The 68,435-nt window shown below is 51.2% G+C and overlaps 1 protein-coding gene across 1 annotated transcript; it reads left to right on the top strand.

Annotated features, from left to right (window-relative positions):
- Positions 1-21,790: 21,790 nt before the first annotated feature.
- Positions 21,791-67,619, top strand: ZBTB17 (zinc finger and BTB domain containing 17). The gene is made up of 15 exons (XM_038746477.1): positions 21,791-21,874; positions 59,793-59,999; positions 60,328-60,513; positions 61,074-61,253; positions 61,486-61,611; positions 62,156-62,388; positions 62,475-62,617; positions 63,556-63,856; positions 64,094-64,181; positions 64,543-64,659; positions 65,112-65,232; positions 65,525-65,655; positions 65,850-66,062; positions 66,174-66,263; positions 66,453-67,619. The coding sequence occupies exons 1-15, from the start codon at positions 21,868-21,870 to the stop codon at positions 66,731-66,733; spliced, it is 2,424 nt and encodes an 807-aa protein (XP_038602405.1). The 5' UTR covers positions 21,791-21,867; the 3' UTR covers positions 66,734-67,619.
- The last annotated feature ends 816 nt before the right edge of the window (positions 67,620-68,435 follow it).

Here is a 68,435-nt window from a genome sequence, read left to right as displayed (position 1 = left end):
TAATCCCCATTTTACAGATGAGGTAACTGAGGCCCAGAGAAGTTAAGTGACTTGCCCAAGGTCACACAGCAGACATGTGGCGGAGCCGGGATTTGAACCCATGACCTCTGGCTCCCAAGCCTGTTCTCTTTCCACTGGCTCTTTCCACTGAGCCACGCTGCCCTGTCCTGCCCTGACAGGTGGTTGTTCCCCAGCCCAACTCCGAGCCTCAGTTTCCCAATCTTGAAAATGGGGCAAGCTAAGAGGCATCGCCAGGCAGCCCCCGACTCTCCAGGTGGAACGCTCCGGCCGGGCAGAGGACGGGCAAGGGTCAGAGTCGCTGCCCTTCTGGTGTCCCAGTCTGGCCAGATTCCTCTGGGAGAGACAAGCACGCTCTCTGGGGGGAGGAGGAGGGGAGAAGGGAAGAGGGAGGGAGAGGGAGAGGGCTGAGGCTGTTTACAGTCATCACAGCTGGGCCTCCAAGGGTCAGGAAAGCTGGAAGGTCACTGGGTCCCGGCTCCCAAGAACACCAGGAAGGAGGGGTGGGCCTCCCCAGGAAACTTGGGGGACCTCTGGTCAATGGCACCGCATCCCTAGCAAGTCCCACTACATGTCTGCTATGTGACCTTGGGCAAGTCATTTAACTTCTCTATGCCTCAGTTACCTCATCTGTAAAATGGAGATTAAGATTGTGAACCCTATGCGGGACAGGAGCTGTGTCCAACCTGATTATCTTGTATCTATCTCAGTGCTTAGAATAGTGCTTGGCATGCAGTAAGCGCTTAATCAATCAATCAATCAATCGTATTTATTGAGCGCTTACTGTGTGCAGAGCACTGTACTAAGCACTTGGGAAGTACAAGTTGGCAACATATAGAGACAGTCCCTACCCAACAGTGGGCTCACAGTCTAGAAGGGGGAGACAGAGAATAAATGCCATTATCTTTATTATCACTACAACATAGCAGAGTTGGTAGATGTGTTCCCTGAGCACAATGAGCTTACAGTCTAGAGGGGGAATGAGGCACAAGATTTTCTGGGGGACCCTCTACTAGGGGAGGGGAAGGGACCACCACTGCTGGTTGGGACCAGCCCTCCTTTTTCAGGACAGTCCCTGGAGGGCAGGGAGTGAGGGGCCTGGGAAGGGCAGTTCTGGGGGTAAAGGAAAATAGGGAGCATCAGAACTACCTGCCTAGGATTTTTTTCAATGGTATTTATTAAACACTTACTGTGTGTCAAGCACTGTTTTAAGCTCAGGGGCACATACAAGCTAACCAGCTCAGACACAGTCCCTGCACCACAGTGGAGCTCACGATCCAACTTCATTCATTCATTCATTCAATTGTATTTAATAAGCGCTTACTGTGTGCAGAGCACTGTATTAAGCGCTTGGGAAGTACAAGCTGGCAACATATTGAGACGGTCCCTACCCAACAACAGGCTCACAGTCTAGAAGCCGGAGGCAGACAACAAAACAAAACATGTAAACAGGTGTCAAAATCGTCAGAACAGATAGAATCAAAGCTATATGCACATCATTAACAAAATAAATAGAATAGTAAATACGTGCAGGTAAAATAGAGTAATAAATCTGTACGAATATGTACAAGTGCTGTGGGGAGGGGAAGGAGGTAGGGCAAGGGGATGGGGAGGAGGAGAGGAAAAAGGGGGCTTAGTCTGGGAAGACCTCTTTTCATTCATTCATTCATTCAATCGCATTTATTGATTGAATGATCACCTCTTGGAGGAGGTGAGCTCTCAATAGGGCTTTGAAGGGAGGAAGAGAGCTAGCTTGGCGGATGTGTAGAGGGAAGGGAAGGAGAACAGGTGAGTGAATCCCCATTTCATAGTTGAGGAAACTGAGGTGCAGAGAAGTGAAGTGACTTTCCCAAGGTCACACAGAAGGCAAGTTTCAGAGCTGAGAATAGAACCCAGGTTATCTGATTCCCAGGCCCGGGCTCTTTCCGCTAGGCTATTGCTGTTTAGGTGTGTCCCTGCCTGGATGCCCCCCATCTGGGGGATGGATCCGAGGGATCGGGATGCCAAAGTTCTCTGGTCCCTTGGTGCTCCTGGATCCTTGGGGGGGTGGCCCTGGGGTCCTTTGCCTGGCCTCTGGCTCTCCCCCTCCTCCAAGGAAACTTCCCAGATCAGTTCCTCTCTCAGGGAGTTTCTGGTAAATCGAAGAGACAGTGCCGGGGCAGGGTGGGGACGGGGCCTTGGGGAGGGTGAGGGGGGCTGAGTGGTCGTTCCAAGTTGAGCAGAGGTTTAGGGGGCGGTTAGGCAGGGCGGGAAAGGCATTCTGCCTTCCTCTGAAAACTAGGGAAGGAGCTGGAATTGCAGGTGGCGGGTGGAAGGGCTGGACTTGGGAGGATCCCGGTGGACTTAGGGGCCCTGGATGCCCCTTTGCCCACCTGGAAGCGACAGGTTGGGATCACATATACTACATGTTCCAGAAGCAGCGTGGCTCGGAGGAAAGAGCCCGGGCTTTGGGGTCAGAGGTCACGGGTTCAAATCCTGGCTCCGCCACTTGTCAGCTGTGTGACTTTGGGCAAGTCACTTAACTTCTCTGGGCCTCAGTGACCTCATCTGTAAAATGGGGATTAAGACTGTGAGCCCCACGAGGGACAACCTGATCACCTTGTAACTGCCCCAGCACTTAGAACAGTGCTTTGCACATAGTAAGTGCTTAATAAATGCCATTATTATTATTATTATTATTATCATTATTATTATTATCATTGTACTATAAATGTTTTCTGTGGAATGTCCAGAACTTGCAGTGGCAATGGTGGTGGCCCAAGTTTCCATGGCTCATTCTGAGTTAATAATAATAATAATAATAATAATAATAATGCTATTTGTTTAGCACTTACTAGGTGCCAGACACCATACTAAGCACTGTGGAGGGAATAAGCAAACTGGGTTGGACACAGTCCCTGTGCCACATGGGGCTCACAGTTTCAGTCCCCATTTTACAGATGAGGTAACTGAGGCATAGAGAAGCGAAGTGACTTACCCAAGGTCCCACAGTAGACACAGCAATGACAGAGCCAGGATTAGAACCCACAGCCTTCTGACTCCCAGTCCCGAATGCTACCCACTGTGCCACACTGCTTCTCATAGTTGTAAGCAGCACCAGTGTGACCAGGACCTTTGTGGAAAGAGCTCGGGCTTGGGAGTCAGAGGTCGTGGGTTCGAATCCCTCTCTGCCACATGTCTGCTGTGTGACCTGGGGCAAGTCACTTAACTTCTCTGAGCCTCAGTTACCTCATCTATAAAATGGGGATTAAGATTGTGAGCCCCACGTGGGACAACCTGATCACCTTGTATCCCCCTCAGCGCTTAGAACAGTGCTTTGCACATAGTAAGCGCTTAACAAATGTCATTGTTATTATTAGTGTGTGTGTGTGTGTGTGTGTGTGTGCGTGTATGTGTGTATTTGTGGGGGGTAGGGAGGGTTGAAAATAATAATTGTGGTATTCATTAAGTGTTTACGATGTGCCAAGCACTGCACTAAATGCTGGGGTAGCTACAAGATAATCAGGTCCCCCCGATTTGTACTTCCCAAGCGCTTAGTACAGTGCGCTGCACACAGTAAGCGCTCAATAAATACAATTGAATGAATGAATGAATGAATGAGGTCCCACTTGGGGCTCACATTCTAAATTGGAGGGGGCACAGGTATTTAATCCCCATTCTGCAGATGAGGGAACTGAGGCACAGAAATGTGAGCTGGGATTATAACCCAGGTCCTCTAACTCCCAGGCCCACACTCTTTCCACTAGGCTCTGCTGTTTTCCATGTTTCTGGAGTAGCAGAGGGGGGTTGGGGCCCCCTGCCCCATAAGAAATCCTTCAAGTTCAGGGTTTCAAACAGACAACCACATGGCATCACATGGATCAGGAAGGGGATGTGGTCAATGTTTTCCTTCCACATCGCGGCCAAATGTCCGAAGCCAAAGAGGACTCTGAACACAGACCTCAGTTCCCAGCAGCGGGACTTAGAGGCAGCCGTGGGAGCTGAGGCAGAGGGATGTTGGAAGTTCAAGAAAAATTACTGGGCAGACAGGTGACTGATGCCCGATGGGTCGCTGACAAAGTGTAGACTAGCTGGAAACCAGCTAAGGATTCACACATTTTATTCATCCCTCCCTCAGCTCCACAGCACTTATCAATCAATTAGCTTCATTAACGGTGCTCTATCCACTAAGCAGTGTGGCTTAGTGGATAGAGCATGGGCCTAGGCGACAGAAGGATCTGAGTTCTAATCACGGCTCCGCCACTTGTCTGCTGTATGACCTTGGACAAGTCGCTTCACTTCTCTGGGCCTCAGTTACCTCATCTGTAAAATGGGGTTATGAAGATTGTGAGCCCCATGTGGAACTGGGACTGTGCCCAACCTGAGAAGCTTATATCTTAGAGCTTAGTACAGTGCCCGGCACAAAATAAACACTTAACAAATACCATATATTAGTATCACTGATTGAGAGCTTACTATGTGCAGAGCACTGAACTCAGCACTTGGGAGAGTACAATACAGCAGAGTTAGCAGACATGTTCCCCAACCACAACAAGTTTGCAGTCTAAAGTAATATCTTGTCTTATGCCGTCGAGTTGTCTCCAATCCGTAGCGACGCCGTGGACATATCTCTTCCAGAATGCCCCATCTCCATCTGCAATCGTTCTGGTGGTGTGTCCAATAGAGTTTTCTTGGTAAAAATATGGAAGTGGTTTACCATTGCCTCCTTCCACGCAGTAAATGAGTCTCTGCCCTCGACTCTTTCCCATGCTGCTGCTGCCCAGCACGGGGGAGTTTTGACTTGTAGCAGATTGCCTTCCACTCGCTAGCCACTGCCCAAGCTAGGAATGGAATGGTTATGCCTCTACTAAACTCTCCCTCCTGTAGTCAAGTCTGGTAGAGTATTCCAGGTGCCACCCTGAGAGGGGCTAAAGTAATCCTGCCCATAATTTATTTATACTAACATTTGTCTCTCTCTCCAGGCTGTAAACTCATCATGGGCAAGGAGCATGTCTACCAGTTCTGTTGTATTGTACTCTCTCAATCAATCAATCAATCAATCATATTTATTGAGTGCTTACTGTGTGCAGAGCACTGTACTAAGCGCTTGGAAAGTACAAGTTGGCAACTCCCAAGCACTGAGTACAATGCTCTGTATACATTAAGTGCTCAATAAATGAATATATTAATGTCTGTCTCCCCCTCTAGACTCTAAGTTTACTATAGGCAGGGAACAAGTCTACAAACTTTGCTGAATTGTACTCTCTCAAGTGCTTAGCAAAGTGCTCTGCACATGGTAAGTACTCAATAAATATGATTGATTGGTTGACTGGTTATAAACCGGGACTAATGACCACCTTGTCAGTTGACTGGATATAAACCGGGACTAATGACCACCTTGGCAGGAGTGTGACTTTGACAAGGTGTCTGGGACAGGTCCCAGCCCTTGTCCATCCCTCCGCTTTCCACTAGACCCGTGGGTAGTCAGTCAGTCAGTTGTATTTATTGAGCACCCATTGTGTTCAGAGCACTATACTAAGTGCTTGGGAGACTACAGTATAACAATATAACAGACACATTCCCTGCCCAAAACAAACTTACAGTCTTGAGGGAGAGAGAGTCATTAATATAAATAAATACAGTACAGATACGTACGTAAGTGTTGTGGAGCTGGAAGAGGGGGACGAATAAAGGGAGCAACTCAGGGTGATGCAGATGGGAGTGGGAGAATAGGAAAGGAAGGTTTAGTCAGGGAAGGTCTCTTGGAGGAGATGTGCCTTCAGTTCATTCATTCACTTGTATTTATTGAGCGCTTACTGTGTGAAGAGCACTGTAGTGAATGCTTGGCAAAGTAACATACAACAATAAGCAGACACATTCCCTGACCACAATGAGCTTACAGTCTAGGATTTGAAAGCAGAGCAAGCAATTGTCTGTCAGGTATTAGGAAGGAGGATATTCCTGGCCAGAGGTAGGATGTGGGCAAGAGGTTGGCAGCAAGAAGACTCCTTCTCCATCCCTTGCCCCTAATAACCTGGCCACCTACTTTGTTGAGAAAATTGACACCATCAGGCATGATCTCCCTAAAATCTCCCCTATTCCTCACCAGTCCCTCTCCCCTTTCCCCCTTCCCCCCATCCTTCAATTATCCCATCTTTCCCAGCAGTATCTCTAGAGGAGATCTCCTGCCTTCTCCCAAAAGCCACTCCCTCCACCTTCGCTCCCAACCCTACTTCTTCCCACCTTATCAAAACACTTGGCCCCTCCCTTCTTCCCTCCCTAACTGCCATCTTTAACTGTCCGCTCTTGAATGGATTCTTCCCCACAGCTTTTAAACATGTACGTGTCTCCCTTATTCTAAAATAAAACCCTCCCTTGACCCCACAGTTCCCTCCAGTTATCTCCCCATCTTCCTCCAACTATTCCTCTCCAAACTCCTTGAGCAAGTTGCCTACACCCATGGTCTCAAGTTCCTCTCCTCCAATTCTCTCCTTGACCCCTTCCAATCTGGCTTCTGTCCCCTTCACTTCACGTAAACCACCCTCTCAAAGGTCACCAGTGATCTTCTTGCCAAATCCAATAGCCTCTACTCCGTTCTAATCCTCCTTGACCTCTCAGCTGCCTTCGACACTGAGGACCACCCCCTTCCCCTGGAAACACTATCCAATCTCAGCATCACTGACACTGTCCTCTCCTGGTTCTTCTCCTAGCTCTCTGGCCACTCATTCTCAGTCTCTTTCATGGGCACCTCTGCTTCCCACCCCCTAACTGTGGATATCCCTCAGGGTTCAATTCTGGGTCCCTTTCTATTCTCCATCGACACCCACTTCCTTGGAGGACCCATTCATTCCCATGGCTTTGGCTACCACCTCTATGCAGATAATACCCAAATCTACATCTCCAGCCCTGATCTCTCTCCCTCTCCTCAGTCTCGCATTTTCTCCTGCCTTCAACTTGGATGTCCACTCGTCACCTCAAGCTTAATATGTCTAAAACAGAACTCCTTATCTTCCCACCCAAATTCTGTCTTCCCCCTGGCTTTCCCGTCACTGTCTCACAAGCCTGTAACCTTGGCATTATCCTTGACGCCTCTCTCTCATTCAACACACATATTCAATCCATCACTAAATCCTGTTCGACCTTCACAACATTGCTGATATCTGCCCTTTCCTTTCCATCCTAGTTGCTACCACATTAATCCAATCATTTATCTTATCCCGCCTTGATTACTGTACCAGCCTCCTTGCTGACCTCCCAGCTTCCTGCCTCTCCCCACTCCAGTCCATACTGGACTGGACTCTTCCAGACTCTTCTGGACTCTTCTTCTGGAGGTGGACTCTTCCACCTGGGTCATTTTTCTACAAAAATGCTCAGGCCATGTCTGCATCTTCCTGACTTGCTCCCTTTATTCATCCTCCCCCGCAGCGCCACAGCACTTATGTACATATCAGCCATTTATTTATTTATGTTCATGTCTGTCTCCCCTTCTAGACTGTAAGCTCGTTGTGGGCAGGGATTGTGTCTGTTTATTGTTGTCCTAAGGGTTAGTACAGTGCTCTCCACAGAGCAAGCACTTAATAAATACAGTTGAGTGACTAACTGATTGAGATGGATGATGAGTTAGAGGTAGAGACCACGTCTCTCATCGCTCTTGTACTATCCTTTCCTAAACACTTAGTACAGTGTTCTGGACACGGCAACCGTTCAATAAATTCTCCTGATTGATTGATTGATGGATTTTCCAGGCCGGCATCCCAACGTGCCCAGGCCATTCCAGTCTGTGGAGTCAAAATTGGGAACAGGGCGGCATCCGGTGGTTAAACGGGGGATTTTCCAGCTGCAGAACAGGATCATTTCATTCTCCCGCAAAGCAGAATCCTTTCTCCAGGAACCAGTTTGGGAATCAATCCACCCAGTGTCCATGGAGGCAACTCCTCGGGGCCGGGTGTCTGGTTCCACAATAGCCAATTTCTATCCCGCAGACAGGCCGAAGGCTTTGGGCGTTCAAAACTCTCTTCTCAGGACTGTCCTAAACTCCTTGCTTCCTCCTCTTGCTTGCAGGGGACCAAGAGAAGAGAAGCAAGACGGAAGACAGATAGCAGAAGGCTCTCTCCCATCTTCTCGTGGACACAAGGGGCAAGCTAAAGTCCCTTCAGATTCCCGGACCGATGTCCGGTTGTCGACGGAGATCGGCAGGAAAACAGTACTTTTTATTATTACTCTCATCCTCATCATTATTACTATTGTTGTAATTATTATTCATAATAATGGTATTTGTTAAGAGATTACTACATACCAGGAACTGTAGTAGATACAAGATAATCTCTTCCTCCCTTCAAGGCCCTGCTGAGAGCTCACCTCCTCCAGGAGGCCTTCCCAGACTGAGCCCCTTCCTTCCTCTCCCCCTCGTCCCCCTCTCCATCTCCCCCATCCTACCTCCTTCCCTTCCCCACAGCACCTGTATATATGTATATATGGTTGTACATATTTATTACTCTATTTATTTATTTATTTATTTTACTTGTACATATCTATCCTATTTATTTTATTTTGTTAGTATGTTTGGTTTTGTTCTCTGTCTCCCCCTTTTAGACTGTGAGCCCACTGTTGGGTAGGGACTGTCTCTATATGTTGCCAATTTGTACTTCCCAAGCGCTTAGTACAGTGCTCTGCACATAGTAAGCGCTCAATAAATACGATTGATGATGATGATGATGAAGTCACATACAGTCCCTGTCCCACATGGGGCTCACAGTCTGAATAGGTTGAAGAAGAGGTATTGAATCCCCATTTTACAGATGAGGAAACTGAGGCACAGAGCAGCTAAGTGACTTGCCCAGAGTCAAAGAGCGGGTAAGTGGAGGAGCCGGAATTAGAACCCAGGTTGTCTGCTTCTTGGGCCAGGGCTCTTTCCATTAGATGACCCCTGTTTGCTTTTGAGTGGGAACTTGGTGGTGGTTGTTTTTAGCTGCTGCTGCTTCAGACACCTACCACGCTCGTTCTTGGCTCAGGTACTTGGGCTCTGGAGCCTGTGCCCTTCCCCAGAGATGAGGCCCGTGCCAGGGCAAGGCTGGCAGACGCTATGCCCGCCACCACCATGCCATGCCTAATCGCTCTGCCCACAGACACAGGAAGATAACGCTTTCAGGGAGCCCTTGACCCTGCCCCAGGGAGAGGGCCTCTGGACTGTGTCTTTGGAGGAAGCCTCTTTAGCCTTAGCCGGGTCGCTGGGGCACATCTGGATGTCAGGCCCTGGAACCGAGAGCCGGGCAGAGGGGGCAGCCCCTCTCGGGCTCTCCCTGGGCACCCACGGAGGCCCGGCTTGGGCACCAGTCCTCCCCGGGGTACCTCCGGCCGGGACTGACCGCTGAGACGTGGAAGGCAGGTCGCAGCAGAAGAAGATGTAGGTTTCCATGCGCGCTGGCAAGGACGATGCTGCGGGGCAGGGCTGGGGGGCAGAGGGCCTGAGCTGGGGTGGAGGGTCAGACAGGGGGAGGGACCTCCCGCTGGCAACGTCTATAAGGAAGGTGAGGTGGGCGGCGGATGTGGCCTGTCGACTCGGGAGCATCTCCACACCTAGAGAAAAGCGGAAAAGAACTCAGGCTCAGAGCTAGGGTTTTTCCCCAGGCCCAGAGAGGCTTCGCTTCTCTGGGCCTCGGTTACCTCATCTGTAAAATGGTGATTAAGGCTGTGGGACAGGGTGTGTGTCCAACCTGATTAGCTTGTAGACTGTAGGGATTGTCTCTGTTGCTGAATTGTACTTTCCAAGCACTTAATCCAGTGCTCTGCACACAGTAAGCGCTCAATAAATACGATTGAATTAATGAATCTACCCCAGTGCTTAGAGCAGAGCTTGGCACATAGTAAATGCTTAATGAGTACCATAATTATTATTATTGCCCAGCACTTAGTACAGTGATTAGCACAGAGTAACAACTGAACAAATACTGCAATTATAATTCAAGAAGAGATAACCTGTTCTCCCTTCCTCTTAGACTGTGAGCTCTATGTGGGCAAGCACTGTGTCCATTTTGACTATTGTGCATCCATACAATGCTTAGCAGAGTGCTTGGTGCCTGGTAAGTGCTTAAAAATGCTATCATTATTATCGTGGACTAAAGGGCAGTCTGAGATATGAAATGTGTCTACCAACTCTGTCATACTATACTCTTCCAAGTCCTTAGTACTGTGCTCTGCATACAGTAAGTGTTCAATAAATACCGTTGATTGATCAATTGATTGAATTTGACCTCCTCCCCTTTCTCTGGGGAGTAAAGGCAGCAAAGAAAGAACCAGAGGCATGTCCTGGGAGTTAAAGGGTCCAAGACAAGAGAAGCAGTATGACTCAGTGGAAAGAGCCCGGGCTTTGGAGTCAGAGTTCATGGGTTCAAATCCTGGCTCCGCCAGTTGTCAGCTGTGTGACTTTGGGCAAGTCACTTCACTTCTTTGGGCCTCAGTTACCTCACCTGTGAAATGGGGATGAAGACTGTGAGCCCCCCGTGGGACAACCTGATCACCTTGTAACCTCCCCAGTGCTTAGAACAGTGCTTTGCACATAGTAAGCACTTAATAAATGCCATCATAATAAAGACAGACCAAGAAAATCAATCCAGATCAATCAATCAATCAATCGTATTTATTGAGCACTTACTGTGTGCAGAACACTGTACTAAGCGCTTGGGAAGTACAAGTTGGCAACATAGAGAGACGGTCCCTACCCAACAGTGGGCTCACAGTCTAGAAGGGGGAGACAGACAACAAAACAAAACATATTAACGAAATAAAATAAGTAGAATAGATATGTACAAGTAAAATAAATAAATAAATAGAGTAATAAATACGTACAAATATATATATATACATGTATACAGGTGCTGTGGGGAAGGGAAAGAGGCAAGGTGGGGGGGATGGAGAGGGGAAGGAGGGGGAGAGGAAAGAGGGGGCTCAGTCTGGGAAGGCCTCCTGGAGGAGGTGAGCTCTCAGTAGGGCCTTGAAGGGAGGAAGAGAGCTAGCTTGGCAGATGTGGGGAGGGAGGGCATTCCAGGCCAGGGGGATGACGTGGGCCGGGGGTCGACGGCGGGACAGGTGAGAATGAGACACGGTGAGGAGATTAGCAGCAGAGGAGTGGAGGGTGCGGGCTGGGCTGGAGAAGGAGAGAAGGGAGGTGATGGGCAGCCTTGAAGCTGAGGTTGAGGAGTTTCTGCCTGATGTGTAGGTTGATTGGTAGCCATGTTTTGGTAGCGGATTGGTAGCAGATGTTTTACCTTTCTGCCTATGCTTTAATATACCTAACACAAAATCCCAAACCCACGTGCCTCATCCTCTCTCAGGCCTGGAATTCCCTCCCACTTCATGTACGACTGTCCTCCAGTCTCCTCACCTTCAAAACCCTCCTAAAATCTCATTGCCTCCAAGAGGCCTTCCCTGACTAAACCCTTCATTTCTCCCAGCTGCCCTGTCCACTACACACTAGTCTGTGGACCCCTTAAGCACTGGGATACTCACTCCAGCCCCATGGCATTTATGTCCATATCCTCCTACTCTATTTCCCATTCATTCAATCATATTTATTGAGCACTTACTGTGTGCAGAGCACTGTACTAAGTGCTTGGGAGAGTACAGTATAACAATAACCAGACACAATACTCCCTGCCCACAATGATCTTAGAGTCTAATTTTTGTCTCCCCCCATAGACTGTAAACTCCTTGTGGCCATGGATTGTGTCTAATAATTATGGCATTTGTTAAGCTTTTACGATGTGCCATTTACTATTTACTTTTTACTTTTTACGTTTACTATTGAATGAATGAATGAATGAATAGGCATGATTCCCACCCACAAGGAGCTTGCAGTCTAAATAGGGAAGACAATTTCAATCAATCGCATTTATTGAGTGCCTACTGTTTGCAGAGCACTGTACTAAGTGCTTAAGAGAATATAACAATATAACAGATGCATTCCCAGTTAATGGTATTTATTGAGCACTAACTGCGTGCAGAGCACTGTGCTAAGCACTTGGGAGAGTACAATATGACAGAGTTGGTAAACACATTCCCTGCCCACAGTGAGCTTACAATCTATCTTTAAATGAAAAAAGATCCCCTTGGGCAGCGTGGCTCAGTGGAAAGAGCATGGGCTTTGGAGTCACAGGTCACGGGTTCAAATCCCGGCTCCGCCAACTGTCAGCTGTGTGACTTTGGGCAAGTCACTTCACTTCTCTAGGCCTCAGTTACCTCATCTGTAAAATGGGGATGAAAACTGTGAGCCCTCCGTGGGACAACCTGATCACCATGTAACCTCCCCAGCGCTTGGAACAGTGTTTTGCACATACTAAGCGCTTAACAAATACTGTCATTATTATTATTATTATAACAGCAGCCCCAAGGGTGAAGCAGATTTTTGTACGAAGCCAAGAACCCCAGACCGTGGCCTTTTATGCTTCCTCTTCTGTGGGATTTCTCCGTTAAGCCCCCAACCAATCTGGGCTATTTTCTTACCTGAAGCATCTTCCAGGCGGCATTTCAAGCACATAGCAACAAGAGAGGTCAGTTCCAGGACCTGGCCGGTCGCCTCCGCTTGACCCTTCGATTCTCTCCACCTTCCTTCCCGGAGGGTTTTCCAAAGAGGCATTGGAGAGTTTGGCTTCTCGCCCTGCTTTTATCCTGGACAAGGACAGGTGGGAGGCAGCTCTCCCTCGGTCCCCCTCCTCCCAGAGCCCCCTCCCACCACCACGGATTGGATTTGCAGTTCACAGAGTCTGGCCAGGCTGGTGGGAACTGGATAGAGGCAGCAGAAGGATTTCTTCCATCCATAGGTTCACGTCGTAACTCCTCTGGGCCAGGGAAGAGGCTGAGAGAGAGATAAACACTCCCCACAATCCAACCAGAGGGCTCGCCCCCCTCCCCAAACCCCCCACAAAACTCGTGACCTGTGACTCAGTGGAAAGAGCCCAGGCTTTGGAGTCAGAGGTCATGGGTTCAAATCCCGGCTCCACAAATTGTCAGCTGTGTGACTTTGGGCAAGTCACTTAACTTCTCTGGGCCTCAGTTCCCTCACCTGTAAAATGAGGATTAAAACTGTGAGCCCCCCGTGGGACAACCTGATCACCTTGTAGCCTCCCCAGCGCTTAGAACAGTGCTTTGCACATAGCAAGCGCTTAACAAATACCATCGTTATTATTATTGCATTTATTCCTGTCAGGAGCCCTTCCCAACCCCTCAGGCCGCCACAGACTGGGATCAGTGCTGCCCACCAGTTCCCTGCATCTGTTAGCACCATCTCAGAGAGCTCAGAGATCCCAAATTCTTTCAGGGGGCAAGGGGAGGGGCAATTTTACACCCCTCTCTTGCAGATGGGGAAAATGAAGCACCAAGCGGTCAAGGGAGGTGCCCAGGGTCAGCCGATCAAGGTGGCTGTCGAGCCAGGGATGGAATCCAGGAATCAATCAATCAATCAATCGTATTTATTGAGCACTTACTGTGTGCAGAGCACCGGATCTCACGGCCTCCGGTAGACGGATGTTCCCCGAACCTCTGGGTGCAGGTCTGTGATGGCCACAGATGTTTTCTGCTGAGCCAGCAGCGTGGCCTAGTAGGAGGAGCCCAAGTCTGGGAGTCGGGGATGTGGGTTCAAATCCCGGCTCTGACACATGTCTGCTGCGTGACCTTGGGCAAGTCACTTTGGAAGCAGCGTGGCTCAGTGGAAAGAGAACGGGCTTTGGAGTCAGAGGTCACGCGTTCAAATCCCGGCTCTGCCAATTGTCAGCTGGGTGACTTTGGGCAAGTCACTTAACTCCTCTGGGCCTCAGTTACCTCATCTGTAAAATGGGGATGAAGACTGTGAGCCCCCCGTGGGACAACCTGATCACCTTGTAACCTCCCCAGCGCTTAGAACAGTGCTTTGCACATAGTAAGCGCTTAATAAATGTAATTATTATTATTATTATTACTTCATTTCTCTGTGCCTCCGTTACTTCATCTGTAAAATGGGGATTAAGTCTGTGAGCCCCGTGTGGGACAGCGACAGTGTCCAACCTGATTACCTTGTATCTACTCCAGTACTTTGAACCGTGCTTTACAAATACACTAGTTAGCACTTAACGAATACCACAACTATTTTTATAATATTATTATTAACCAGGCCTACATCAAGCTCTGCTAGGGGTCCCTAGTAGCTGTTCCTCCCTCTGTTTAATGTTGGTCACCAGATAAATGCTGGTTTGCCCGGGGAGCACAGGATGAAGTACACCCACAGCTAACATCATCATCATCATCATCAATCGTATTTATTGAGCACTTACTGTGTGCAGAGCACTGTACTAAGCGCTTGGGAAGTACAAATTGGCAACATATAGAGACAGTCCCTACCCAACAGTGGGCTCACAGTCTAAAAGGGGGAGACAGAGAACAAAACCAAACATACTAACAAAATAAAATAAATAGAATAGATATGTACAAGTAAGATAAATAAATAAATAAATAGAGTAATAAATATGTACAAACATATATACATATATATGTATATATAGCAGAAACAGTCCCCTTGCCCCTCCCCCTCACCAGATCATCCTCAGTGGTATTTCTTGAGTGCTTACTGTGTGCAGAGCACTGCACTAAGCTCTTGAAAGAGTACAATAATAATAACCGTGGTATTTGTTAAGTGCTTACTATTTGCCAGGCACTAAGCACTTGGGTAGTTACAAGATAATCATCATCAATCGTATTTATTGAGTGCTTACTATGTGCAGAGCACTGTACTAAGCGCTTGGGAAGTACAAATTGGCAACATATAGAGACAGTCCCCACCCAACAGTGGGCTCACAGTCTAAAAGGGGGAGACAGAGAACAAAACCAAACATACTAACAAAATAGAATAGATATGTACAAATAAATTAAATAAATAAATAGAGTAAAAAAAATATGTACAAACATATATACAGATATACAGGTGCTGTGGGGAAGGGAGGGAGGTAAGATGGGGGGATGGAGAGGGGGACGAGGGGGAGAGGATATTTAGGTCAGACACAGTCCCTCTCCCACACAGGGCTCACAGTCTTCAACCCCATTTTACAGATGAGGGAACTGAGGCCCAGAGAAGGGAAGTGACTAGCCCAAGTTCACACAGCAGACAAGTAGCAGGGCTGGGTTTAGAACCCAGGTCCTTCTGACTCCGAGACCCATGCTCTTTCCACTAGGCCATAAAGCTTCTCTTTTACAGTCGGATACCAGCAAATTCCTGGGTATCAGAGTAGCGGGGTCAGCTCTCTGGCTTGGTGGGGAGAATTAAGAATTAAGTTTCAAGTTCCGCTGCCTTGGCCCTGCTAAAGGAATCCACGCAAACCACATCACCCAGTAGTGGCTGGGGACAAAGGCACCAAGCCCAAGGAGGGGGGCCTTGGCCTCCTCCAGGCCCCTGGGGCAGGAGAGGAAGCCTGTTTACAGACCCCGTCTCTTTCTTATTTCCACATCAATTAGCACAGGAGCCTTCCTCTGGGGACAGGGGCAAACCTATTCTTGGATTCTTACCACCCCCATCTTGTGCTGGGCTGAGATTTCCTCCCTCCCTCCACCACATACTCCCCATCCTAAGGGAGGAAGCCAGCAGACCACGGGATCCTGGGGCATTATACAGTGGATCAATATGGTCTTCAAAGTCCCCAAATTACACCTTTTTTTATGGTAGTTAAGCATTTACAATGTGCTAGGCACTGTACTAAGTGCTGGGGTAATAATAATGATGGCATTTATTAAGCGCTTACTATGTGCAAAGCACTGTTCTAAGCGCCGGGGAGGTTACAAGGTGATCAGGTTGTCCCATGGGGGGCTCACAGTTTTAATCCCCATTTTACAGGTGAGGGAACTGAGGCACAGACAAGTTGCCCAAAGTCACCCAGCTGACAACAGGCAGAGCAGGGATTTGAACCCATGACCTCTGACTCCAAAGCCCGGGCTCTTTCCACTGAGCCACGCAGGTTGGATACAGTCTGTGTCCCTCATGGGACTAGCTGTCTTGATTTAACAGATGAGGTAGCTGAGGCACAGAGAAGTTAAGTGACTTACCCAAGGTCACACAGCAGACAAGTGGCAGAGCCGGGATTAGAACCAAGTTCCTTCTGATTCCTAGACCCGTGCTCTATCCACCAGGCTACACCGCTTCCCCGCTCACACCTCCTCCCGCCCCTCAAGGTACTTTTGCTGTATGCTGCACCTCTTGCCCCCCACTTCATTGAGCTCCACATACCTGCTGTGGCTTTAGGTGGGTTGTTGCCTTATGGCACATTCTGCCTTAGGATTTTTTTTGTGTGGTATTTGTTAAGCGCTTACTATGTGCCAGGCACCGTACTAACTCCTGGAGTAGACACAAGCTAATCAGATTGGACGCAGTCCAGGTCCCACAGCAGGCTCACAATCGTAATCCCCATTTTACAGGTGTGGCAACTGAGGCACAGAGATGTGAGGTGAGTTACCCAAGGTCACCCAGCAGACAAGGTCCTTCTGACTCTGAAGGTCCTTCTGAAGCCCTTAGTACAGTGCTCTGCACATAGTAAGTGCTCAATAAATACGATTGATTGATTGACTCCCAAGCCTGGTGGTCTATCCATAGGCCATGCTGCTTCTCTGATTACACCTTTTCATGACATTAGTCAAGTGCTTATTATGCGCCAGGAGCTATTTTAAGGGCTGGAATAGATAGAGGGTAATCAGGTCGCATGGTTTAGTGGAAAGAGCCCCGGCTTGGTCACGGGTTCGAATCCCGGCTCTGCCACTTGCCAGCTGAGTGACCTTGGGCAAGTCACTTAACTTCTCTGGGCCTCAGTGATCATCTGTAAAATGGTGATGAAGACCCGTGAGCCCCACGTGGGACAACCTGATTCCCTTGTATCTACCCCAGCGCTTAGAAGAGCGCTTAGCAAATAGTAAGTGCTGAACAAATACCAACATCATTATTATTTTTATTATTCATGTCCTTCTTTCTCACAGGCCCCTGCTCTATCCACCATTCATTCATTCATTCAATCGTATTTATTGGGCGCTTACTGTTTGCGGAGCACTGTAGGCCATGCTGTTTCCCTTAGGGTTGTGCCATATCTCTCTGGTTTGTTTCTCCCAGGGTTACCCAATCAATCCATCAGTCGTGTTCACTGAGTACTTTCAGAGCACTCTACTAAGCTCTTGGGAAGGTATGACCCAACAGAGTTGGTAGACATGATCCCTGTCCACAAGAAGCTTCCACTCTAGGGGATCCAGTCTCAGACCAACTCAGCACGACAGGAACCGAAGCACAGCAGAGTCCCTGCCAGCCGGACGAGCGATCAGGCCGCTCAAGGTCAGACCTGGAAATTTATCATCATCAATCGGATTTATTGAGCGCTTACTGTGTGCAGAGCACTGTACTAAGCGCTTGGGAAGTACAAGTTGGCAACATATAGAGACAGTCCCTACCCAACAGTGGGCTCACAGTCTAAAAGGGGGGAGACAGAGAACAAAACCAAACATACTAACAAAATAAAATAAATAGAATAGATATGTACAAGTAAAATAAATAAATAAATAGAGTAACAAATATGTACAAACATATATACATATATACAGGTGCTGTGGGGAAGGGAAGGAGGTAAGATGGGGGGGGATGGAGAGGGGCACGAGGGGGAGAGGAAGGAAGAGGCTCAGTCTGGGAAGGCCTCCTGGAGGAGGTGAGCTCTCAGTAGGGCCTTGAAGGGAGGAAGAGAACTAGCTTGGCGGATGGGCAGAAGGAGGGCATCCCAGGCCCGGGGGTTGACGTGGGCCGGGAATCGATGGCGGGACAGGCGAGAACGAGGTACGGTGAGGAGATTAGCGACAGAGGAGTGGAGGGTGCGGGCTGGGCTGGAGAAGGAGAGAAGGGAGGTGAGGTAGGAGGGGGCGAGGGGATGGACAGCCTTGAAGCCCAGGGTGAGGAGTTTCTGCCCTGATGCGCAGATTGATTGGTAGCCACTGGAGATTTTTGAGGAGGGGAGTAATATGCCCAGAGCATTTCTGGACAAAGACAATCCGGGCAGCGGCGTGAAGTATGGATTGAAGTGGGGAGAGACACGAGGATGGGAGATCAGAGAGAAGGCTGGTGCAGTAGTCCAGACGGGATAGGATGAGAGCTTGAATGGGCAGGGTAGCGGTGTGGATAGAGAGGAAAGGGCAGATTTATCCACCTATGGCACTCTCCCGCCGGCCTCCTTTCCTTGTTGCCACTGCCCATCTAGGAGTGGGTGGGAGCGGGAGGGCAGGGCTGACAAGACAGTGCCCCCCTCTTTCGCATCTGACCCCCTGACAGAATGGCGGTCCAGCAATCACTGGGGGAAAGTGCTAAAAGCGGAGGAGCTGAGTGCTTGCTCCTTCCTGAATCAACGGGGCTTAGTGGAAAGAGCCCAGGCTTGGGAGTCAGAGGTCGTGGGTTCTAATTCCGGCTCCCATCACTTGTCCGCTGTGTGACCCTGGGCAAGCCCGTGCCTCGGTTGCCTTACCTGTCAAATGGGGATTAAGACCGTGAGCCCCACGTGGGACAACCTGATGACCCTCTATCTACCTCAGCGCTTAGAACAGTGCTTGGCACATAGTAAGTGCTTAACAAATACCATCATCATTATTATTATCATTACTATTCCTGGACCACCTCTCGCTATCCTCACATCTGCTTTTTTGACCCTCCGCGTCCTTAGCCTTCCCCTCTTCGGTCTATTCTACTCTCTGCTCCCCAGATCGTCTTCCCAAAATGGCAATTGGAATACATCACCACTCCGCTCCTCAAAAACCTCTAATGCCTGCGCCCCTCCCTCTGCATCAAGGAGAGACTCCTCCCTCCATTTAATCAATCAATCAATCGTATTTATTGAGCGCTTACTATGTGCAGAGCACTGTACTAAGCGCTTGGGAAGTACAAATTGGCAACATATAGAGACAGTCCCTACCCAACAGTGGGCTCACAGTCTAAAAGACTAATGTATAATATTATAATATAATATATTATAATAAAGACTAATATATCCACTCTCTTCATCTACTATACTCCAGCTCGAACTCATTGCTAGGGGACTATTCATCCGTTTGTGTTTTTCTCCACGTCTCCCACTAGATCGTAAGCTCTACAGGGCCCAGGATTAGGGTGGCCAGTTGTCTCTCTTAGTGCAGTGCTCGGCACCCAGACACCTTCATGTCTGGTCTTTTTTATTTTAAGGGCTTCTCCGTCTTCAGCTGTGGCTTCTGCTATAAAATTCCACGGATGCAGCATCCATTTTGACATGAACCTGGGAAGGACACAGAGTGATCCTGGAACTAGTATGTATAAATGTGTTTTTTTATTGGGGGGGGTGATCAAGGATGCTCCTGGAGACCCTCAAGGATCAGATGGACTCAGCTATTTCATCAAAGTGCGTGGCACATGGTAAGCACTTATAAAATACCATAATAATAATAATTATGGCATCATTATTTTACATCGCGTCCCCAGTGAAGCACATGTAAAGTTAAATGCTTCTCCGTGTCTGTTATTTTTGAGAATTGCCAGTGATCACCCTATCAGGGACTGTATCTTTTATTTTCATTGTACTCTACCAAAAGTTTATCAATCAATCAATCAATCAATCAATGAGTATTTATCGAGCACTCTCTGCTATACAAAATCTTTGGGAGAATACAATACAACAGAGTTGGTAGACATAATCCCTGCCCACAAAGAGCTTACAGTATTTAGGAAAAGATAAATATTAAAATAGATTACAGAGAGGGGAAAAAAGTAGAGTATAAGAATACTATGTAAGTACTGAGGGGTCGGGGTGCAAAGTAGACTTGAGAAACAGCGTGGCGGTAGTGGATAGAGCACGATCGAGGGAGTCAGAAGGTCATGGGTTCTAATCCCGGCTCCACCACTTGTCTGCTGTGTGACCTTGGGCAAGCCACTTCACTTCTCTGTGTCTGTTACCTCACTGTTAAAATGGGGATTGAGACTGTGAGCTCCATGTGGGACAGGGACTGTGTCCAACCTGAGTTGCTTGTAGCCACTCTACTGCTTAGTATAGTAGTAAGCGCTTAACAAATACCATAATTATTATTATTATTAGACACAGAGGGGAGGGTGGATAGGGGAAAGAAGGGCTTATTATGGGAAAGCCTCTTGGAGATGTGATTTTAGGATGATGGCATTCAGTCGTATTGATTGAGCGCCTACTGTGTGCGGAGCGCCGGGCTAAGCGCTTGGGAAGGACAAGTGGGCAACATGTTTAATCATTCATTCAGTCGTATTGATTAAGTGCTTATTCATTCACTCGTTCAGTCGTATTGATTGAGCACTTACTGTGTGCGGAGCAATGGACTAAGCGCTTGGGAAGTATTCATTCAGTCGTATTGATTGAGCGCCTACTGTGTAAGGAGCGCTGGACTGAGCGCTTGCGAAGGACAAGTTGGCAACCTATTCAATCATTCATTCAGTCGTATCTATTGAGCGCTTACTGTGTGCGGAGCGCTGGACTAAGCGCTTGGGAAGTATTCATTCATTCAGTCGTATTGATTGAGCATCTGTATATATGTATATATGTTTGTACATATTTATTACTCTATTTATTTATTTATTTTACTTGTACCTATCTATTCTATTTATTTTATTTTGTTAGTATGTTTGGTTTTGTTCTCTGTCTCCCCCTTTTAGACTGTGAGCCCACTGGTGGGTAGGGACTGTCTCTATATGTTGCCAGCTTGTCCTTCCCAAGTGCTTGTACATCACTATTCTATTCATTTTATTTTGTTAGTATGTTTGGTTTTGTTCTCCGTCTCCCCCTTTTAGACTTTGAGCCCACTGATGGGTAGGGACTGTCTCTATATGTTGCCAGCTTGTCCTTCCCAAGCGCTTAGTACAGTGCTCTGCACATAGTAAGCGCTCAATAAATACGATTGATTGATTGATTGATTGATTCCCAAGCGCTTGTACATCACTATTCTATTCATTTTATTTTGTTAGTATGTTTGGTTTTGTTCTCTGTCTCCCCCTTTTAGACTGTGAGCCCACTGTTGGGTAGGGACCGTCTCTATGTGTTGCCAATTTGTCCTTCCCAAGCACTTAGTACAGTGCTCTGCACATAGTAAGCGCTCAATAAATACGATTGATTGATTGATTGATTGATTCCCAAGCGCTTGTACATCACTATTCTATTCATTTTATTTTGTTAGTATGTTTGGTTTTGTTCTCTGTCTCCCCCTTTTAGACTGCGAGCCCACTGTTGGGTAGGGACTGTCTCTATGTGTTGCCAATTTGTCCTTCCCAAGCGCTTAGTACAGTGCTCTGCACATAGTAAGCGCTCAATAAATACGATTGATTGATTGATTGATTGATTCCCAAGCGCTTGTACATCACTATTCTATTCATTTTATTTTGTTGGTATGTTTGGTTTTGTTTTCTGTCTCCCCCTTTTAGACTGTGAGCCCACTGTTGGGTAGGGACTGTCTCTAGGTGTTGCCAACTTGTCCTTCCCAAGCGCTTAGTACAGCGCTCTGCACACAGTAAGCGCTCAATCAATACGATTGATGATCAATCAATCAATCAATGATGATGATGACGAACGGCCTGGCTGCTGCCCACGTGCTGAGACGGGAGGGTGATTCCCCCCTCCCGCCCCGTGACGTCACCCCTCCCGTCACGTGGCCCTGACGTCGGCTCTCCCGTCGTTTCCCGGCGCGGGCGGGTGGCGCGCATGCGCAATAAGGGGAGGGGCAGGCGCGCAGGCGCGGCGCAGGCGCCGGAAGTGTGGGCGGTGGCGTCGGTCCGCGGGGGGGGTTCCGCCCGGCCCCAAGATGGCGGCGCCCTTTGTGCGTCCGTGATGCGCCTGCCCCCGCGGCGGGGCCCGGGACATGGCAGGTACGGGGGCCGCGGGGGGCCGCGGGGGGGGCCGCCGTTGCCGGGGCAACCGACGCCCTCCTCCGCCTTCGCGACCGCCGCTGACGCTTTCGTTCGATTCAGTCCTATTGACTGAGCGCTTACTCATTCATTCACTCGTTCACTCATTCATTCATTCACTCGTTCGGTCGCGTCGATTGAGCGCCGACTGTGTGCGGGGCGCCGGGCTTAAGCGCTCGGGAAGGAGGCATTCAGTCATTCAGCCGTATTGGGAAGTATTCATTCAGTCAGTCGTTCAACCCTATTGATTGAGCGCCTCCTGGGGGTCATTCATTCATTCATTCAGTCGGGTGGACTGAGCGCCTTACTGTGTGCGGAGCGCTGGGCTAAGCGCTTGGGAAGGACAAGTTGGCAACCTGTTTAATCATTCATTCAGTCGTATTGGTTGAGCGCTTACTCATTCATTCACTCGTTCAGTCGTATTGATTGAGCGCTTACCTTGTGCGGAGCACTGGACTAAGCGCTTGGGAAGTATTTATTCATTCATTCATTCAACCGCATTGATTGAGCGCCTACTGTGTGCGGAGCGCCGGGCTAAGCGCTTGGGAAGGACAAGTTGGCAACATGCTTAATCATTCATTCAGTCGTATTGATTGAGCGCTTACTGTGTGTGGAGCGCTGGACTAAGCGCTTGGGAAGTATTCATTCATTCAGTCGTATTGATTGAGCGCCTACTGTGTGCGGAGCGCTGGGCTAAGCGCTTGGGAAGGACAAGTTGGCAACATGCTTAATCATTCATTCAGTCGTATTGACTGAGCGCTTACTCATTCATTCACTCGTTCAGTCGTGTTGATTGAGCGCTTACTGTGTGCGGAGCACTGGACTAAGCGCTTGGGAAGTATTCATTCATTCAACCGTATTGATTGAGCGCCTACTGTGTGCAGAGCGCCGGACTAAGCGCTTGGGAAGTATTCATTCAGTCATTCATTCATTCAGTCATATTGATTGAGGGCCTACTGTGTGCGGAGCGCTGGGCTAAGCGCTTGGGAAGGACAAGTTGGCAACCTGTTTAATCATTCAGTCGTATTGATTGAGCGCTTACTCATTCATTCACTCGTTCAGTCGTATTGAGTGAGCGCTTACTGTGTGCAGAGCACTGGACTAAGCGCTTGGGAAGTATTCATTCATTCAACCGTATTGATTGAGCGGCTACTGTGTGCGGAGCACTGGGCTAAGCGCTTGGGAAGGACAAGTTGGCAACCTGTTTAATCATTCATTCAGTCGCATTGATTGAGCGCCTACTGTGTGCGGAGTGCTGGGCTAAGCGCCTGGGAAGTATTCATTCATTCAGTCGTATTGATTGAGCACTTACTGTGTGCGGAGCACTGGACTAAGCGCTTGGGAAGTATTCATTCATTCAGCCGTATTGATTGAGCGCCTACTGTGTGCGGAGCGCTGGACTAAGCGCTTGGGAAGTATTCATTCATTCAGCCGTATTGATTGAGCGCCTACTGTGTGCGGAGCGCTGGACTAAGCGCTTGGGAAGGACAAGTTGGCAACGTATTCAATCATTCATTCAGTCGTATTGATTGAGCGCTTACTGTGTGCGGAGCACTGGACTAAGCGCTTGGGAAGTATTCATTCATTCAGTCGTATTGATTGAGCGCCTACTGTGTGCGGAGCGCTGGGCTAAGCGCTTGGGAAGGACAAGTTGGCAACGTATTCAATCATTCATTCAGTCGTATTGATTGAGCGCTTACTGTGTGCGGAGCACTGGACTAAGCGCTTGGGAAGTATTCATTCATTCAGTCGTATTGATTGAGCGCCTACTGTGTGCAGAGCGCCGGACTAAGCGCTTAGGAAGGACAAGTTGGCAACATGCTTAATCATTCATTCAGTCGTATTGACTGAGCGCTTACTCATTCATTCACTCGTTCAGCCGTGTTGATTGAGCGCTTACTGTGTGCGGAGTGCTGGGCTAAGCGCTTGGGAAGGACAAGTTGGCAACATGCTTAATCATTCATTCAGTCGTATTGATTGAGTGCTTATTCATTCATTCACTCGTTCAGTCGTATTGATTGAGCGCTTACTGTGTGCGGAGCGCCGGGCTAAGCGCTTGGGAAGGACAAGTTGGCAACATGCTTAATCATTCATTCAGTCGTATTGATTGAGCTTACTCATTCATTCACTCGTTCAGTCGTGTTGATTGAGCGCTTACTGTGTGCGGAGCACTGGACTAAGCGCTTGGGAAGTATTCATTCATTCATTCATTCAACCGTATTGATTGAGCGGCTGCTGTGTGCGGAGCGCTGGGCTAAGCGCTTGGGAAGGACAAGTTGGCAACCTGTTTAATCATTCATTCAGTCGTATTGATTGAGCGCTTACTGTGTGCGGAGCACTGGACTAAGCGCTTGGGAAGTATTCATTCATTCAGCCGTATTGATTGAGCGCCTACTGTGTGCGGAGCGCTGGGCTAAGCGCTTGGGAAGGACAAGTTGGCAACGTATTCAATCATTCATTCAGTCGTATTGATTGAGCGCTTACTGTGTGCGGAGCACTGGACTAAGCGCTTGGGAAGTATTCATTCATTCAGTCGTATTGATTGAGCGCCTACTGTGTGCAGAGCGCCGGACTAAGCGCTTGGGAAGTATTCATTCAGTCATTCATTCATTCAGTCGTATTGATTGAGCGCCTACTGTGTGCGGAGCGCTGGGCTAAGCGCTTGGGAAGGACAAGTTGGCAACCTGTTTAATCATTCATTCAGTCGTATTGATTGAGCGCTTACTCATTCATTCACTCGTTCAGTCGTATTGAGTGAGCGCTTACTGTGTGCAGAGCACTGGACTAAGCGCTTGGGAAGTATTCATTCATTCAACCGTATTGATTGAGCGGCTACTGTGTGCGGAGCACTGGGCTAAGCGCTTGGGAAGGACAAGTTGGCAACCTGTTTAATCATTCATTCAGTCGCATTGATTGAGCGCCTACTGTGTGCGGAGTGCTGGGCTAAGCGCCTGGGAAGTATTCATTCATTCAGTCGTATTGATTGAGCACTTACTGTGTGCGGAGCACTGGACTAAGCGCTTGGGAAGTATTCATTCATTCAGCCGTATTGATTGAGCGCCTACTGTGTGCGGAGCGCCAGACTAAGCGCTTGGGAAGTATTCATTCATTCAGTCGTATTGATTGAGCGCCTACTGTGTAAGGAGCGCTGGACTAAGCGCTTGCGAAGGACAAGTTGGCAACATATTCAATCATTCATTCAGTCGTATCTATTGAGCACTTACTGTGTGCGGAGCACTGGACTAAGCGCTTGGGAAGTATTCATTCATTCAGTCGTATTGATTGAGCGGCTGCTGTGTGCGGAGCGCTGGGCTAAGCGCTTGGGAAGGACAAGTTGGCAACATATTCAATCATTCATTCAGTCGCATTGATTGAGCGCTTACTGTGTGCGGAGCGCTGGACTAAGCGCTTGGGAAGTATTCATTCATTCAGTCGTATTGATTGAGCGCCTACTGTGTGCGGAGCGCTGGGCTAAGCGCCTGGGAAGGACAAGTTGGCAACCTGTTTAATCATTCATTCAGTCGTATTGACTGAGCGCTTACTCATTCATTCACTCGTTCAGCCGTGTTGATTGAGCGCTTACTGTGTGCGGAGCGCTGGGCTGAGCGCTTGGGAAGGACAAGTTGGCAACATGCTTAATCATTCATTCAGTCGTATTGATTGAGCGCTTATTCATTCATTCACTCGTTCAGTCATATTGATTGAGCGCTTACTGTGTGCGGAGCGCCGGGCTAAGCACTTGGGAAGGACAAGTTGGCAACATGCTTAATCATTCATTCAGTCGTATTGATTGAGCGCTTACTGTGTGCGGAGCACCGGGCTAAGCGCTTGGGAAGGACAAGTTGGCAACATGCTTAATCATTCATTCAGTCGTATTGATTGAGCGCTTATTCATTCATTCACTCGTTCAGTCGTATTGATTGAGCGCTTACCTTGTGCGGAGCACTGGACTAAGCGCTTGGGAAGTATTCATTCATTCATTCATTCAACCGTATTGATTGAGCGGCTGCTGTGTGCGGAGCGCCGGGCTAAGCGCTTGGGAAGGACAAGTTGGCAACATGCTTAATCATTCATTCAGTTGTATTGGTTGAGCGCTTATTCATTCATTCACTCGTTCAGTCGTATTGATTGAGCGCTTACCTTGTGCGGAGCACTGGACTAAGCGCTTGGGAAGTATTCATTCATTCATTCATTCAACCGTATTGATTGAGCGGCTGCTGTGTGCGGAGCGCTGGGCTAAGCGCTTGGGAAGGACAAGTTGGCAACATGCTTAATCATTCATTCAGTCGTATTGATTGAGCGCTTACTCATTCATTCACTCGTTCAGTCGTATTGATTGAGCGCTTACTGTGTGCGGAGCACTGGACTAAGCGCTTGGGAAGTATTCATTCATTCATTCATTCAACCGCATTGATTGAGCGCCTACTGTGTGCGGAGCGCTGGGCCAAGCGCTTGGGAAGGACAAGTTGGCAACCTGTTTAATCATTCATTCAGTCGTATTGGTTGAGCGCTTACTCATTCATTCACTCGTTCAGTCGTGTTGATTGAGCGCTTACTGTGTGCGGAGCACTGGACTAAGCGCTTGGGAAGTATTCATTCATTCAGTCGTATTGATTGAGCGCCTACTATGTGCGGAGCCCTGGGCTAAGCGCTTGGGAAGGACAAGTTGGCAACATGCTTAATCATTCATTCAGTCGTATTGACTGAGCGCTTACTCATTCATTCACTCGTTCAGTCGTATTGATTGAGCGCTTACTGTGTGCGGAGCACTGGACTAAGCGCTTGGGAAGTATTCATTCAGTCATTCATTCATTCAACCGCATTGATTGAGCGCCTACTGTGTGCGGAGCGCTGGGCTAAGCGCTTGGGAAGGACAAGTTGGCAACATATTCAATCATTCATTCAGTCGCATTGATTGAGCGCCTACCGTGTGCGGAGCGCTGGGCTAAGCGCTTGGGAAGTATTCATTCATTCAGTCGTATTGATTGAGCGCCTACTGTGTGCGGAGCGCTGGGCTAAGCGCTTGGGAAGGACAAGTTGGCAACGTATTCAATCATTCATTCAGTCGTATTGATTGAGCGCTTACTGTGTGCGGAGCACTGGACTAAGCGCTTGGGAAGTATTCATTCATTCAGTCGTATTGATTGAGCGCCTACTGTGTGCGGAGCGCTGGGCTAAGCGCTTGGGAAGGACAAGTTGGCAACCTGTTTAATCATTCATTCAGTCGCATTGATTGAGAGCTTACTGTGTGCGGAGCACTGGACTAAGCGCTTGGGAAGTATTCATTCATTCAGCCGTATTGATTGAGCGCCTACTGTGTGCGGAGCACTGGGCTAAGCGCCTGGGAAGGACAAGTTGGCAACCTGTTTAATCATTCATTCAGTCGTATTGACTGAGCGCTTACTCATTCATTCACTCGTTCAGCCGTGTTGATTGAGCGCTTACTGTGTGCGGAGCGCTGGGCTAAGCGCTTGGGAAGGACAAGTTGGCAACATGCTTAATCATTCATTCAGTCGCATTGATTGAGCGCTTATTCATTCATTCACTCGTTCAGTCGTATTGATTGAGCGCTGTGCGGAGCGCCGGGCTAAGCGCTTGGGAAGGACAAGTTGGCAACATGCTTAATCATTCATTCAGTCGTATTGATTGAGCGCTTATTCATTCATTCACTCGTTCAGTCGTATTGATTGAGCGCTTACTGTGTGCGGAGCACCAGGCTAAGCGCTTGGGAAGGACAAGTTGGCAACATGCTTAATCATTCATTCAGTCGTATTGATTGAGCTTACTCATTCATTCACTCGTTCAGTCGTGTTGATTGAGCGCTTACTGTGTGCGGAGCACTGGACTAAGCGCTTGGGAAGTATTCATTCATTCATTCAACCGTATTGATTGAGCGGCTGCTGTGTGCGGAGCGCTGGGCTAAGCGCATGGGAAGGACAAGTTGGCAACATGCTTAATCATTCATTCAGTCGTATTGATTGAGAGCTTATTCATTCATTCACTCGTTCAGTCGTATTGATTGAGCGCTTACTGTGTGCGGAGCACTGGACTAAGCGCTTGGGAAGTATTCATTCAGTCATTCATTCATTCAACCGTATTGATTGAGCGCCTACTGTGTGCGGAGCGCTGGGCTAAGCACTTGGGAAGGACAAGTTGGCAACATGTTTAATCATTCATTCAGTCGTATTCATTGAGCGCTTACTGTGTGAGGAATGCCAGACTAAGCACTTGGGAAGAAGTCATTCATTCACTCAACCGTATTGATTGAGCGCCTACTGTGTGCGGAGCGCTGGACCAAGCGCTTGGGAAGGACAAGTTGGCAACATATTTAATCATTCATTCAGTCGTATTGATTGAGCACTTACTCATTCACTCGTTCAGTCGTATTGATTGAGCACTTATTCATTCAGTCATTCAGTTGTATTGATTGAGCACTTACTGTGTGCGAAGCGCCGGACTGAGCGCTTGGGAAGTACTCATTTAGTCATTCATTCACTCATCCGTATCGATTGAGCGGCTACTGTGTGCGGAGCGCTGGGCTAAGCGCTTGGGAAGTCCAAGTTGGCAACATGTTTGATCATTCAGTCGTATTGATTGAGCTTACTCATTCATTCACTCGTTCAGTCGTATTGATTGAGCGCTTACCTTGTGCGGAGCACTGGACTAAGCGCTTGGGAAGTATTCATTCATTCAGTTGTATTGATTGAGCGCCTACTGTGTGCGGAGCGCTGGACTAAGCACTTGCGAAGGACAAGTTGGCAACATATTCAATCATTCATTCAGTCGTATCTATTGAGCACTTACTGTGTGCGGAGCGCTGGACTAAGCGCTTGGGAAGTATTCATTCATTCAGTCGTATTGATTGAGCGCCTACTGTGTGCAGAGCGCCGGACTAAGCGCTTGGGAAGTATTCATTCAGTCATTCATTCATTCAGTCGTATTGATTGAGCGCCTACTGTGTGCGGAGCGCTGGGCTAAGCACTTGGGAAGGACAAGTTGGCAACATGCTTAATCATTCAGTCGTATTGATTGAGCGCTTACTCATTCATTCACTCGTTCAGTCGTATTGATTGAGCGCTTACTGTGTGCAGAGCACTGGACTAAGTGCTTGGGAAGTATTCATTCAGTCATTCATTCATTCAACCGTATTGATTGAGTGCCTACTGTGTGCGGAGCGCTGGGCTAAGCGCTTGGGAAGGGCAAGTTGGCAACATGCTTAATCACTCATTCAGTCGTAGTGATCGAGCGCTTATTCATTCACTTGTTCAGTCGTATTGATTGAGCGCTTACTGTGTGCGGAGCGCCAGACTAAGCACTTGGGAAGAAGTCATTCATTCACTCAACTGTATTGATTGAGCGCCTACTGTGTGCAGAGCGGTGGGCTAAGCGCTTGGGAAGGACAAGTTGGCAACATGCTTAATCATTCATTCAGTTGTATTGATTGAGCGCTTATTCATTCACTTGTTCAGTCATATTGATTGAGCGCTTATTCATTCACTTGTTCAGTCGTATTGATTGAGCGATTACTGTGTGCGGAGCACTGGACTAAGCGCTTGGGAAGTCATTCATTCAGTCATTCCTTCATTCAGTCGTATTGATTGAGCGCCTACTGTGTGCGGAGCGCTGGGCTAAGCGCTTGGGAAGGACAAGTTGGCAACCTGTTTAATCATTCATTCAGTCGTATTGATTGAGTGCTTACTCATTCATTCACTCGTATTGATTGAGCGCTTACTCATTCAGTCGTGTTGATTGAGCGCTTACTGTGTGCGAAGTGCCGGACTGAGCGCTTGGGAAGGACTCATTCAGTCATTCATTCACTCATCCATATCGATTGAGCGCCTACTGTGTGCAGAGCGCTGGGCTAAGCGCTTGGGAAGGACAAGTTGGCAACGTGTTTAATCATTCATTCAGTCGTATTGATTGAGCGCTTATTCATTCACTCGTTCAGTCGTATTGATTGAGCGCTTATTCATTCACTCATTCAGTCGTGTTGATTGAGCGCCTACTCTGTGCGGAGCACTGGGCTAAGCGCTTGGGAAGGACAAGTTGACAACATGTTTAATCATTCGTTCAGTTGTATTGATTGAGCGCTTATTCATTCACTCATTCAGTCGTATTGATTGAGCGCTTACTATGTGCGGAGCGCCGGGCTAAGCACTTGGGAAGAAGTCATTCATTCACTCAACCGTATTGATTGAGCGCCTACTGTGTGCGGAGCGCTGGGCTAAGCGCTTGGGAAGGACAAGTTGGCAACATATTTAATCATTCATTCAGTCGTATTTATTGAGCACTTATTCATTCACTCGTTCAGTCGTATTGATTGAGCGCTTACTCATTCATTCAGTCATTCAGTTGTATTGATTGAGCGCTTGGGAAGTATTCATTCATTCATTCAATCGTATCGATTGAGCGCTTACTGTGTGCGGAGCACAGGACTAAGCACTTGGGTAGGACAGTCATTCATTCATTCAATCGTATTGATTGAGCGCTTACTGTGTGCGGAGCACTGGACTAAGCTCTTGGGAAGGACAAGTTGGCAACATAATCAATCATTCATTCAGTCGTATTCATTGAGCACTTACTGTGTGCAGAGCACTGGACTAAGCGCTTGGGAAGTCATTCATTCAATCGTATTTATTGAGCGCTTACTGTGTGCGGAGCGCTGGACTAAGCGCTTGGGAAGGACAAGTTGGCAACCTATTCAATCATTCACTGTTGTATTCATTGAGCACTTACTGTGTGTGGAGCGCTGGACTAAGTGCTTGGGAAGTATTCATTCATTCAGTCATATTTATTGAGCGCCTACTGTGTGCGGAGCGCTGGACTAAGCACTTGGGAAGGACAAGTTTGCAACCTATTCAATCATTCATCCAGTCGTATTGATTGAGCGCTTACTGTGTGCGGAGCACTGGACTAAGCGCTTGGGAAGTATTCATTCATTCATTCGATCGTATCTATGGAGCGCTTACTGTGTGCGGAGCACTGGACTAAGCGCTTGGGAAGTACAAGCTGGCAACATATTCAATCATTCAGTCGTATTTATTGAGCGCTTACTGTGTGGAGCACAGGACTAAGCACTTGGGATGGACAGTCATTCATTCAGTCAGTCGTATTTATTGAGCGCTTACTGTGTGCAGAGCACTGGAATAAGCGCTTGGGAAGGACAAGTTGGCAACCTAGTCAATCATTCATTCAGTCGTATTGATTGAGCGCTTACTGTGTGCGGAGCACTGGACTAAGCGCTTGGGAAGTACAAGCTGGCAACGTATTCAATCATTCATTCAGTCGTATTGATTGAGCGCTTACTGTGTGCGGAGCACTTCATTCAGTCAGTCGTATTTATTGAGCGCTTACTGTGTGCAGAGCACTGGAATAAGCGCTTGGGAAGGACAAGTTGGCAACCTAGTCAATCATTCATTCAGTCGTATTGATTGAGCGCTTACTGTGTGCGGAGCACTGGACTAAGCGCTTGGGAAGTACAAGCTGGCAACGTATTCAATCATTCATTCAGTCGTATTGATTGAGCGCTTACTGTGTGCGGAGCACTGGACTAAGCGCTTGGGAAGTCATTCATTCAGTCGTATTGATTGAACGCTTACCGTGTGCGGAGCACTGGACTAAGCGCTTGGGAAGTACAAGTTGGCAACATATAGAGACAGTCCCTACCCAACAGTGGGCTATTCAATCGTATTGATTGAGCGCTTACTGTGTGCAGAGCACTAGGACTAAGCCCTTGGGAAGCATTCATTCATTCAATCGTATTTATTGAGCGCTTACTGTGTGTGGAGCACTGGACTAAGCACTTGGGAAGGACAAGTTGGCAACATATTCAATCATTCATTCAATCGTATTTACTGAACGCTTACTGTGTGCGGAGCACTGGACTAAGCGCTTGGGAAGTATTCATTCATTCATTCATTCAATCGTATTGAGCACCCTACTGTGTGCGGAGCACTGGACTAAGCGCTTGGGAAGGACAAGTTGGCAACATATTCAATCATTCATTCAATTGTATCTATTGAGCACTTACTGTGTGCGGAGCACTGGACTAAGCGCTTGGGAAGTACAGCCATTCATTCATTCAGTCGTATTTATTGAGTGTCCACTGTGTACAGAGCACCGTACTAAGCGCTTGGGAAGGACAAGTTGGCAACATATTCAATCATTCATTCAGTCGTATTTATTGAGCGCTTACTGTGTGCAGAGCACTGGACTAAGCGCTTGGGAAGGACAAGTTGGCAACATGTAGAGACGGTCCTACCCAACAGCGGGCAAGTCACTTCACTGGGCCTCAGTGACCCCATCTGGAAAATGGGGGTGAAGACTGGGAGTCCCATGGGGGACAACCTGATCACCTTGTATCCCCCTCAGCGCTTACTATATGCTGGACATATAGTACGCGCTTAATAATAATGAATGACTGAATAGTACGCGCTTAACAAATGCCATCATTATTCTTCTTCTCTGGGCCTCAGTGACCTCATCTTTAAAATGGGGGTAAAGACCGGGAGCCCCACGGGGGACAACCTGATCACCTTGTATCCCCCTCAGCGCTTAGAACAGTGCTGGACACATAGTACGCGCTTAATAATAATGAATGAGTGAATAGTAAGCGCTTAACAGATGCCATCATTATTCTCTGTCTCCCCCTTCTAGACCGTGAGCCCACTGTTGGGTAGGGACCATCTCTAGATGTTGCCGACTTATACTTCCCAAGCGCTTAGTACAGTGCTCTGCACACAGTAAGCGCTCAATAAATACGATTGAATGAATGAATGAAATGGGCCTCAGTGACCTCATCTGGAAAATGGGGGTGAGGACCGGGAGCCCCGCTTGAGACAACCTGATCACCTTGTATCCCCCTCAGCGCTCAGAACAGTGCTGGACGCATAGTACACACTTAATAATAATGAGTGACTGAATAGTACGCGCTTAACAAATGCCGTCATTATTCTTCTTCTCTGGGCCTCAGTGACCTCATCTGGAAAATGGGGGTGAAGACTGTGAGCCCCCCGTGGGACAACCTGATCACCTTGTATCCCCCCCCCCCCAGCGCTTAGAACAGTGCTTGCCACGTAGTAAGCACTTAATAATAATAGTAATGATGGTATTTGTTAAGCGCTTACTATGTGCAAAGCACTGTTCTAAGCGCTGGGCAAATGCCATCATTATTATTCTTCTCTGGGCCTCAGTGACCTCATCTTTAAAATGGGGATGAAGACTGTGAGCCCCACGTGGGACAACCTGATCACCTTGTATCTATCCCAGCGCCTAGAACAGTGCTTGGCACATAATAATAATAATAATAATAATAATAATAATAATAATAATAATAATGACATTTATTAAGCGCTTACTGTGTGCAAAGCACTGTTCTAAGCGCTGGGGAGGTTACAAGGTGATCAGGTTGTCCCACGGGGGTCTTCATCCCCATTTTACAGATGAGGTAACAGGCACAGAGAGGTTAAGTAACTTGCCCAAAGTCACACAGCTGACAATTGGCAGAGCCAGGATTTGAACCCATGACCTCTGACTCCAAAGCCTGGGCTCTTTCCACTGAGCCATGCTGCTTCTTATAGTAAGCACTTAATAAATGCCATCATTATTATTCTTCTCTGGGCCTCAGTGACCTCATCTGTAAAATGGGGATGAAGACTGTGAGCCCCATGGGGGAACAACCTGATCACCTTGTATCCCCCCAGCGCTTAGAACAGTGCTTGGCACATAGTAAGCGCTTAACAAATGACATTATTATTATTATTCTAAGCGCTGGAGGGGGATACAAGGTGATCAGATTGTCCCACATGGGGCTCACAGTCTTCATCCCCATTTTCCGGATGAGGGAACTGAGGCATATAGAATAATAGTAATAATGATGATGATGATGGTATTTGTTAAGGGCTTACTATGTGCCAAGCACTGTTCTAAATAATGTTGGTATTTGTTAAGCGCTTACTATGTGCCAAACACTGTTCTAATTGCTGCAGGGGGACACAAGGGTGATCACATTGTCCCACATGTTGCTCCAAGTCTTCGTCCCCATTTTCCAGATGAGGAAACAGAGGCCCAGAGAAGACGAATAATAATGTTGGCATTTGTTAAGCGCTTGCTATGTGCCAAGCACTGTCCTAAGCGCTGGACAGGGATACAAGGTAATCAAGGTTGTCCCATGGGGGTCTCACGGTCTTAGTCCCCGTTTTCCGGATGAGGGAACTGAGGCCCAGAGAAGTGAAGTGGCTTGCCCAAAGTCACACAGCTAAGTGACAGAGGCAGGATTAGAACCCATGACCTCTGACTCCCAAGCGTGGGCTCTTTCCACCGAGCCATGCTGCTTCTCAGTAGGGAAAGCCCTACTGAGAGCTCACCTCTTCCAGGAGGCCTTCCCAGACTGAGCCCCCCTTTTCCTCTGCTCCCCCTCCCCATCACCCCCACTCAGTCAATCAATCAATCATCATCATCAATCGTATTTATTGAGCCCTTACTATGTGCAGAGCACTGTACTAAGCACTTGGGAAGTACAAATTGGCAACATATAGAGACAGTCCCTACCCAACAGTGGGCTCACAGTCTAAAATCAATCAATCAATCAATATACAGCACTTGTGTATATATTGTACATATTTATTACTCTATTTACTTTATTAATGATGTGTGTATATCTATGTCTATTTGTTCTTGATGGTATTGACACCTGTCTCCTTGTTTTGTTTTGTTGTCTGTCTCCCCCTTCTAATGATAATAATAATAATAATAATAATGATAGCATTTATTAAGCGCTTACTATGTGCAAAGCAATCAATCAATCAATCATATTTATTGAGCGCTTACTGTGTGCAGAGCACTGTACTAAGCGCTTGGGAAGTACAAGTTGGCAACATAAGCACTGTCCTAAGCACTGGGGAGGTTACAAGGTGATGAGGTTGTCCCAGGTGGGGCTCACAGCCTTCATCCCCATTTCACAGATGAGGAAACTGAGGCCCAGAGAAGTGAAGTGGCTTGCCCAAAGTCACACAGCCGACAAGTGGCGGAGCCGGGACTCGAACGCGTGACCTCTGGCTCCAAAGCCCGGGCTCTTCCCACTGAGCCACGCTGCTTCTCTGTGCTTAACAAATTCTAGACTGTGAGCCCGTTTTTGGGTAGGGACCGTCTCTGTCTGTTGCCGAGTGGTACTTTCCAAGCGCTTAGTACAGTGCTCTGCACACAGTAGGCGCTCAATAAATACGATTGCATGAATGAATGAATGAAGGCTGGGCTGCAGGCAGATGTGGGCCTTTTGGGGACCGTGTGAAATCCACTTTGTCCCCCTCATTGCTGTTTACATAGGGCTCCCTCTCCCCCTGCCAAAAAAAACCCCCAAAACCCGTTGGAAGTCATCATCATCATCAATCGTATTTATTGAGCGCTTACTGTGTGCAGAGCACTGTACTAAGCGCTTGGGAAGGACAAGTTGGGAACATATAGAGACACAGTCCCTACCCAACACCATGGCTGCACCTCTTTAATGTTCGGAGAGCAGAGCTGGTGGTAGTCAGTAGCTTTTATTAATAATGATGTTAATGATGATGGCATTTGTTAAGCGCTTACTATGGGCCAAGCACTGTTCTAAGTGCTGGGGTAATAATAATAATAATAATAATAATAATAATAATAATGGCATTTTATGTAGCGCTTACTATGTGCAAAGCACAGTTCTAAGCGCTGGGGAGGCTACAAGGTAATCAGGTTGTCCCACGGTGGGGGGCTCACAGTCTTCATCCCCATTTTCCAGATGAGGGAACTGAGGCCCAGAGAAGTGAAGTGGCTTGCCCAAAGTCACACAGCTGACAATCGGCGGAGCGGGGATTTGAACCCACGACCTCTGGCTCCAAAGCCCGGGCTCTTTCCACTGAGTAGGTATGAGGTCATCACGTTAGACGCAATCCCTGTCCCACTTGGGCTCACAGTCTTAATCCCCATTTTACAGGTGAGGTGACTGAGGCCCAGAGAAGTGAAGTGGCTTGCCCAAGGTCACCCAGCAGACAAGTGGCAGAGCTGGAGTTAGAACTCATGACCTTCTGGCCCCCAGGCCCGGCCTCTAATAATAATAATAATAATAATAATAATAATAATAATAATGGCATTTGTTAAGCGCCTACTATGTGCAAAGCACTGTTCTAAGCGCTGGAGGGGGGGATACGAGGTGATCAGGTTGTCCCACTTGGGGCTTACAGTCTTAATCCCCATTTTCCAGATGAAGTAACTGAGGCTCAGATAAGTTAAATGACTTGCCCAAGGTCACCCAGCAGACAAGTGGCAGGGCCGGGGTTAGAACCCATGACCTTCTGGCCCCCAGGCCTGGCCTCTATTAATAATAATAATAATAATAATGATGGTGGCATTTGTTAAGCGCCTACTATGTGCAAAGCACTGTTCTAAGCGCTGGAGGGGGGGATACAAGGTGATCAGGTTGTCCCACGTGGGGCTCACAGTCATCATCCCCATTTTCCAGATGAGGTAACTGAGGCTCAGAGAAGTTAAGTGACTTGCCCAAGGTCACCCAGCAGACATGTGTCAGAGCCGGGGTTAGAACCCATGACCTTCTGACCCCCAGGCCCGGCCTCTAATAATAATAATAATGATGATGGCATTTGTTAAGTGCTTACTATGTGCAAAGCACTGTTCTAAGCGCTGGGGGGGATACGAGGGGATCAGGTTGTCCCACATGGGGCTCACAGTCATCATCCCCATTTTCCAGATGAGGTTACTGAGGCTCAGATAAGTTAAGTGACTTGCCCAAGGTCACCCAGCAGACAAGTGGCAGAGCCGGGGTTAGAACCCATTACCTTCTGACCCCCAGGCCCGACCTCTATTAATAATAATAATAATGATGGTGGCATTTGTTAAGCGCCTACTATGTGCAAAGCACTGTTCTAAGCGCTGGAGGGGGGGGATACAAGGTGATCAGGTTGCCCCAGGTGGGGCTCACAGTCATCATCCCCATTTTCCAGATGAGGTAACTGAGGCTCAGAGAAGTGACTTGCCCAAGGTCATACAGCAGACACATGTCGGAGCCGGGATTCGAATCAATCAATCAATCAATCGTATTTATTGAGCGCTTACGGTGTGCAGAGCACTGTACTAAGCGCTTGGGAAGTACAAGTTGGCAACATTCGACCCCATGACCTCGGACTCCAAAGCCCGTGCTCTTTCCACTGAGCCACGCTGCTTCTCTAGCCACTGTGCCATGCGCTTACTGTGTGCAGAGCACTGTGCTGAGCGTTTGGGAGAGGACAATAGGACGATAAACAGACCCATTTCCTGACCACAGCCAGCTTACAGTCCAGAGGGTAGTCTGCTTTGCCCTGCGTGGGAACGCTGCCCAACCACCGGCAGCTTCAGCGTAAAGTTCACTCTTGGGGTCAAGCAGCGTGGCTCAGTGGAAAGAGCCCGGGCTTTGGAGTCGGAGGTCCTGGGTTCAAATCCCGGCTCCGCCAGCTGTCAGCTGTGTGACTTTGGGCAAGTCACTTCTCTGGGCCTCAGTGACCTCATCTGGAAAATGGGGTTGAAGACTGTGAGCCGCCGTGGGACAACCTGATCACCTTGTAACCTCCCCAGCGCTTAGAACAGTGCTTTGCACATAGTAAGCGCTTAATAAATGCCATCATTATTATTATATCCTGACGTAGCTTGGACAACCACCTAAGTGGCTTGCACTAAGTTCTCCAGTTCTGGACCACGAGCCCGTTGTCGGGTTGGGACCATCTCTGTGTACTTCCCAAGCGCCTAGTACAGTGCCCTGCACCCAGTAAGCGCTCAATAAATACGACTGAATGAATGAATGAATGAATGAATGAATGAGAACAAGCGTGGCCGAGTGGCGAGAGCCCGGGTTTGGGAGTCAGAGAACCCGACTTCTAATTCCAGCTCCGCCACTCATCTGCTCTGTGACCGTGGGCAAGTCGCTTAACTTCTCTGAGCCTCAGTTCCCTCATCTGTAAAATGGGGATTAAGACTGTGAGCCCCCCGTGGGACAACCTGATCACCTTGGATCCCCCCCAGCGCTTAGAACAGTGCTTTGCACATAGTAAGCGCTTAACAAATGCCATTATTACATTACTTAAGTTCTCGGTGCCTCAGTTTCCTCCTCTGCCAAATGGGGATTCAATACCCGCTTCCCCTTCCTACTTAGGGTGTGAGCCCCACGTGGGGCCTGTTGATCCGGCGTCTACCCCAGCGCTTAATAAGGGGCCTGGCACATAGTAGACACCTTACAAAGATTAAAAACCACAGTTACTACGAACTGGAGGAAGTGAGCCGAGTTGGGGCCTGGTTTTACAACTTCGTCTCCAAATGGTGCCTCCTAAGATTCAGGAGGTAGGGACCGTCTCTATATGTTGCCAGCTTGTACTTCCCAAGCGCTTAGTACAGTGCTCTGCACACAAGAAGCGCTCAATACATATGATTGATTGATTGTCTCTGAAGCTGCAGGCAGGTCGAGTGAAAATGTGACTCAGTGGTCCCCTGGGCACCCACACCGCCCATCTCGAAAAGAACCAGGCTATTTGTGCTCAGCCCAGCTTTTTCCAAGGATAAACCGCTTCCCGGTCGGCACATCTAAATTGAGGACGCAGGCCCGCCGGAGGCACCTTAGGGAAAATTAAAGGAAGCTGGGCTATCTTTGTGGAAAAAAACATTTAGGAATAGCAGCTGGCTCACCGAGATGCATGTATGGGCTGCTTTTAACCAGGAGCCTGGAATTGGTATTGTGGGTTTAGAACCCCCCACACACACCCAACAAAGGAAGGAAATGTTGCTACTTTCTGGGTCCTTAGAAGGAATCAATCTGGGCATCCTCCAATACAAAAAAATGACAGGTGCTTTTAAGGGTCCTGTAGAATAGGTAAGAGCAGCCGGGGTAAAAGAGGTAGGAATTTGCCCAGGAAACTTTGAGAGGAGCCCGGACTGGGCCACCTCAGTCGTATTTATTGAGCACTTGCTCTGTGCAAAGTGCTTTCCTAAGTCCTTGGGAGGGTACAGTACAACAATCTAACACACACATCCCTTGCCCACACTGAGCTAGAGGGGGAAGTGGATATTGATATAAATAAATTATGGATCTGTGCATAAGTGCTGTGGGGCTAGGAGGGGGTGTGAATAAAGGGAGCAAGTCAGGGTGATGCAGAAGGGAGTGGGAGAAGAGGAAAGGAGGGCTTAGGGAAGGCCTCTGGGGAAAGATGTGCCTTCGATAAGGCTTTGAAATCGGGGAGAGGGAGGCTATGAGGAGGGAGGGCGTTCCGGGGTAGAGGCGGGATGGGGGCGAGAGGTCAGCGGCAAGGTAGAGGAGGTGGAGGTACAGTGAGAAGGTCAGTATTAGACGGGCGAAATGTGCGGACTGGGTTGGAGTAGGAGTGTCGCGAGGTGTGGGAGGAGGGAGCAAAGTGATTGAGGGCTTTAAAGCCAACGGTGAAGAGTTTCTGTTGGATGAGGAGGTGGATGGGCAACTATGGAAGAAGTTTCTTGAGGAGTGGGGAAACTTCGGCTTCAAAGCTGGCCATCCCCTCGCCCCCTCCTACCTCACCTCCCTTCTCTCCTTCTCCAGCCCAGCCCGCACCCTCCGCTCCTCTGCCGCTAATCTGCTCACCGTGCCTCGTTCTCACCCGTCCCGCCGTCGACCCCCGGCCCACGTCCTCTCCCTGGCCTGGAATGCCCTCCCTCCGCCCATCCGCCAAGCTAGCTCTCTGCCTCCCTTCAAGGCCCTACTGAGAGCTCACCTCCTCCAGGAGGCCTTCCCAGGCTGAGCCCCCTCCTTCCTCTCCCCCTTCTCCCCCTCTCCATTCCCCCCGCCTTACCTCCTTCCCTTCCCCACAGCACCTGTAGGTATGTATATATGTTTGTATGTATTTATTACTCTATTTTACTTGTACATATTTATTCTATCTATTTTATTCTGTTAATATGTTTTGTTTTATTCTCTGTCTCCCCTTCTAGACTGTGAGCCCACTGGTGGATAGGGACCGTCTCTATATGTTGCCAAATTGTCCTTCCCAAATGCTTAGTACAGTGCTCTGCACACAGTAAGCGCTCAATAAATACGATTGAATGAATGAATGAATGAATGAATGAAACGTGGCCTGAACGTTTTTGCAGCAAAATGATCCGGGCAGCAGAGTGAATTATGGACTGGAGTGGGGAGAGACAGGAGGCAGGGAAGCCAGCCAGGAGGCCGATACAGTAATCAAGACAGGATAGGATACGCGACTGGATTAACATGGTAGCAGTTTGGATGGAGAGGAAAGGGCGGTTGTCTTCCCTCTCCCTAGCCGACATTCATTCATTCAAGCAGCATGGCTCAGTGGAAAAGCACGCGGGCTTTGGAGTCAGAGGTCATGGGTTCAAATCCTGGCTCTGCCGAATGTCAACTGTGTGACTTTGGGCAAGTCACTTCACTTCTCTGGGCCTCAGCTCCCTCATCTGTAAAATGGGGATGAAGACTGTGAGCCCCCCGTGGGGCAACCTGATCACCTTGTAACCTCCCCAGTGCTTAGAACAGTGCTTTGCACATAGTAAGCGTTTAATAAATGCCATTATTATTATTATTCAGTCATATTAATTGAGCGCTTAATAAATGCCATTATTATTATTATTCAATCATATTTATTGAGCGCTTACTATGTGCCCAGCACTGTACTAAACACTTGGGAAGTACATGTTCACTCTCCCCACCTTCAAAGCCTTGTTAAAAACGTCTTTTCCAGCAGACCTTCCCCACCTAAGCCTTCATTTTTCTCTTCTCCCACTCCCTTCTGCGTCACCCTTGCACTTGGGTTTGTACCCTTCATCCACCCCTCCCTCATAGGACCTACGTACATATCTGTAATTTAATTTATATTAATGTCTGCCTCCCCCCCTAAACTGCAAGCTGCTTCTGAGCAGGGAACATGTCTACCAAGTCCGTGGTATCGTACTCTCCCAAGCACTTAGTACAGTGCTCCACACACAGTACGTGCTCAGTAAATACCGTTGATCAGTCGACTGATCCTGTTGCAGGACTATTGGTAAGTGTTTCTGGCTCCTGGTTACGACCAGTTGGGAACACTGAGTGTGGGGTACTGAGGAATAAGAGTGAGATGAAGGGGGTAAACGATGACTCGTTTTTGAAGGGTCCAGCCGGATGTGTGTGTTTCGACGAGCTGTCACCCCGTTCTGGGGAAAACGTTGAGGTCGATCAATAGGGAGCGAGGGAGCTGAGTTCAGTGGAGAGGGCAGGGTTGAGGGTGTTGATTTGTGTGTCAACAGGAGGTCGTTTTGGTAAAGAGACTAATTGGGGCACGATGGCGTTAGAAAGTTGATGCGGGTTAAAGGATTGGAGGCCTTTCTCCGTCGGAGAGTGGGGCGGAGGAATTTGAGAGTCGGCGAGGGGAGAGATTGTACGGCGAGCAGAGACGATGAGATGGAGCGGGTGTCCAAGTTGGTTGGGGGGGGTTGAAGAGGCGGTGAAGCAGAAGGTCAGTGGAGGCGAGGAGTTAGAGGAGCGGGCTGCAGAAAGACCGTAGGGCCCATCCACATGGTTATTGACATCCCTGAGGATCAACAGTGGCTCGGGGACCACTTTCTCCTTCGCTGTGGGGAATTGCTGCTGCCTTGGGCGAGGCCTCTTATCCACGGAGAGACCTGACAGGCCACCGGTGCAGCCCAGGTGCAGTGAATCCTGGCATGGAGGGGGAGAAGGGGAGAAAGAGAAAAACCCTTTTCTGCCCTTCAAGCCATTGACCGTTTTTGCTGGGAAATCAGATACTCGGGGGCCAAGTCCCGGCCAAGTGCCTCGTTCTCTGGCAGTTCCCATCCTGCCTGTCCACTGTTGTGATAGTTCTGGAATCCCCAAGGGGACAGTGCCTGTCTGTGGGGCATGAACACCCGGGGGGGTGAAGGGTGACATTTGGTGTGTCATGTGCACATAATAGGGAGGGGGGACCCCGGCTTTGGAAGAAAACAAGCAGATTCTCCAGGGAATAGAGTTTGTATCCAAAGCAAAGCATTATAGGGAAAGATCGCAATCTCCCTTTAACTTCAAAAAAGCTGGCAGGAACGGTGACCGTGTTGATTGCAGTGTGAGGTGGTGGTCAAGGATTTGAAATTGAAATACCAATTCGGGGGCTTCACCACCGACGGTCAATTATTTGGTCGGCGTGGGGGGACTAGCGTTATACGAGGGGCCCAGTGGTGCAGCGTTGAGAAGAACTACAGTCTCTACCCTCCGGGAGCTTTTGGCCAGAAAGAAGAGGCGAAAGACAAGGTGTACGGTCAGTGTGAAGGTCCAGATACAGATAGTGAAGATGTGTTCTGGGGGAGATCAATCAATCAATCGTATTTATTGAGTGCTTACTGTGTGCAGAGCACTGTACTAAGCGCTTGGGAAATACAGGTTGGCAACATATAGAGACAGTCCCTACCCAACAGTGGGCTCACAGTCTAAAAGGGGGAGACGGAGAACAAAACCAAACAGACTAAGAAAATAAAATAAATAGAATAGATATGTACATGGTATCCATTGTTTCATATGGGTAAGATAGCCAAAGCCAAGGCTCAGAGAAATCAGAGGGTTAACCGATTTTGTGGGGCTGCTGAGGGAGGGGGCAGGCCGAAAGAAGAGAGGCAACGAGAGGCAACTCTGGCCAGGACAATCAGTAACTCACTCCGGATTAGCTCATCGAGAGCCAAAAAATGTTTTCTAGCTCAGGGTCCTTAAGATCCATTTGCGGCATTTATGCTTAAACACTAGTTGGTTTTTAGGCTAGATTAGTTAAATGTTGTGGGGGGAGGGGTTTAAAAGATCCTGAAGTTTAGAATGGGGGTACTTAATAATAATAAAAAAAATAATAATGGTATTTAAGTGCTTACTATGTGCCAGGCACTGTACTAAGTGCTGGGGTGAGTACAAGCAATTTAAGTTGGACACAGTCCCTGTCCCTGTGGGCTCACCGTCTCAATCCCCATTTTACAGATGAGGTAACTGAGGCCCAGAGAAGTGAAGTGACTTGCACACAGCAGGCGAGTGGCAGAGCCGGGATTAGAACCCAGGTCCTTCTGACGCCCAGGCCTGTGCTGTGTCCACTAGGCCATGACGCTTCTCAAATGACCCACTAGGCCACTCGTGATTGAAGCCACAGTTAGACAGAATGGTGGGCCCTGTCTTCAGGCCCTTCCTAAGATACGACCGCATCCATGGCTGACACAAATACCATTTGGGAAAACCACCGGCATGTGGGGATCCCAAGGTGCCATGGCCCTGGAGCCGTAGTGGGCCGTAGCCTTTTTCCGTCCTGGGTGAACGTCCTAGACTGTAAGCTCCACGCGAGCAGGGAGTCGACCAGCTCCGTAACATTGAACTCTCCAAAGCGCTCAGTCCACTGCTCTGAATGCAGTAAGCACTCAGTATGATGGATTGAATAGCCTGAACCGTCAAGCCTGACTTGAGAGCTCTGAAAACGAGGACCTGGGTTTTGCTTTTGGCGTTAGGGCCTAGTGGAAAGAGCCCGGGACTGGGACTTTGGGAAATCCAGACTCGAGTCCCGGCTGACCCAATGGGTTGGGTAACTCGCTTAACCTCCCCGGGCCTCCGTTTCCTCACCTGGAAACTGGGGATAAGATCGATTGTGAGCTCCATGCGGGACAGGGGCTGAGTGCCATTTAGTGGTGTTAATAAATGCGATTGAATGAATGAATGAATGAATGAATGTCTACCCTCCAGCCCATAGCCTGTAATAGGCACCAGCTGAGCTTCTTGAAGTCATCTGTATTTCCATCTGAAGTGACACCTCTTCCCGGAGGCCTCCCCTGATCAATCTCTTTTCTCCCTAACTGCCACTTCAGCACGTCTGCATCACCTAAATGCTATTACCTCACTCACTTCCATTCCCTCCCACTCCTGTTCACTCTCCCCAAGGCATCTGTGTACCAATAGTAATTATCCTTATTATTATCATTAGGGTATCTGCTTAAGCACGTACTATGTGCCAAGCTCTGTACTAAGCACTGGGGTAGATACAAGATCAGCAGGCCAGAGTCCCTGTCCCATTTGGGGCTCACAGTTTAAGCAGGAGGGAGGAGGATTTAGTCTCCATTTTACAGATGAGGAACTGAGGCACAGAGAATTGAAGTGACTTGCCCAAGGTCACGCAGCACACGAGTGGCAGAGCCGCGTTTAGAGCCCTGGTGCCCTGGCTCTCAGGCCCAAGCTCTTTTCACTAGACCACTCTGCTTCCCATATCTTAATATCATACTCTATCGCTTTCTTCTATCTCTAATTTTTTTAGCATCTGCCTGACCCTCCAGAATGTAAGCTCCGAGAAGGCTGGGCTCATTCTGCCTATTTTCTTTTCCTTTCCCAAGCGCTTAGTTGCTCAGTAAATGCTATCGATTGATGATTCCCAGATCTACCTCACTCTCTGCAGTCTCTCATTTCCTCCTGCCTCCAGGACATCTCTCCACGGGTGTCCCACCGGCTCCTCAAGCTAAATATGCCTCAAATTGAACCCCTCCATCATCTCTTTCAAGAACTCCCCTCCAGCTAACTTTCCCATCACCGTCCACAACCCTTCCCTCCTCCCTGTCTCTGAAGCCCCGAGCCGCAGCAGTATCCTCGATTCCACCCTCTCTTCCAAACCTCACATTCAATCTGTCATCACATTCTGTTTTACTCCGCAGTATTTCCAGGATCTACTCCTTCCTCTCCGGTCAAGCTGCCACTGCTCCGGGCCCTTGGCACATCCCTCGCTGGTCTCCCTGCCTCCAGGGTCTCTCTTCTCCAGTCCACACTTCACTCTGCTCTCTGGAGCATTTTCCTTAAACTTGTTTGGCATACGTCTCCCCACTCCTCCTTGTCGGGAGTTAGGGATTTTGAAGCAAAAGAGGAAGCCTAGTTGAAACGAGGGGTGGAAACCCCCACTCAAACCTATTAGACCCCTCTGCCGTCATGGCGTGGGCAGGGAGTGTATCTGTTATATTGTTAAACTGTTCTTTCCCAAGCACTCAGCACAGTGCTGTGCACATAGTAAGCTCTCAATAAATGCAACTGAGTGACTGACTGATGTAGACTCGGACTAAGTGTTTCCGAAAATCGAAACCCTAGAATGTGGGTTTCTGTGGAGGTCTTTTAGCCCTGCCTGCCCCTAGGTGCCATCCAGAGACCAGGTCCATTCATTCATTCAGTCATATTTGTTGAGCGCTTACTGTGTGCAGAGCGCTGTACTAAGCGCTTGGGAAGTACAAGTCGGCAACATATAGGGACGGCCCCTACCCCACAACTGGCTGGATGTGAAGGAGAAAGATAGCCACCTATGGCCTTGGAAAATGCTTCAATTGTCCAGGTGCGGCTGGCCCCCCCCCGGGAAGAGGTCATAGGGAGTAATTCCAGAGGGAGGAGGGAGGTGGATGGTTTACCCAGAGAAATGGGAATTCCCCAACTAAGTCACCCGACCTCCCGCTGTGGGGGTTCTGCACGAACTCACCCCATGTGAAATCAGAAACGGGGACCACCTCAGGGCCCACGAGCGACAGAGCCAATCTGAGTGGCTCGTTGGGTGTTTCTTGGAAATATAGATTGAGGCAAACTGCAGAGGGTCTGCTGGTTCTGAATAATAATAATAATAACTTTGGTATTATTATTACTACTGAGAGCTCACCTCCTCCAGGAGGCCTTCCCAGACTGAGCCCGCTTTTTCCTCTCCTCCTCTCCCTCCCCCCGGCCCTACCTCCTTCCCCTCCCCACAGCACCTGTATATATGCTTGTACAGATTTATCACTCTATCTTGTGCATATTTACTATTTTATTTATTTTGTTAATGTTGTGCATCCAGCTTTACTTCTATATATTCTGATGACACCTGCCCATATGTACTGTTTTGTTGTCTGTCTCTCCCCTTCTAGTCTGTGAGCCCATTGTTGGGTAGGGACCGTCTTTAGATGTTGCTGACTTGTACTTCTGAAGCGCTTAGTACAGTGCTCTGCACACAGTAAGCGCTCAATAAATACGATTGAATGAATGGTCAGGGCCCATCACAGGGGCCGGGCCACTGATTCTCCTAATCTTCTATCCACCGACCCATCGGTGCACATCATTTACCGAGCGCTTGTTGTTGTGACAGGCAGGGAATGTGCCTGTTATATTCTTGTGTTGTACTCTCCCAAGTGCTTAGTACAGGGCTCTGCACACAGTAAGCACTCATTAAATAATAATAATGGCATTTATTAAGCGCTTACTGTGTGCAAAACACTGTTCTAAGTGCTGAGCACTGTTCTAAGCACTGATTAAATATGATTGACTGATTGATTGCCTTGTGCAGAGCAGGGTAGTGAGAGCTGAAACCTGGGCTGCCTGAACGATTGTAGGAAATCCTGTGGGGAGGTGGCAGTGGGAACTAAAATGTCATCTTCAGCACGCACGTGTGTTCTTAGAGGTGTGATTGTGATCAGGGTTTGGTGTAGAAAAGTGGAGGAGGGAGGAACAGGAAGGGATCTCATCATCAACCATTTATTTTGACTTTGCACCTCTCTGTCTTGCTCTCTTTGGGTCTTTTTTGTCTGTCTGTCCGCTCGCTCTCTCACCTTCTGAGCTCTCTGGTTACCTATTTATTTTTTATTGTATTTAAGCACTTACTATGTGTCAAACACTGTTCTAGATACAAGTTAATCAGGTTGGACACAGTCCGTGCCCCGCCCCCCCACCCCCACCCCCGTCCAAGTAGGAGGGAGAACAGGTGTTTAATCCTTGTTTTACCATGGAGGAAACTGAGGCCCACAGAAGTGAACTGACTTGCCCAAGGTGACGTAGCAAGCAAATGGCAGAACCAGGGTTAGAACCCAGATCCTCTGACTCCCAGGACTGTGCTGTTTCCAGTAGGCTTCCCCATTCTGGGGCTTTTGAAAATCCAGCCTGCATTTTTACCCGTTCCCAAATGGTCCGGGCAGAAGTTAAGTGAGCTGATTGTTGGAAGACAGGCTTCAGTTGGGCTCTGAAATGGAACGGCCCAGCGTGGAGCCACTTAGTGTACAGTGGGTGGGCTTTCCCCTGAGAATAGCCATCGCGTTCACCATCAAAAGCCACCTGACAGAGATCATCCTTCTCAGGAGGGGCCTCCTCCTGCCCCTGCCCTTCAGCCCTGCTGTCGCCTCCGATTTTTCAGGTTGCCAGGTTGTCTCTGCTGAGGAGAGAGGAGGGCGTCTGTTTTGTCAGTCAAATTTACCGGGATTTGTGCACCACCGAGCGACTGACGGTGAACTAAGCACTCAGGGCCCTCAGGAAAGCTGAAACACAGTCCCTGCTCTCAACGACCCAGCCCCCCGAGACTCCAGTCTCACCCCCTGTTGCCGGTGGCCTGCCCAAAGAACCTGTGGATGTGCATGATCCTGCCTGGCTCGCCGACAGCTCGGAGAGACTTTAGGGAACCTACAAAGAAAGGCCTTGCTGCTGGGAGGCCTTGGGCTTTGGTTTAGACACAATATTTGCAGGTGTATTGAGACTCAAGGACGAGGTGGGTAAACCCGGGACATTTCCTGAGCCCAGTAATCCCCTGCACCTTTAGCTAGAGCTTCGAGGCTGAGCCGCTAGGCCGGATTTTCCCTGCTTCTTCCCTCAGGTTTTGATCCAGGGTCGGGGCCAGATGCTGGGAAGGGCCATCCCCACCCACCTTTCCCTACCCTCCCTTTGGGAACTACAAAAGTTTTTGGCGGTTTGTGGCCACCATTAGCCACCGTGTGAGTCGGAGCCCTTAAAAGGGGTGTCGGAGTGGCGGTCTTGTCCTGTTCCAGCCCCAGATGGGCTCCACAAAGCTCTGGGGAGGCCCCTTGATTGGATCCACAAGTACTGTCCGGCCCTTTGCACGTCAATCAGTGATATTTATTGGATGCTGAGGGTGTGTGCCGAGCATTGTACTAAGCGCTTGGGAGAGTCCACTCTAACAGAGTCGGTAGACACCTCCCCTGCCCACTAAAGCGTACCATCAAGAAGGGGAAACAGACGTGAAAATAAATTACCGCTTCGGACGTGAGTGCTGAGGGGCTGAGGGTGGGTGAATTAAGGGGACAAATCCAAGAGCACGTGTCCCTAGAGGAACGAAAGGAGGAGGAGGAAGAGGGAAAAGGGCAGTTTTAGGTCTCCCTTCCTCAACAGCTTGGCCTCTCCTGAGGAGGGTTTGTCAAAAGGTGACCACCTGCCTGCAACCTGGCATGGCTTCTGCTCCCTTTCACACCTCCCTGAGCGGCCCGGCCCGGAGAAAGCTGCCAGCCCTTGTGACACTAGTTCAGGAGCCTGAATTTTTTTTTTTAAATGTCATTTGTTAAGCTCTTACTTTGTGGCAGGCTGTACTAAGCACTGGGGTAGATACAAGCTAATCAGGTTGCATACAGTACCTGTCCCATATGGGGCTACTAGTCTTAATCCCCATTTTACAGATGAGGTGACTGAGGCACAGAGAAGCAAGTGACATTCCCAAGGTCACAAAGTAGACAGGTGGTGGAGCCGGGGTTGGAACTCAGATCCTTCTGATTTTCAGGCCCGTGCTTTATCCACTAGGCCATGCTGTTTTGTACATATCTATTCTATTTATTTTATTTTGTTAATATGTTTTGTTCTCTGTCTCCCCCTTCTAGACTATGAGCCCACTGTTGAGTAGGGACCGTCTCTATATGTTGCCAACTTGTACTTCCCAAGCACTTAGTACAGTGCTCTGCACACAGTAAGCGCTCATTGATTGATTGATTGATGCTCTTTCTCTGCTGCTTTATTCAACCTGACATTCTGTTGCTCGTCGGACTATTGAATTGTGGATTTTTACTTTATTAAGCTAGAACAGATAAGCTAGCGGCTCGTGTACGTGACAATTGAACAGCTTTGGCAGTTGGGACTTCTGAATGCCTAGGGAGAATTCTTCAGGCTAGCCCAGCTCCCGGCCCCACAGCATCGTCAGGCCTGGGGGAGCCCCTTCTTCTCGGGGAGCGGGGTCATTCATTCATTCAATCGTATTTATTGAGTGCTTACTGTGCGCAGAGCACCATACTAAGTGCTTGGGAAGTACAAGTTGGCAACATATAGAGACGGTCCCTACCCAACAGCAGGCTTACAGTCTCGAAGGGGGTGGGGGGTGGATGGGTGGGTCCCCCTGCTCTCCGTCTCATTCAGGGCATCGCCTGCCTCCCCTGGTTCCCCGCTTCCCCAGGAGGACCATCTTGCCACCCCGCGGAGGGGGACAGGGGAGCCATCGGGGAGGGTGGTCAGTGTGGCCGAGAGAGTGGAAGGGGTTTGGGGGGGAAGCACCATTTGCCCAGGGTTGGGCCTCCGGGGGGCCTGGAGCGGGTGGCGTGTAGGCCGAACACTAGCGAGAGTTTCCTGCAGTTCCAGGAAAATCAGCACTTTGGGTCTGGCAGGGTCCAGGCCGCCGTTGGCCGTGAGTCTCTTCGCACGTCCGTCCGCCTTCCCTGATGAGCCAGACATTTTCCGGGCCCGGGCTGTCGCCCCAGAGGGCCTTCGTCAAGGGGTGGCAGGGTTGCCTCCTCCGCCTCTACGGACCTGGAGTTTTCTGAGCCCAACGCCAGCCTCCTGGGGCCACCGGGGCAGTCTTGACCCTCCCGGCGGGGACACCCTCCTCTTTCAGGTTGGCTGTTGGCAAGGATCTCCCTGAAAGCCCCCTCCTTCCCGGGAAGATAGAGTTTGGCTTCAACTCACCGGGGCCAGGCCGGGGAAACCAGTGAGCCAAATTATTCCTTCCTTCCCGGAACTCACAGTGTGTGGGCTGGGACGTCTTCCTTCTTCCCTGTCGGGCTCCTCCGAGCCTTCGCTCTCGGCTGCAGGGAGGGCTGGGGCGTGGGGGCTGGCCTAGTGGAAAGAGTACAGGCCTGGGTTCTAATCCCAGCTCTGCCACGTACCTGCTGTGTGACCTTGGGCAGGTCACTCAACTTCCCTGTGCCTCAGTTCGCTCCTCTGCAAAATGGACATTCAGTACCTGTTCTCTCTCCTACTTAGAGTTGTATCTACACCCCACCGCTTAATGCAGTGCTTGGCCCGTAATAAGTGCCTAGCAAGTACCACAATTATCATTATTTTATTGTTATTATTATTATTGATAAGTACCAAAGTATTCTATTTGCCCTTGGCGGGGGCCTTTGAGATCAGTCAGTCACTGGTATTTATCAAGGGCTTGCTGTGTGCAGGGCACTGTACTAAGCATTTGGGAGAGTTGAATATAACAGAGTTGGTAGACACGTTCCCTGCCCACAATAATAATAATGTTGGTATTTGTTAAGCACTTACTATGTGCCAAGCACTGTTCTAAGCACAGGGGGGATACAAGGTACTCAAGGTTGTCCCACATGGGGCTCACAGTCTTAATTGAGAGCTCACCTCCTCCAGAAGGCCTTCCCAGACTGAACCCCCTCTTTCCTCTCCCCCTCCTCCCCCTCTCCATCCCCCCGCCTTACCTCCTTCCCTTCCCCACAGCACCTGTATATATGTTTGTACATATTTATTACTCTATTTATTTTACTTGTACATATCTATTCTATTTATTTCATTTTGTTAATATATTTTGTTTTGTTCTCTGTCTCCCCCTTCTAGACTGTGAGCCCGTTGTTGGGTAGGGACCGTCTCTATATGTTGCCAACGTGTACTTCCCAAGCGCTTAGTACAGTGCTCTGCACACAGTAAGCGCTCAATAAATATGATTGATTGATTGATTAATCCCCATTTTGCAGATGAGGGAACTGAGGCACAGAGAAGTGACTTGCCCAAAGTCACACAGCCGTCAAGTGGCGGGGCTCGGATTAGAACCCATGACCTCTGACTCCCAAGCCTGTGCTTTTTCCACTAGGCCACACTGCTTCTCTAAGGAGCTTCCAGTCTAGAGGGTCGAGCTCCCACTGTCCCCGGCCCTTCCACCCCCTCCATTAGGGTGATCGGTGGCGGCGGAAGCGGTGACCTGAGCGGGGACGGTCCCAGGATGGGGATTCGGCTTCTTCTCCATTTCCCGAATCCTTTGGGCCGCTGGCCTCATGTCTTTGAGGCCCAGTCAGTGATCCCGTACCGTCCAGGTTGGCAGGGGAAAGCAGCAACTTGGCACTTTGTTCAGCCCGGGGCCTCACTGAGTCAAACCCCGCCGCAGCAGCCTTGATTTTCATTCATTCATTCATTCAATCATATTTATTGAGCACTTACCTTGTGCAGAGTACTGTACTAAGCACTTGGGAGAGTACGATAGAACAATCAACAGACACATTCCCTGCCCACAAGGACTCCCACAAGGACTCCCCTCAGAGTACAGTGCTCTGCACATAGTAAGCGCTCAATAAATACGATTGATGATGATGATGACTCCAGGAGGCCTTCCCAGACTGAGCCCTTTCCTTCCTCTCCCCCTCGTCCCCCTCTCCATCCCCCCCATCTCACCTCCTTCCCTTCCCCACGGCACCTGTATATATATATATGTTTGTACATATTTATTACTCTATTTATTTATTTATTTTACTTGTACATATCTATTCTATTTATTTTATTTCGTTAGTATGTTTGGTTTTGTTCTCTGTCTCCCCCTTTTAGACTGTGAGCCCACTGCTGGGTAGGGACTGTCTCTATATGTTACCAACTTGTACTTCCCAAGCGCTTAGTACAGTGCTCTGCACACGGTAAGCGCTCAATAAATACAATTGATGATGATGATGTTGACTTACAGTCTAGAGGGGGAGACGGACATTATTATAAATAAATAAATTACAGATAGGTACGTAAGTGCTGTGGGGCTGGGGTGGCTTCCTCCCTGCCCCTGGGCTTGCCCGGCTTCAGAAAGGGGAGGGAGCTTTCTTCGGCTGGGGGAATCGCGGGGTCTCCCTGGCTGCAGGCCTCGAGGCCCAGTGTCCTCGTCGGGTTACTAGTTAGGCTCCTGACCTAGCGGTTCTACAAGCGTCCAGTCCACAGCCACCCGCCGCCTCTCTCCCCAACTCGAGGCGGCCCCGGGTCACTGGGGTGGGCCCCTCTTTCCCCTCCCAGCTTCTCGGCAGTTCCTCTGCTCTCCCCGGCCTTGTATGTCAGAGCAGAAACCACGGGTATTTATTAACCGACTCCACGAGTCCAAGAAGCTTAGTTTCGGAGTTTGAGAACTTGTTTGCCCGCTCTCGGAGCTGGAAAAGCACTCTGGCCTGGTTGTCCTGGTTGTCCGGCCTGGTTGATTTGCCTCTTCCAAGGGAGGGGACAGATATAGAAGGAAGGATCTTCCCTAGAACGTGTCCTGACAGCCTCGTGACTGAATCCATAATGCATTCAGAGCAAAGAGCTCATTCTTCAGGATGCCAACTGAAGGGGAAAAAGAGAGAGAAATTGACTCTGAAACTATGCCCTTTCCACTCACTGAAGCTGAAAATTGTCTCTGGCCCCCTCATGAGCAGCAGCAGGAATGAATCACCTAGCACGCAGACTGATGTCAGGTGAAGAAGAAGCAGCCAGAGCTAATGAGAGGTCACAATTATGCCCCACCCCCATCAATCACCAATCAATCAGTCGTATTTATGAGTGATTACTTGATGCAGAGCATTGTAGTAAGCGCTTGGGAGAGTGAAATACAACAGATGTGTACAGTTGGGGGGAGACAGACATGAATGTAAATAAATAAAATTACGGATGTGTACGTACATGCTACGGGGCTGGAGGTGGTGTGACTAAGGGATGCAAATCAGAGTCCAAGGGATGCATTTGTGGGTTGAATGAGAGGAGTTGGGGAACGTACCAAGGTTAAGGGCTTGTGAGACAGGGAGGATAGTGGTGCTATCTACATTTAATAGGAAAGCCAAGGAGGGGACCGGGTTTAGGTGGGAAGATGAGGAGTTCTGTTTTGGACATGTTAACTTTGAGGTGTTGGCAGGACATCCAAGTAGAGATGTGCTGAAGGCAGGAAGAAATACGGGACTGCAGAGGAGAGAGATCTGGACTGGAGATGTAGATTTGAGTTTTCTGCCTAGAGATGGTGGTTGAAGCCATGGGAGTGAATGAGTTCTCCAGAGGAGTGGGGGTAGATGAAGAATAGAAGGGAACCCAGAACTGAGTCTTAAGGGACTCGGGCAGAGGAGGAGCCCGGAAAATGAGCAGCCAGAGAGTTCTTAGGAGAACCAGGAGAGGATCGTGTCAGTGAAGCCCGAGGTGGATAAAGTTTCCAGGAGAAGAGGGTGGTCAACAGTGTCGAAGGCATCTAAGAAGTCTAGAAGGATTAGGATGGAGTAGAGGCTGTTTGACTTGGCAAGAAGGAGATCATCGGTGACCTTTGAGAGGGTAGTTTTGGTGGAGTGAAGGGGATGGAAGCCAGATGGGAGGGGGTCAAGGAGAGAATTGGAGGCGAGGAACTTGAGACTGCAGGTGGAGACAACCCACTTGAAGTTTGGAGAGGAACTGTGGGTGGGAGATGGGGTGATAACAGGAGGGAGCCATGGGGGCAAGGGAGGATTTTTTTTAAGGCGGGGAAACATGGGCATGTTTGAGAGCAGTGAGGGAAAAGTCATTGGAGAGCAAGCCGTTGAGGTGGCAGTCAGGAAGGGAAGAAGGGAGAGGGCAGGTATTTTGATAAGGCACCAAGGGAAGGGGTCTTGTACATATTTATTCTATTTATTTTATTTTGTTAATATGTTTTCTTTTGTTGTCTGTCTCCCCCTTCTAGACTGTGAGCCCGCTGTTGGCAACTTGTACTTCCCAAGCGCTTCGTCCAGTGCTCTGCACACAGTAAGCACTCAATAAATACGATTGAATGAATGAATGAAAAGGGGTCAGGCGCAGGTGGAGGGGGTGGATTTTGAGAGGAGGCAGGAGATCTCCTCAGATACTACTGGAAAAGAGGGGAGACTTGCAGAAGGGGGAATAGGAGGAAGGGACTGGAGAGGAGCAGGGGAGATTTTAGGGAGATCACTCTTGATGATTTCAGTTTTCTTAATAAACTATGGGTCCGGGTCATTAGGGACAAGAGATGGAAGAGGCAGGGAGAAAGGGGTTTGAGGAGGGAGTTAAACATCTGAAACAACTGGCAAGGGCAGTGAGCATGGGAATCAATAAGGATGGAGAAATAATGTTGCCGAGCGGCTCCTTCCCCACTACTTTCAAACATGCTCATGTCTCCCCTATCCTAAAAAGACCCTCCCTTGACCCCACAGCTCCTTCCAGTTATTTGCCCCCATCTCCCTCCTGCCATTCCTCTCCAAACTCCTCGAGGGAATTGTCTCTACATGGTGTCTCCACTTCCTCGACTCCAATTCTCTTCTCCACCCCCTCCAATCCAGCTTTTTCCCCCTTTGCTCAACGGAAACTGCCCTCTCTAAGGTCACCGATGACCTCCTTCTTGTCAAACCCAATGTCCTCTATTCCTCGACTTCTCAGCTACCTTCAAGACTGTGGCCCACCCCCTTCTCCTGGAACTATTCATTATCTAGCCTTGGCTTCACGGACACAGTCCTCTCAGACTGCTTCTTCTCAATCTCTTTGGCGGGCTTTTCTTCTGCCTTCTGAGTCACCTTCTGTTCTTCATCTTTCCCTACTCCCTTGGAGAACTCATTCACTCAACTACCATCTCTAGGTGAATGATTCCCAAATTTACCGCTCTCGCCCTGACGTCTCCCCTTCTGTACCATTACAGGTTTTCTCCTACCTTCAGGACACCTCTACTTAGATGTCCTGCCGACACCTCAAACTTAACATGTCCAAATTAGCTTCCTCATTTTCCTACCGAAACCCTGTCCTCCCTGCGACTGTGCCATCACTGTAGGCCGCATCACCATCCTCTCTGTCTTATGAGTTCGTAACCTTGGCATCATTCTTGACTCATCTCCTTCCTTCAACCCACATATTCAATCTGGCACCAAATTCTACCTTTACAGCATTGCTAAAATCTGCCTTTTCCTCTCCATCCAATTTACTACTATGCTGATCCAAGAACTTTTTTTTAAATGGTGTTTGTTAAGTACTTACCATGTGCCAGGCACTGTAATAAGCGCGGGGGTAGACACAAGTTAGTTTGGATAAAGTCCGTGCCCCCGCATGGGGCTCATAGTCATTCATTCATTGTCGTATTTATTGAGCGCTTACTGTGTGCAGAGCACTGTACTAAGCGCTTGGGAAGTACAAGTTGGCAACATATAGAGACGGTCCCTACCCAACAGCGGGCTCACAGTCTAGAAGGGGGAGACAAAGAACAAAACAAAACATATTAACAAAATAAAATAAATAGAATGAATATGTACCAATAAAATAAATAGAGTAATAAATAATATTATGTGCAGAGCACTGGGCTAAGCGCTTGGGATCTAGTCCAATGGCTGCCTGCCCCCCCGGGCAAGGACTGGCACTGCTGAGTGTTAATAATAATGATGGCATTTATTAAGCGCTTACTATGTGCAAAGCACTGTTCTAAGCGCTGGGGTCGTCACAAGGTGATCAGGTTGTCCCCCGGAGGGCTCACAGTCTTCATCCCCATTTGACAGATGAGGGAACTGAGGCCCAGAGAAGCTAAGTGACTTGCCCAAAGTCACGCACCTGTCAACTGGCTGAGGCGGGATATGAACCCATGACCTCTGACTCCAAAGCCTGGGCTCTTTCCCCCGAGCCAGGGTGCTTCTCTGCGTTAGGGTGGGCTCTCCCAAGTGCTTAGCACAGTGCTGTGCCCACTGTGAGGCCCCCTCCCCCAGTTGGGTTAGCTTGGTTACTATTAATACTAGTTAATACTAGAATACTAGTTGTAGTCTCCGTTTTACAGATGAGGTAACTTAGGCACAGAAAAATGAAGTGATCTGCCCATGGTCACACAGGAGACAAGTTGACGAAGTCAGAATTAAAACCCTGTTCCTTCTGACTTCTGATGGCTGTCCATCACCTCGCCCCCTCCTACCTCACCTCCCTTCTCTCCTTCTCCAGCCCAGTCCGCACCCTCCGCTCCTCCACCGCTGATCTCCTCACCGTACCTCGCTCTCGCCTGTCCCGCCATCGACCCCCGGCCCACGTCCTCCCCCGGGCCTGGAATGCCCTCCCTCTGCCCATCCGCCAAGCTAGCTCTCTTCCTCCCTTCAAGGCCCTGCTGAGAGCTCACCTCCTCCAGGAGGCCTTCCCAGACTGAGCCCCTTCCTTCCTCTCCCCATCGTCCCCCTCTCCATCCCCCCATCTTACCTCCCTCCCTTCCCCACAGCACCTGTATATATGTATATATGTTTGTACATATTTTTTTTTACTCTATTTATTTATTTAATTTATTTGTACATATCTATTCTATTTATTTTATTTTGTTAGTATGTTTGGTTTTGTTCTCTGTCTCCCCCTTTTAGACTGTGAGCCCACTGTTGGGTAGGGACTGTCTCTATATGTTGCCAATTTGTACTTCCCAAGCGCTTAGTACAGTGCTCTGCACATAGTAAGCGCTCAATAAATACGATTGATGATGATGATGATGATGACTCTCCAGCCGGGGCTTTATCCATCAGGCCACGTTGCCTTTCACAGCTCCTTATGTGCCGGGAATGTGTCTACCAACTCTTTTGTAGCGTCCAATGCTGTGCACCCAGTAAGCACTCAATCAATACCATTGATTGATTGATTGATTGCTGCCCAGGCTCACTCCCTCCACTGGGGGTGGCTGGGGGAGGTGACCCGACCCCCATTTATCTACATGCCTGAGCTTGGGTTCTCTTCCCAGCCCTTTCGCAACTCACTAGGTCGCCTTGGAAAAGTCACTTCCTCAACTCTCTCTTCGCATCTGTAGAATGGGGAGCTAGCCCTCCCTGTCCCACCTTGGTGTGTTGGGAAGCAGCGTGGCTCAGTGGAAAGAGCCCGGGCTTTGGAGTCAGAGGTCATGGGTTCAAATGCCGGCTCTGCCAATTGTCAGCTGTGTGACTTTGGGCAAGCCACTTCATTTCTCTGGGCCTCAGTTCCCTCATCTGTAAAATGGGGATTAAGACTGTGAGCCCCCCGTGGGACAACCTGATTACCTTGTAACCACCCCGGTGCTTAGAACAGTGCTTTGCACATAGCTCTTAATAAATGCCATTATTATTTATTATTGGGAGGACAAAGGTGATGATATATGCTGTGAAATTGATTTGGGCTGTTGGGAAGAAAGGGACTCTGCTCAATCAGTCAGTGGTATACGGGGAGATTTTAGGGGGATCACGCCGGATGGTTTTCGTTTTTTCAATAAAGTTTGTGGCCAGATCATCAGGGGCGAGAGATTGTGGGGCGGGAGGACAGGGGGGTTAAACATCTGAAACAGTGGGCATGAGAGTCGTTAAGAATGGAGATGTAGTGTTCCGGGACAGAGGAGATGGCAGAGTCAGAGCAGATGAGGATGACTGTGAGGTGGGATAAAGGCAGACTGGTGTCTCGATTTCTGTCAGCACTGCTCTGCAGCTCACACAGGAGAGCGGAGAAGGCCAATTGTGGAGGTGAGCCAGGGCTACGGATTAGCGTACGAGATCGGCTGAAGGACGGGAGCACGCGGGAGCTGAGGGTGCTCTTTAGGGTGTTGAGTCATGCGTTGAGAAGGTTATTTGGGTTTGGAGCCCAAATGGGGCGTCATGACTTTGGAAAATTGGTTAGGCTTCTAAAGATCAGAAGTCTCTGGGGGAACAGAACAGATTTGCAGCGCGGGTGTGTTGGAGAGAAGGCATTCATTCATTCAATCGTATTTATTGAGCGCTTACTGTGTGCAGAGCACTGTACTAAACGCTTGGGAAGTACAGGTTGGCAAAATATAGAGACGGTCCCTACCCAACAGCGGGCTCACAGTCCAGAAGGGGGAGACAGACAACAAAACAAAGCATATTAACAAAATAAAATAAAAAGAATAAATATGTACAAGTTAAATAAATAAATATGTACAAACATACATATATACAGGTGCTGTGGGGAGGGGAAGGAGGTAAGGCGGGGGAGAAAGGGAGGGGGAGGATGGTGAGAGGAAGGAGGGGGCTCAGTCTGGAAAGGCCTCCCGGAGGAAGTTGTGGTGGGATAGAGGAATTTTGGAGATGGCGAAGGTAAAGATTGTACAGTAACTAGAGATGATGAGATTGACTGTCCAAGTTGGTGAGTGGTTAAGGCAGCGGAGAAGCAGGAGGTCATTGGAGTTGAGGAGTGAGAGGAAAGGGACAGCCGAAGGGTCGTTGGGAACACCCACGTGGAAATCGACGTCCCCATCAGAGTGGCTGATATTGACACATCTCCCTGCCCCAACCCCATATGTGTCCCTGGATCCCATGAACCAGGAATGGTGGCGAGGGGGTGGGGGCAATCCGTCAATCAGCGGGTTCTGTGGAGTGCTTACTGTGTGCACAGCATTGTGCAAAGAGTCAACTGTTGAGCACCATTTCTCCGTAGAAATGGCCCGCCTACCTCAGGAAAACACTGTCTTGGCTGTGGTCTTGCTCTTCCTGAGGCCCGTGTGCTCTCGTCTCGGGGACAGAGCTGCTCCTCTCCCATCCCTCCTACGTCATCTTGGCTGGATTGGCCATGGCTCAGGGGGGTCAACCTCACCTGCCTTAGCCTGCGGAACCCACCGCCGTCCCTCTTGCACGAGAAGAGGAGGAGGGGTCTGGTTAGAAAAGCAGACCGAGAGACAGGCGTCTAGGTCCTGTCCAGGCTGATGGGGCAAGTGAGACCCTCTGGGCCTCAGTTCCCGTGGCTTTGCTTATTGGGCTATCAGAATGAGGCAAAGTGGGAGAGAGGGCCAGAGGCTTTGTCAGGGAAAGGCCCGGCCCACGCTGCGGCCTAAACTCCTGCCCTGTTTGCTACCTCTCCGAGAGGGCTCCTCCGAGCGGTTTGGTCCCTGGACCACCCCGGTGCGCAAACGCATCCTGCATCTTCCTGGCGGCGGGTGGAAGGGTGCGGGGGGGGCGGGGGGGGAGACTGTTGGCCCTCTGCTCCCAGTGATTTCTTTCTCTCACCTCTTCCATCTCTCTCTTTCATCTCATGCTGCCTTCCTGCTCCCAGGACCCGTCTGAGTCAGTACTTTGGGGAGGGGCAAGAAGATGGAGGGCTTACCAAGCACCCAACAAGATTTGGGGCAGGACAGGGAGGACACCAGCCTAGATAATGATGATTATAACGATCCCGGTCACGATTCAGCACTCGCTACGGGCACGCAGGGGGCTGAACCCTGGGGTTGGGACAAGATGAGCAGGCCGGATGCAGTCCCTTTTCCCCTTGGACCTCTCAGTCTGAGAAGAAGGGAGAGCGAGGGAGAAGGGAGAGCAGGCATTCCCCCCACCCCACCCCACCCCCTTGCTCTTTTCCAGAAGAAGAAACCGAGGCCCAGAAGGGTTCAGGAGAAGCAGTGTGGCCAAGTGGAAAGAGCACAGGGTTCTCATCCTGGTTCCGCCCGTGTCTGCTGTGTGGCCTTGGGCAAGTCATTCAACTTCTCTGTGCCTCAGTTCCCTCATCTGTAAAATGGGGATTAAGACTGTGAGCCCCGTGTGGGACAGGAACTGTGTCTGACCTGATTAAGCAGCGTGGCTTAGTGGAAAGAGCACGGGCTTGGGAGTCGGAGGTTGTGGAAGCTGATCCTGGCTCCACCACTTGCAAGCTGTGTGGCCTTGGGCAAGTCACGCAACTTCTCTGTGCCTCAATTCCCTCATCTGTAAAATGGGGATTAAGACTGTGAACCCCAGGTGGGACAACCTGATTACCTCATATCTACCCCAGAGCTTAGAGCAGTGCTTGGCACATAATAAGCGCTCAACAGGTACCAAAATTAGTGCTATTAATCAGTGACTAGCCCCAGGCCACGCAGCCCTCCAGCAGCTGAGTCGGGCCCTGAATCCGGGCCAGCATGCCTCTGCCCTCGGCCCCCAGGGACAGTGGCCCCGGAGAGACCCGCTGAGTGCCCTGCGTGCTTTGTTCCCCCAGCCATGGACTTCCCCCAGCACAGCAGGCAGGTGCTGGAGCAGCTGAACCAGCAGCGGCAGCTGGGCCTCCTGTGCGACTGCACCTTCGTGGTGGACGGCATTGACTTCAAGGCCCACAAAGCGGTGCTGGCCGCCTGCAGCGAGTACTTCAAGATGCTCTTCGTCGACCAGAAGGACGTGGTGCACCTGGACATCAGCAACGCCGCAGGTGAGGGGGACCGGGAGCGGCCAGGAAGACTCGCTCGGGCGGTCCCTCGGCCTCTGCAAGTGGGATCTCCCCTTCCCCCATTTAGGAGGGGGCCCGGTGGGGGAGAGGGGACGCAGCCCAGAGACCCAACGCGCCCGCCACAGGTATGGTCACGTCGGACCTGCCCGGGGCGCCCTGGGCTGCGGGGCTCCTTGACTTCCAGCGGCCCCTGGGCAAAGGCAGGCCCGCCCGCCTCTGGGGGAGAGGGCCCCGAGCCCGACAGCTGGGGGACGGGGCGGGGCCTTGGGTCCCCGTGGGACACAATGACCCGGCCCTTGTGTTCCCACAGGCCTGGGGCAGGTGCTGGAGTTCATGTACACAGCCAAGCTGAACCTGAGCCCCGAGAACGTGGAGGACGTGCTGGCCGTCGCTGGCTTCCTCCAGATGCAGGACATCGTCAGTGCCTGCAACGCGCTCAAGACCCTGACTGTGCCCGCCACCGCCCCCGGCTCCCCGGAGCCCTCCGATGGGGACAGTAAGACTGCCTGGCCCCTAGTCTCCCGTCCCCCTCGCCCGTCATCCCTGGCTTCCTCCGCCCCTCCATCCCGGAGCCTTTCCCGTGCTGGTTTGGAGCATGTACACCAAGCAGGCACCGGCCCTTTGGTCCTTGGCCACCCGGGCCGTTTCCTTCTCTTACGATTTCCTCCGGGACTCTAGAGACAGCTTCTGCTTCTAGGAAGTCCTTGCCTCCACTCAGCCTGGGGCATCAGGCTTCCCCCGAGAGAGTGGGGGCTCTCCAGGGGCACTGTGGTTTAGTTGGCCAGGACAGAGCCCTATGCCTTGGGGCAGTGCAGTTTTGCCGGGCAGCCACCCTAAATATTGGTGGAATTCATTTGATGTCACCCCTAAGGCTGAGGGAAATGACGGACTGGTCATGTTTGGGGCTGACTAGAAGCGTGGGGACGCTCAGGGAGAACCAGGGACTCCGGCCTGGGTGGGGTGGCCCGGCCCAGAGGGAGACCATGGGAGGGTACAGACCCCCGGGGCTCACGTGGCTAATGAGAAAAGCGCCTCTTTTTTCGGCCTCCCCCCCAGGAGATGTGCCGAGGGCCGACGCAGAGGGGCAGAAAGCCGCCGCTGATGCCACCCCCGCCCCTACGCCCAGTGAGCTGGACGCGTCAGACGATGCCCCCGCTGAGGACCCCAGCCTGGAGGAGGCAGGCCGGGACCCCGACAAGCCCGCAGACGGTGCCGGCCACGGGGACGGAGGGACAGGTCAGCATCCCGGGGGTCATCCGGCGGGCGGGGGAGCTCTGGCTGATGGCGAAGGACTTTCTGCGTCCAGGGCCGGGGTCCCGAGCGTTCCCGTTCCTGGACTGTGGCGGTCACTGACCCCCGAGCCGGATCCTGCAGCTCCAGAGCCGGGAAGCCTCTGTGAGAGGCGGGCGGGAGCAGCCCAAGCCCTAGCCGGGGCCCGGCCTCTAGCACGTCTCCCCGCCACCCCCAGGTGCAGACCAGGAGGCCGGGGACGACGCCCCCGCTGCAGCCTTGGAGCAGCCGCCCACCGAGCCCGGAGCCCCACCCTCTGGCCCCCGGCCGGGTCAGATCCCTTCCCCGCAGAGCCTGGAGCTAGGTACCGCCTGCGGACCGCCTTCCCTCATCTGCCCCACTGGGACCCCGTCCGCACCCTCCCCGGGCCCGCCCTTCCTGCCTTAGCTGGGAGCCCACCCGGAAAGCCCGCACTCCCTGCCCCGCTATGCCCCGCTGTATCCCGCCCCACCCTGCCCCGTTCCACGGGAAAGCCTTCCCAGCCAACCTGCGGGGCTGGGTGACAGGGTGTGGTGCACAGCCCAGGCCGATGGGCACCTGCTGGGCACCCACTGGGCGGCCACCACCCTGCTCTTCGCCCTGACTGACCCTGCTTCCCAAAACTCCACCTTGCTCTACCTCCGTCACTGGCAGCCCAGGCTGAGGTCACTGTCACCGCAGGCGGGACCGGCCCCCCCCCCTACTACCCCAGGGGAAGCTGGGCCCCCCGTTATCTAGGGGAGGCTGGGCTTGATGTTACCCCAAATGGAGGCAGGGGCTACCTTCGGCGCTCTGACTGAACCTCCCATGCTGCCCTGCCACCAAGGGGGTCCCAGCCGCGGGATCCCCCAAGCCCCATCTCCCTATAGAAATGGAAGTGGAACTGGTGGAGAAAGACGACGCCGGGAGGGAGACGAAGGCCCGGGAGGAGGCGGAGGCTGGCCCGCGGCTGGAGAACGGAGCCCACCCCGACGAGAACGACGAGTCGTGGGGCACCGACTCCGGCCCGGAGAATGCCGGCGAGGCCCGGGTCCTCCGCTCGGGCACCTACAGCGACCGCACGGAGTCCAAGGCCTACGGCTCCGTCACCCACAAGTGCGAGGTATGGAGACCCCAGGCGCGCCTCCCCCCTTTCCCGCCCCCTCTGCCGGGCCAGCCCCTCACCCCCGCCCCTCCTCCCCTCCGCAGGACTGCGGCAAGGAGTTCACGCACACGGGGAACTTCAAGCGGCACATCCGTATCCACACGGGCGAGAAGCCCTTCTCCTGCCGCGAATGCAACAAGGCCTTTTCCGACCCCGCCGCCTGCAAGGCCCACGAGAAGACGCACAGGTACTGCAAGGAGACGGGCTCACAGAGTCCCGGGGTCCAGCGGGGCAGGGCCACGCAGCGTGGCTCAGTGGAAAGAGCGGGGGCTTGGGAGTCAGAGGTCGTGGGTTCAAATCCCGGCTCTGCCACTCGTCAGCTGTGTGACTTTGGGCAAATCACTTCACTTCTCTGGGCCTCGGTTCCCTCATCTGTAAAATGGGGATTAAGACTGAGCCCCACATGGGACAATCTGATCACCTTATATCCTCCCCAGCGCTTGGAACAGTGCTTTGCACATAGTAAGTGCTTAACAAATGCCATCATTATTATTATTATTAGTGAGAAGCAGCGTGGCTCAGTGGAAAGAGCCCGGGCTTTGGAGTCAGAGGTCATGGGTTCAAATCCCGGCTCCGCCAACTGTCGGCTGTGTGACTTTGGGCAAGTCACTTCACTTCTCTGTGCCTCAGTTACTTCATCTGTAAAATGGGGATTAAAACTGCGAGCCCCCCGTGTGACAACCCGATGACCTTGTAACCTCCCCAGCGCTTAGAACAGTGCTTTGCACATAGTAAGCGCTTAACAAATACCATTATCGTTATTATTATTATGATGCCTGGGGACCTGCAGCCCACGTCCCGCGCACGGTGTCGTGCATCTGGATTGGATGGAGGCAACTCGAGGTCTTTGGCTGGGGTGGGCCTGAACTCTTTCTGGTGTGGAAACGTGGGGACTGGCGCAGAGCCCAAAGCGTCTCTTTGAGGGCACCTGCCCCGGCCGGCCTGCCCGCCCCAGGCAGCTCCGGTGCCCGCGCCGTCCGAACCCCACCGGTGCCATCCTGCCCTGGAGGCCCTCCACCCCCTTCCCGGGGCGGGACCCCGCCAGGCCACCCCCACCCTCCAAGGCTGCCTCCCCTCGGGGTCCCCCGGGCCCCCAGGCCTCACCCGCCGCCTCCGCCCGGCCAGCCCGCTGAAGCCGTACAGCTGCGAGGAGTGTGGGAAGAGCTACCGGCTCATCAGCCTGCTGAACCTGCACAAGAAGCGGCACAGCGGGGAGGCCAAGTACCGCTGCGACGACTGCGGCAAGCTCTTCACCACCTCGGGCAACCTGAAGCGGCACCAGCTGGTCCACAGCGGCGAGAAGCCCTACCAGTGTGACTACTGCGGGCGCTCTTTCTCCGACCCCACCTCCAAGATGCGGCACCTGGAGACCCACGACACCGATAAGGAGCACAAGTGTCCCCACTGCGACAAGAAGTTCAACCAGGTGCCCGGGGGCGAGGGGAGGGGTGGGCCGTCCAGCGGTTGGCTCCTCACTGCAGGAGCTGGACCCTCACGGAGAGACGGGCCCGGCCCTGGAGGCGGGAAGGGAGGAGCGTGGGTTGGCCAGGGTGTACCCCCCAACCCTGGGGGCCGACGGGGGAGCTGGGACGGAGCGGAAGCCACCTGAGGTTCGGGGTTCCCTCGCTAAGTGGCATCCCCCTCCCTCGATGCCCGGGCCTAGGTGGGCAACCTGAAAGCACACCTCAAGATCCACATCGCTGACGGGCCCCTCAAGTGCCGGGAGTGCGGGAAACAGTTCACCACATCAGGTAGGGCAGGAGAAGAGTTGTGGGGGCGAGGGCCTCGGTCGGGCTAGGAGCTCGGGCAGGGGGCGAGGGCGTGGGACTAGGAGTGTGAGTGGGCGGCGGGTGAAGTGGGTGAGGGCTTGGGGCTAGAAGCCTGGTTGGGAGGCAGGGGTGAAGGGGGCAAGGGCGAGGAGCTAAGAGTGGGTGGGTGGCATGGCTGAAGGGGGTGAGGGCGTGGGGCTAAACGAGGGGGGTGGCATGGCTGAAGGGGGTGAGAGCAGATGGCAGGGGTGGGGGGAAAGCAGCTCCCCGCCCTCCCTCCGTCCGTCCGCCCCTTGGTCCCTGTCTCTGCCGACCCAGCCCGTCCCCGCCCGGCTCTCCCCAGGGAACCTGAAGCGGCACCTGCGGATTCACAGTGGCGAGAAGCCTTACGTGTGCGTGCACTGCCAGAGGCAGTTTGCCGACCCAGGTGCCCTGCAGCGCCACGTCCGCATCCACACGGGTGAGCTGGGGTGCCGCACGAGGGGCCCCGGGGAGACCGCCCGCCGCTGGCTGGGCGGGACTTGGTTCCGGGGGGGCCGGCCGGCAGGCTGAGAGCATGCTCCCCCTGGGAACGCCAGCCCCGGGGAGTGTCGGAGTCGCGGGCCCCGCCCTCGGCCCGAGTCCAGTCTAATCGGGCAGGGAGCCGCACGAGGAAACGTGAATTTTCAGGGGGGTCCACGAGTGCCACGGAGTGACGAGGGGTGGATCTGGTGGGGGGTGGTCCAGAAAGGCTTCCCAGAGGGAGACGGGGATGGGAAGGTGCTTCGGTAGCTCTGGGGGATGAGGAGTGGGGAGAGCAGTTCAGGCCGGGGGAATGACCGGAGCGGGGCCGGGTTTAAAGTGGTGAGTGCGTGTGGGGCCTGGGGGTTGGGAGCCCGGGCCGGGGCCGTGACACGTCCTCTTGCCCATCAGGGGAGAAGCCATGCCAGTGCCTAATCTGCGGGAAGGCCTTCACCCAAGCCAGCTCCCTCATCGCCCACGTCCGTCAGCACACCGGGGAGAAGCCCTACGTGTGTGAGCGCTGCGGAAAGAGGTGACTGCCAGAGTCGGAGGTCAAGTTGGGCGACCGCCGAGAGAGAGGGAGACTGCCCGAGGGGGGAGGGAGGCGGGGGTGCTCATGGGCACCCTAAAGCCACGTGCAGGCAAGGCCTAAAACTGAGGGCGAGTCCCCTCATCATTTACCCCTAGTGTGGTGGAGTTGGTGGGGGTGGTCGGGGACATTGGCGGCCAGAGGCCTGCGGGCTGATGGGTCTGGGGGGTGGTGGGCGGGGGTGGAAGCCAACGTTGATTCTCATTCTCTCTCTCGCTCCCTGTTTTGCCTGCAGGTTCGTCCAGTCGAGTCAGCTGGCCAACCACATCCGCCATCACGACAACATTCGCCCGCACAAGTGCAGCGTGTGCAACAAGGCCTTCGTGAACGTGGGCGACCTGTCCAAGCACATCATCATCCACACGGGTGGGCGTCGGGCCCCGTACCCCTGAGCCCGTCCTGCGGATGGGGAAACTGAGGCGGGGTTGGGTGGATGGATGGGGGCGGAGTCCCGGACAGTCACCCCTTCCCCCCGCCCCGTCCTTTCCGTCTGCTGGTCCGGGGGGAGGAAGGGGGGGGCGGGCGAGTAGGCCTGTGACGGCCGTGCCCCCTCGGCCCAGGAGAAAAGCCGTTCCTGTGCGACAAGTGTGGGCGCGGCTTCAACCGCGTGGACAACCTGCGCTCCCATGTCAAGACGGTACACCAGGGCCAGGCGGGCATGAAGATCGTGGAGCAGGAGGGCGACGAGGTCAACATCGTCACCGTGGCCTCGGACGACATGGTGACCCTGGCCACCGAGGCGCTGGCCGCCACGGCGGTCACCCAGCTGACGGGTGAGGGTCCCGGCCCGGGCCGGAGCTGGCCCCCCGTGCCAGCGGCGGGGTGAGGGGCGGCCCAGGTAGCTGACGCCACCCCCGGGCTTCACGATGCTCTCCACCTCGCAGTGGTGCCCGTGGCGGCGGCGGTGACGGCGGACGAGACGGAAGCACTTAAAGCCGAAATCACTAAGGCTGTGAAGCAAGTGCAGGAAGCAGGTGAGAGGGCGCCGCTCCGGGAAGACGGAAACGGGTGGAGGGAGTGACCGGTCAACGGATGGACGAGGGAGGGAGGCGGGCGGGGAACTCGCCCTCTGGCTCTAGTGGCCGAAGGTGACGTCCCGTGGGCCGAGGGTCAGCCGGCCACGGAAGACTGACGGCGGCGGCCCCTTCCTTCCGCCCCCGCAGACCCCAACACCCAGATCCTGTACGCCTGCGATTCGTGCGGGGACAAGTTCCTGGACGCCAACAGCCTGGCCCAGCACGTGCGCATCCACACGGCCCAGGCTCTGGTCATGTTCCAGGCCGACACGGACTTCTACCAGCAGTACGGCCCGGGCACCGCCTGGCAGGCGGAGCAGGTCCTGGGGGCCGGCGAGCTGCTGTTCCGGGCGCGGGAGGGGCCCGAGGTCCAGCCCGCCCTGGCCGAACCCCCGCCCGCCTCAGAATGCCAGCCGTCGGCCAAGTGAGGGGTGGGAGACGCCCCCTCTCCGGACCGCTTATTTAAAGATGGACGTCGTGGCCCGAGGGAAGCGGCCCCTGGGCATCGGGCCCGCCCCCCGCCAACAGAGAATAAATCACCTTATTTTCTAAGACGCCTGCGGCTCTCTGCGGCTCCCCGGGATTCCCCGTGGTCCTCAAGTGGGTCAGGGTGGAGGGGCAGGCGGCTCCGGCGGCGGGAAGCGAGAGTCTTGGTGCCTCGTTGGCCCGCCTGCCCTTACCAATTCCTGGTGGGGACCGGCAGCACCGGGGCCGGGATGCCGGGAGAGGAGGGGACTGAGTGTCACGGTAGGGCTGGAGAACAAGCCCCTGGCCCGTTCTAGCTAGGCCGTGGCCAACAGGTTGAAGGTGGTCAGGCGGCAGAGAGCCCAGACCTGGCGGTAGAAGGGGCTGGGGCCGCTGCGCCCCGTGCCCAGGACCTCACGAGCCCCCGCCGCACACGCACACATTGGCATCCTCAGGTACGGTAGCCCAGGGCGTCTCCCACCCGACGAAGCCAACCAGGCGTCGGTCGAGCCTGTGGGCCCAAAAGAGGAGCCCCGGCTGAGGGGAGCCGGGGCCGGGTCTTCGGGCCTAGATGATGCGGGCTGGGGGGGGACCGGGGCTTCGGGCCAAGCCGGTGTGGGCCGGCCCCCGTCCCTGTTTTAAAGCAGAGCGTGAATGGTCAGCGAGCACCGTGGAGCAGCGCTGGCGTGGGCCAGCTTTCAACCGGTAAGCCGCCCTGGACAGCGGGGCTCAGAACGACAACTGTGCCGATTGTTGAGCGCTCGCTACAGGCCGACGGGCGCCGTACGAAGAAGGGCTGGGGTGGAGACGGGACACCGCTCCGGGGTGGTCCCAGCCGGGTCATTGCTGCTGTTAACAGGCGGGGTGGGAGAACCGCAGGTGGAGAGTGATGATGATGATGATGATGATGGCATTTGTTAAGCGCTTACTATGTGCAAAGCACTGTTCTAAGCGCTGGGGGGGGATACACGGTGATCAGGCTGTCCCCATTTTATAGATGAGGTAACTGAGGCCCAGAGAAGCGAAGTGACTTGCCCAGAGTCACACAGCTGACAAGTGGCGGAGCCGGGATTAGAACCCACGACCCCCGGCTCCCAAGCCCGGGCTCTTTCCACTGAGCCACGCTGCTTCTCTGAGGGCAGCGTAGAGACCTCCAATTTGCCGGGTGCTGACATCTCATTCATTCATTCATTCATTCAATCGTATTTATTGAGCGCTTACTGTGTGCAGAGCACTGTACTAAGCGCTTGGGAAGTACAAGTCGGCAACATATAGGGACGGTCCCTACCCAACAACGGGCTCACAGTCTAGAAGCGGGAGACAAGACAACAAAACAAAACATGTGGACAGGTGTCAAGTCAAGGACTCCCGAGATGGAGTCCTATATCATCATCATCATCAATCGTATTTATTGAGCGCTTACTATGTGCAGAGCACTGTACTAAGCGCTCCCGAGATGGAGTCCTATATCATTATCATCATCAATCGTATTTATTGAGCGCTTACTATGTGCAGAGCACTGTACTAAGCGCTTGGGAAGTACAAATTGGCAACATATAGAGACAGTCCCTACCCAACAGTGGGCTCACGTCCTAGCGGTAGCGGAACCGTGTACCCCTTGGCCGCTTGTTGCTACTTCACCAGGTTGAAGAAGGTAGTTAGAAA

This window comes from Tachyglossus aculeatus, chromosome 5 (genome assembly GCF_015852505.1).
Source record: "Tachyglossus aculeatus isolate mTacAcu1 chromosome 5, mTacAcu1.pri, whole genome shotgun sequence".
In the NCBI taxonomy this organism is placed as follows: domain Eukaryota; kingdom Metazoa; phylum Chordata; class Mammalia; order Monotremata; family Tachyglossidae; genus Tachyglossus; species Tachyglossus aculeatus.
The sequence above is the reverse complement of the archived record's forward strand: the minus strand, read 5'-3'. Positions and strand labels throughout refer to the sequence as shown.

What these genes read in the sequence shown, in the direction of transcription:
- ZBTB17 (XM_038746477.1), top strand. An exon ending in CCGTCACCCACAAGTGCGAG is followed by an intron (nt 62,389 to 62,474) that starts GTATGGAGACCC and finishes TCCCCTCCGCAG; the next exon opens with GACTGCGGCAAGGAGTTCAC. An exon ending in CCACGTCCGCATCCACACGG is followed by an intron (nt 64,660 to 65,111) that starts GTGAGCTGGGGT and finishes CTTGCCCATCAG; the next exon opens with GGGAGAAGCCATGCCAGTGC.